This window comes from Seriola dumerili, unplaced genomic scaffold, assembly GCF_002260705.1.
Source record: "Seriola dumerili isolate Sdu_G_001 unplaced genomic scaffold, Sdu_1.0 BDQW01000018.1, whole genome shotgun sequence".
Lineage (NCBI taxonomy): Eukaryota > Metazoa > Chordata > Actinopteri > Carangiformes > Carangidae > Seriola > Seriola dumerili.
In genome coordinates this window covers 4,315,179-4,387,267 of record NW_019174273.1, presented here as the reverse complement: position 1 = coordinate 4,387,267, position 72,089 = coordinate 4,315,179, and the positions used below count along the sequence as shown (strand labels likewise).

Sequence of the window (72,089 nt, the reverse complement as noted above, 5' to 3'; positions counted from 1 at the left end):
ACTTCAAGAGAAATATGGTCAGCCAAGACTGCTAGTTCAGAGCGAAATTGGAGCAATATTGAATTCCCCCATTATTCGCATAGGTGATGTAGAGGCCCTTGATGATTTTTCCCTTTCTGTCCATGCTGTGTAGGGAATGTTACTGTCCCTAGAGGGCCCTAGTGGGTCTGAAGTAAGATGTGCCTCTCATGTTGATAGACTCCTAAGTAAAACTCCCTGTGCAGTACAGAGATGGATTTGTGGAGCACTGTATTAATTGTGGCATTCTGACTGGACAGGCAAACCAAACTTATTCCCTCCTTGACCTTTCAACATGGCTACAGTCAAAGTCAAGAGTCAAACGCATATCAGAGAGAGCTGTTGAGCTACACAAACCGGAAAGACCACGGATGGGAAAGGAACACCAGCCTTCCAGATCAGGCTCCTCTATTTGTCAGCATCCGAGATAGATAGCACATCAAGAACCTACAGCAAAGATAAGGTAAATGTAAATAAGCCTAAGCCCTACTGTCCCCACTGTAATGTCAGAGATCATTTCCTTGGTTCATGTACAGAGTTCAGAAAACTCTCCAAAACTGACGTTATGAAATGGATCAAAGATGCTCTAAATGTGGGAGAATGCACAAAATGGACAACTGCACCTTAAAGCGGCCATGTAACATCTGTAAGGAGATCCACCTGACCATTCTCCATGATGTAAGCACAAAGACACCATCCATAGTGATGTTGACATCCTCTCCCTCAGACCTCTGTTGGGACTCAATCATTCAAGAGACCAAATGTTTCTTTGCTCCACTGGACAAAGGAACTCACACTCCACAGTTCCTCACCGTTCACACCTGGGGATGACCCTTCCCCCAACGGACCTTACTGGCCAGCCAGCGTGGGTCAGTGTGTGACATGTGACCCCCAAGGGTGTCCACCAAACAAAACCAGATCTCGCTTGGCTCTGGAGAGGAGCTCCAGCTCTCTCCTCCTGGTTCTTTAAAAGGGCGACAAAGGCCCCAGCCCAGGTCAGCTCTGCTACCTGAGAAACCAGCTCTCGCGCCGGCCTGCTGCCAGCAGCCTGCCAAACGCTCTTCTCCTCAACAACAGCGACCTGCTTCGGATTAACTGTGAGTGAACCAAATCCTCTTCAGGATCAGCAGCTACGACACAAGGCTTAGCTGATTTTCCAGGCAACAGGAGTCGTAGCAGAGTTAGCATGGAAAAGCTAACTCTGTGAGGAGAACAAAGGAGATAACAGCAAGCAACACAGCCAGACAGGACTTTACTCCACCAGGAAAAGCCTCCCAACTCACTGGATTTCACAAAACACTTGAAAGGACCTCTTTGCTTGTTTCCAGGACTGGGTAACGTTAACTGACTGCGGCCTAACCTTCCACAGCATAGCACAGCACAATAACTACAGCAGCAGAAGTCTTAACCTTGTTAAGCTACCTGTTGATTGATGTCTTGTTGTTGTATGTTTGCTTAGGTGTGGTCAGTCATACAGTATTAATCAGGTTACTCGTATGTACACACATGGTAGTACATTTCAGTTCTAGAACACTGCCATGAAGCTAACCTCCCCCTAACCCTATGGACTACCGTTAGATTACATGAGCTAGGCTACAAAGAAACTCACACTTCCTCTCCACACACCCAGGGTGGTCCAGCGGCCATTTTTGAGTAGTTTCTTTGTTTACCGCCATCTTGTGTGGTCTTCTTTGTTCAGGACATGTGGTCACAGTGATCACTTTGAATCGGCCATCTTGCCTTTGTTTGTGTCCCCACAAAAAACACACACACAAAAAACCACACCACACACACACACATACACACACCTGTATATACTAGATCAGACATTGTGTTTTACTCTGCTTCATTGTAAATAAATGTCCTTAAGTACAACTATTGGTGTGTTTAATGTTGCACAAGCGTGAATATTGCCAACCTCTACTTGGTAGAATTCCAATCCTTCAACTTTAACTTACTGTTGATTTGGTAATTTGGTTATAGTTAGTAAGCTAATGGTTAATCAGAGTTCCAGATTAATGGTAACAATTTGAGACTAAAGCTATATTGGCTATTTTGCCTATTTGTTTAGGCTGGTGCCCCGTGAACTTTAATTAATTAAAGTTATTATTTAATATTAATATTTTCAATATTAATATTTTCTTAATTTATGATAGCCAATAAATTGATAAACAACCGAAATCCAACATAGTTGGTGTCCAGCTCATGAGGTAGAGCTCAGACCCAACACCTCCTTTACATGGATAAACCTAACCGCTCCCATAAAGTCATGCTGAAAGTTGTCAGTGTGTATCTCCACAATGGAGAAAGGACCCTCGCAACTCATGCAGTCCTTGATGATGGTGCTGATAGATCTATTCTGCTCCCCCAAGCTGTCCAGAGTTTAGGCCTCACAACTCAGCCAGAAACTATTGCACTGCACACAGTGAGACAGGATGTGGTACAATTGAATGGAGCATCTATATCCTTTGAAATCTCCCCTATCAACCAGCCAACTGAGAGGTATGTTATTTCGTGGAGCATTCACTGCAGAAAATCTTGGACTGTCAGAGCACACATACCCTGTGAAGCAACTACAAGAGCAGTATCATCATCTCAGAGGTATTCCATTACAGTCTATTGACCATCCATGCCCTCTTGTCCTCATCGGCTCAGACTATGCCCATCTTATCACAGCCACAGAGCCCATAATCATGGGTCCCCCTGGTGGCCCATTGGCAGTACATACCAGGCTGGGATGGGCTCTCCAAGGGCCAGCCAGCTTAGTTCAAACCCAACACACTGTCTCCTTCACTCTTACTTGTTTCAAAAGTGAATTGCTAAGGAATGTGGAAAGACTCTGGCAGATTGGCGCTTTGCCATATGTGAATGAAAAGACAGCCACAAGGTCAAAACAGGACAATCTAGCTATCACTCTACTGCAGTCTAAGACAGTTAGAGTAGAGATAGATGGTGTAATGCGCTATGCCACTACACTGTTAAGAGCTTCCAACATCCCTGTCCTTAAAGCTCCAAAGGAAGCTGTCCTGCCCCGTCTCTGTGCTACAGAAAGACACCTGTCCAAAGATCCCAAACTTTCTGATAAATACGAAAAGGAGCTGCATAATCTTGTCCAGTCTGGATATGTTCAAAGGATTCCCAGTGAACACGTAGATCAACCACAGGAGACTTGGTATTTCCCACGTTACATTGTTGAACATAATAACAAACACAGAATTGTATTTGACTGCTCCTTTGAATACATGGGACAAAGCCTGAACAACTGTCTACTACCTGGCCCAATACTGGGTCCCTCTCTCCTTGGAGTCCTACTTAGATCCCGCCAACATGCCATTGCCATCTGTGGAGACATCAAAGGCATGTTCCATCAGGTACGCCTGTTAAATGAGGACAAACCCCTACTGCGTTTCATATGGAGAAGTATGCAGCAAGACCAGGAGCCCAGCGTTTATGAATGGCAAGTTTTGCCATTTGGAACGACCTGTAGCCCATGCTGTGCCACCTATGCACTCCACAGACATACCCAAGATCACTGTGATGGAAATGAGGAGGTCCTTCAATCTGTCCAACATTGTTTTTATGTCGATAACTGCCTCAAAAGTTTCCCTTCCTCTCATGAAGCCAAATCCCTCACTGACAAAATGAGACCTTTGTTTGCTAATGGTGGGTTTGACATCAGGCAATGGGCTAGTAATGATCCAGCTGTAATACACTATCTTCCCCTTGATGCAAAGTTGAAAACTAGTGAATTGTGGCTCTCAGACAATGGTTATCTGCCCCCTTGTACCAACGCAGCTACTTCAGAATCCCATATGCAGGTATTTTGTGATGCCTCTGAACGTGTGTATGGTGCTGTTGCCTACCTTCAGACTAAAGATGAACATGAACACACCCATGTCAGCTTCATCATGGCCAGGTCTCGTATAGCCCCTAAACGCTAGCTATCTATCCCTCGCCTGGAATTATGTGCAGCCCTCTCTGATTCCCAGCTGGCTAACCTTCTCAGATCTGAACTCACTATTCCTCTCCAATCAGTGACCCTCTGGACAGATTCCACAACAGTCCTGTCATGGCTAACATCTGATTCCTGTCGCTACAAGGTGTTTGTTGGGACAAGAATAGCGGAGATTCAGACTCTGACTGACACAAAGAGCTGGAGATATGTTGACTCGAAGAATAATCCAGCTGATGACCTAACACGGGGCAAAACCCTCCTAGAGCTTTCTCAGAAACACAGATGGAGCCATGGCCCTGTTGGCCAGCCAATCCATGTGTGGCAGCTGAATCAGAGCCTGCTGAAGAACTCAGGAAAGCCATGTTCTGTGGCACAGTCACATCAAATGACCTTCCTGATGACCTGAGTAAGTACAACAGTTGGGATGAACTAGTAAAGGAAAAGAGTATGCTTTATGGGGTGGCAGACGCAGATCATAACTCAAACATAGCTCAAAGCTATATAAACTCAGAGAGGCATCTTCTGCAAAGGGCCCAAATAGACTGCTTCCCTGAGGAGTTCAATGCTCTTAAAACTGGCAAATCCATACCAAAGAGTAGCAAACTACTCCCCCTGTCTCCAGAATACGACCCTGATCTCAGCCTTATCAGAGTGGGAGGTCGACTTCGAAGAGTTGAAACCCTTGACCATGACAACATCCATCCTATTATATTGGATCCAAAAGATCCAATAACCACACTCATTATAAAGCATTATGATGTGAAACTGCTTCACCCAGGCCCTGAGCGTGTCTTGGCAGAAATGAGATGCAGGTACTGGATCCTGCGTGGTCGCCAAGCTATTCGTCAGCATCAACGCCAGTGTCAAGACTGTCAGAAATGGAGAGCCAATCCAGTCATTCCCAAAATGGCAGACCTTCCTCCGGCCCGTCTCAGACTATTTAAGCCCCCCTTTTGGTCCACAGGCATAGACTGTTTTGGGCCTTTCAAAGTAAAAGTCGGCCGCTGTACAGAGAAGAGATGGGGCATACTCTTCAAATGCTTAACAACACGATGCATACATCTTGAGTTGCTCGACAGTATGGATGCAGATACATTCTTAATGGCAGTCAGAAGATTTGTCTCTCGTAGAGGGAAACCTTTTGAACTCCTCTTGGACTGTGGGACTAACTTCAGAGCAGGACGGGCAGAGTTGGAAAATGCATTCCTGGCCATGGCACCAGACTTGCAGCAACAACTGGCTCATACACAGGTGAACTTCCAATTCAATCCTCCATCTGCCCCACATTTCGGTGGAAGCTGGGAACGAGAGATAAAGTCAATAAAAATGGCCCTCCATGTTGCACTAGGAAATCAACCAACAACAGAAACAGTCCTACACACAGTCCTGATTGAGGTTGAGGGCATTCTGAATTCTAAACCTCTCGGATACATCTCCTCTGACCTTGCTGATCCAGACCCAGTAACACCAAATATGTTGCTGATGGGGCGGCCCGACGCCTCTCTTCCTCAGGCAATCTACTGTGAAAGTGAACTCCTTGGCAGGCGAAGATGGCGTCACAGTCAGATCTTGGCTGATCATTTCTGGACAGCTTTCATTCACTATTATCTTCCAAATCTTCAAACCAGGCAGAAATGGGAGACTGACAAGGACAACTTGGATTCAGGTCAGGTTGTATTGATAGTTGACCCCCAGTATCCTCGAGCATCATGGCCTATTGGGAGGATAACTGAAACCTGCCCTGGAAAGGATGGGTGAGTTTGCAGCGCGAAGGTCATTACCCAAGGCCGAGAATACTTATGCCCTGTTTCCAGATTAATCCCACTGCCTGAAATTGATGATGACGAAGCTAAATGAAACGTATTTGCTGCTCAAATCCGGGGGCGGCTGTTAGAAAGTGCCAGTTTGTTTCCTCCTCTCCACTAGGAGGAGGCACCCAGTGGTGGCTCAGGAGGGTGGTAGCTCCCACCTTTATAAATAGAGGCCTGAGGATCACCTCCTCCTCTTTGTCCCCAAACACCATTGTTTGTCAGGTGTTTGCAGGTGTTTGCCATGTGTCTTTTGACTTGACCTTCAATGTAAGTAGTTATTTTATATTCCTTTGAATTATGGTGTGTCTGACATTAAGGTTAATAGATAATTTGTTATGTTTGATCTTATTTGTTAAATAATAGTAAGGGTTATGAGTTTGGTTAATCATTATTGTGATATTCTTGTTTTGTTAATTCAGACACATTTAATATAATCTAAAAGTGGATTTATGATTTGATCAGCAAAAATATTGTAATTTGCTCTTCTTTTTGTTTTAGAACCATGGCAATCACCTTACAAGCATCCCCTTATCACCATTTAACAATGAGAGATAAATAAAGCAAATTGTATCCTGAATAATCCTGATTCCTGTTGGTTTGTGGCTCCAGTCAGAACATTTTGATTTACTACAGTCAGCTTTCACATTGAGTGTGATTTCTACACAGAACACTTCAGGAAAAGTTTTCCTGTCTATTTGAGTAGCATTCGTGAAGAATATTATGGATTTCATGCTTACATGTCATAAAGTTATCAGTTACACCTGAGAATGCAATACTGTTCAATAGCGCTGTTTAACTGCTCTCAGCGCTTGAATCTGCTCTTTTCCCTGTTAGAAGCTGTCTTTGTGTCTACAAACTTAGTTTTTCTCACTCGATGTTATTTCTGTACAGAACCACACAGGATAAGTTTTCCTGTCTATTTGGGTAGCATTCATGAAGAATATGATGGATTTCATGCTTACATGTCATAAAGTTATCAGTTACACCTGAGAATGCAATACTATAGCGCTGTTTAATCGCTCTCAGCGCTTGAATCTGCTCTTTTCCTCGTTAGAAGCTGTCTCTGTGTCTGCAAACAGTTTTTCTCACTCGACCTTCTTTCTTTACAGAACAACACAAATTTTCCTTTCAGCTAAGCATCTGTGTAAGACTAGTCCAGTGGATATCTTCCAAAGTTGTAGTTTTTTTGAAAGATTTCTCTTCACGGCAACCATGGAGAGGAGAAATCATTACAGCAACCAATAACTCAATAATAACAGCAATGTCAACGTCCACATGGGTATGTGAGAATTATTTTAAGACGCACTTGAAAAAATGTTCTTGGGTCTTGCAATGCCTGACCAGACTATATAAAAGCATGTGATGTTATATTAAAACAACAGCTCAACTTTATGTACATTTGTATGCTCGTATATCCTGAATTCAACATTTAATAGTTGCACCTACCCTTTTCCAACTTTAACCAATTTAAAGCTTGCCCCGGATGTGAGTCTGATTTCCTGCCTCAGCTTAACAATATCAAATAAAGAAAAATAAAGATTTGCTGTAAGAATGAAATTAAACTGCAAATGAAGAACAAACTAAACTAGGTGGTAGTACTGCCCTAACTGTGAATAATTAAACTTACTTGCAACTGCATTTTTTATTTATTTTAGACCTTCTTGCGGTTGTTGCCTCACTCAGAGATGTCTTAGAGGCCATGAAAAGCTCATCTTGCACCTCATAGTCAAGCCCAAGTTCCAGTGAGCTGGGTAGTCCCTCATGCTCAGATATGGTGAGAAAAGACCTTATGCTTATCAAAATTTTATAGGTTGTAATAAGAATTTATTTTCGTTGAGCCTCTGTTTGTCTGTGTGTATGTATGACCACTTCAGAAAATCCAATATTGTCTGGTGTTTACTTTTGAACCACTGTTAAAATATCACTGTGTTTCTTGTTCTACCCAGACTGCTCTTGCTGATTCCGATGTTAAAGTCCCGAAGAGGATGTTTGAAAGACTCAACAAGTCATGAGTTTCTCTTTTCACCCAAGACCTGGCCACACTAATATTTGGAAAAGAGACTGTGGCCCGATCCACGCTCACAGGGAAATATGGCATTCAAACCTCAAAGGAGCAGTTGGACCCTCACATAGGTACGTCTGGCTCCTGTACATGATCACTGTTTTTGCTCCCACTACATGTCAGAGGGATCTGACTAAAATAAACAAATATTTTTGTTTATAAACAAAAAAAAAAAAAAAAAAAATATATATATATATATATATATATTGTCATACATGTAATTAATTGGCTACTTTTGTACTTAATCTTCAAAGATCGACTGCTGTGGTAATGTGAAATGTCATGTAGACAGCAGAGTGGTTAAAGTAGTCTTAATGTTATTGTTATTTGTTGTACCTATTTAATAACATTTCATCATATATGAGCTCCTTGGCTGAAATTACGTTAGTTTTTATGTAATATCTCTGATCATGTTGTGGTCAAAGAACTGAGCATTAAATGGGTGGGGTTCAATGTGGAAAAACATTTACCATCTGAGAAAACTAAGAACAGTCATGATGTCATATTGTGTTGCAGCAACTTTGAAGAAAAAGAAAAAAATATTCAGACAAGGGTTGGAAAAAATTAGTTAATCGGAGGTTAATTTTGCTGTTATATTAACAAAATATTTATTTTTCCCTTCCACAGGCGCTGTGATAAAGCAGTTCCCAAACATCACAGTGTCTGAAGTGCGAGCCCCAGAAAATGCAACAATGCAAGCCCTAGCCCTAACCTAACCCATTTGCAGGCTTAACTTGAGTTTGTTAAAATGCACTATATTCATTTCTGCACGTGTACTGTTTTTTATGCAGAAATGTTAAAAATTGAAATTGAAAAAAAAAAATTCTTATTTCATTAATGATGAGATATTCATAGTGTACTTTGAATATCCCATAGTCATAGTGTACTTTTCAGTACACAGACATTTATTTTTGTAATGTACACAAGATACATTAAAGTTTCTAGTTTTCTGTTTGTGCGTCTTTTAAAATACATTTTTTAATGATTTTTTATTGTGCAAAAAGGGCATTTTGCAAGGTATCTTTAATGCATTAATAGTGACTTATTCTCATACTGAATGGTTTCATAAAGCAGCCTCTTCTTCTTAATAGTGGCTCTTGGAGTATACTTGTAACAAATTATTTGTAAGCACATATGCTAATGAAAATGTTCAGAGAACACATTTATGTGAAGCTTAAAATATATTCAAACTGTTCTTCAGGTATAGTACAAAAGGGTATTTTAAGTGAAATTTAAAGAAATACCTTTACTGTGACTTAAATGTACTTCTTTAAATTGTTCCATTTTAACACAACTAAGTATATTAAAATATATTGCAATTATCTTAAAGTTGAGTTTAAAAGAACACTTAATATACTTTAAGTTGTTCCAAAATAACACATTTAATATGCACTTAGTATAGAACAATTAAAATGTGATAAGTGCATTGAAAAAAGCACAACTTAGGTATATTTCTTTTTCACCTGGGCTTTCACAAAACACCTGCAGGCAGTAGACTTGTTTTTGAGCTCTGAGACTCATTTTGGACACATCACAGGGTTTTGACTGAAAGAATTAGAAAACTGTCTGAAAGTTCTTAGTTCCCCTTCCTCATTTCTTCAAGGCTCTAAGACTTTGTTTTTGTGATAATTTTAGAATGCAGTACGTACATCTGACACTGTGTAGTGTCCATGTGTCCTGTCAAAATACTGCACAACTCAATTTCAACATCACCTCTAAAGAAGAAAAAAAAAAACACCCAGTGGCGGTGAGAAGTTGGAGAGTGTTGAGGAGAGCAGAAGTCTCTTTGCTCCCTGGGGACTCGGAGGGAGGAACCACCTGAACCGAAAATAGACATCAATCCTACTTCCTGTTTTCTCTCAGGCTTTACTTGAGGCTTTTATTTGTAGCTTTGTTGGTCATTCGTCCTCCTGTGCTACTTCTATTCTTTACTAGTTGTTCTGAGTAACTGCAGTAGATGACAGCATGTCAGGAGTCATCCTCATCCGCCTCAGAGTTCCTCTGTGAGAGAAAACTTTGTCCAAGTATGGCCACTTTGAAATTTTTAATCTTTGTTTAACCAGAAAGGAATTTTCACACTTTTCACACAGATTGTAAAGTAATAAAGCAACTGACCTGTACTCGCCACCTTGACTTTAAAAACAAGATCTCAACAGAGCTGGGTTGCCTTGATTGGCACCTCGTTCACAGAAGAACACGAGGAATGAGCCAAGTTTAAGATCAGTCATCCAAATTAAAGGCAGATGTAGGAAGGTGAAATGTTATCCCATTCCTCAATTTAGGTTTAAGAGTAGGATCGGTCATAATTATTATTTCTTTTTCAAACATTGCCCGCTGAAGTGCTACCTCAACAGTTTGCGGAATCGGACACACTCATATCCAGATATATTTGGAATGGCAGAAAATTGAGATAATATACAGTATATAAAACTTTACAACTCCAAAAAGAAGACGAGGGAATGGGGCTTCCATGTCTGCTGGAGTATTATTATGCTAGCCAGCTGAGGCCTCTCATATGCTGGTGCATCTCTGGATATTTGGCTAGGTGGAAGGAATTAGAGCAGGCAATGTCTGATAGGTTCCCTCTTCAAGTGATTATTTCTAATATAACACTAGTCAAACATCTATCAGACATTTATTTGTCTCTAAAGATTTGGAAGGAAGTTCAAAAATTGTGCAATATACAGAAAACGGCAAAACTGTTGAGGTGGTGAGCCTTTGACAGCTATTTTCCCCCAATTTGAATGACGATGTGGGAAAAGGAAGGGAGTGGCAACTTATTGCACTTGGATAATCAAGGGGGCACTAAAGAGCATTCAGAGTATGAGGGAAGAATATAATTTGGAACAGCAGGACTTATATAGATTTCCCAATGCAACACTACTTGAGAACAATCCTAAAAGATGCTGATTTGGAGAATCTAGAGGATGGAATGATGAAACTTTTTAAATCGTCCTATAATTCCAAATCTAAAACATATATGCATATGGTCTGCCAAATACAGTTGAAAGCCACAAGCTTGCTTAGTTGTTAATTCTAAGTTAATTCTAAGTGTCCAGTTCCATTCTTTATCACTCCTCTGCAAAAGCAACATAGAACTAATAACTCAGATTTCTGGAGACAATGCCAGGTCAATAATGCGGATCATTATCATATATTCTGATCCTGTCCTGTTTTAACCAATTATTGGAAGAATATCCATCAGCCTTTAGAGGATATATTCAGAACCACTATCCCTTTTAGATTTGATGTTCTTTACCTGTGCAATATTCCACAAGAGATATACTCCAAAAATAGAACCCTTAGGACAATCCAGTTGGCTGCATGTAATAAAGCTATAACTCGTAAGTGGCTAAAGCCCCAACCCCCCCGATTGAGGACTAGATAGATATAGTCCATCAAAATTAGAGAAATTAAAATGTTCCTATCTATAGACATCTGTTTATATGTGAGGTGTGTAGAGTAGAGAGAGAGAGAGAGAGAAAGAGAGAGAGAGAGAGAGAGAGAGAGTGAGAGAGTGTAAAATGTGTTTTACATTTGCTCCATTGTGGTTGAAGAATTCAGTGGGGTAACACCAAATACAGACATGGTGAGTATGTCTTCTTATTTTGACATATTAAAGACAAGGGGATTAATACTAATATACTAATATAATATTCTTTCAGAGATGTAACATTGCCAACAATTGTCCATTGTAATGTTTTGGGTTTTGGTATGAGTCAAAGAATTCATTGATGCAACCAAATGTTTTGTTCGTCTCACCACTAAAAACAATATAAAAAATTTCATATTGCAAGTTCTATATTTGACTTTTTTTTTTCAAAGGTCTATGGAAAGGATATGAAGTTACAGATTTTTTCTATATTTGGCTGTTGGCACAGTAAAAATTCTGAAATATCATAGATAGATAGATAGATAGATACTTTATTTATTCCCTAGGCAAAATTCATGTGTCCAATTGGCAAGTTTATTTGTATAGCACTTTCAACAACAAGGCATCAAAGTGCTTTACATAGAGCATAAAAGTCATCAAGACAGAATATGAAAGCAACACAAGTAAAAAGACATTTAAATACAATTAATGTTGAATTTGGAAATAAAAAGAAGCTAAAAAGAAATAAGATAAAACAGGAGAATAAAAGTTACAGTGCAGTGTAAAATATTAACTCTCAAATTTGGTTTAAAAGGCAGTGGCAAACAGAAAAGTCTTCAGCTGTGATTTAAAAGACCTGAGAATTGCAGTGTACCTGCAGTTTTCTGGGAGTTTGTTCCAGATATGTGGAGCATAAAAACTGAATGCTGCTTCTCCATGTTTAGTTTTTACTGTGCACAGAAAGCAGACCTGTCCCAGACTGCCTGAGAAGTCTAGATGGTTTATAACGTAGCAGCAGATCACAAATGTATTTTGGCCCTAAACCATTCAGTGCATAAACCAACAGCTGTATCTTAAAATCAATTCTTTGACAGAAAGGAAGCCAGTGTAAAGATCTGAGAACTGGAGTTATATGATCCACTTTCTTGGTCTTAGTGAGGACTCGAGCAGCAGGGTTCTGAATTAGCTGCAGCTGTCTGATCAATTTTTTAGGGAGACCTGTGAAGACACCGTTATGGTAGTCAAGTCTGCTGAAGATAAATGCACGTGTGGCAAGAGTGGCGGTCATAGGATGAGTTTTGTTGCCGAACAACGCCACCTGGGGAATTGCACCCCAGGAAATAATAACAAATATTTATAAACAATAACTAAAAGCTACGCAAGTTTGTAATCACCACGGGGCAAAAGACAATGTTCATGATACAAATTTTATTAACAATGATTACTAAAAGAATGTTCCATGGATGCTGTCTAAGCACTTAATGTTAGACACTGGGCCATAGGAGAAGGGGGGATGGACAGTGCTGGGTTACCTCGGCGGCCCGAAACCAATGAGGGAGGGGGGAAACTAAAACACCCGTGACACTGCACACACAAACTGAAAACGTGAAGAACCACCACCAGGGATTGGGTCGCCGCCCAGAGCCCACAGCACCTGTCCACAGGGAGAGAAAGAACAATAAAATGGCCACACTTTACCACTACACACACACACCAAACAATAATAAGTGATAAAGTAAATAACAAAATAATCTCACTTCTCAAATATAATATGACAGGCAATTAACAATCTACAAAAGAAATCAAACTCAATGAAACGATACTCAAATGAATAATCATTTTAACAAAACAAAAAGAATTAAATCTCAAATAGAATGCAAACAACAACACAAAAGAAATCAAATGAAATTAAATCAATATTCGGCCGACAAGGTTTTATTTTCTTTGCAAAGAAAAAGTCAATCAACATGCGAGCGGTTCAAAATGAAGAAAGACCCCCGAGCATGGGGAACCTTAGACATTTATACCTGAGGGAAAGGCCCACCCCTGTGGTGTGTTTCACGTCCTTTGTCTGCTGTGGGGTCGGTCTCTTACCTATGGTGTGCTTCCACACTCTTTTGTCTTTCGCAGGTATTGGCACCGACCCCCTGAAGTGTGAAGTAAAAAGGTCTAGTCTACACAATTTAAAATACAAAAGGGTTTGAATATTGATGAGAAAGTGAGAGGTTGGGTGTCTCAGGTAGTTGAAATGCAAAGGAATTGAATTTACAATTACAATTAAAAGCCTGATATCTTGGTGAGAAGGTGGGAGGTTGGGTATCTTACAAAGAAGTTGAAATTACAATTACAAGACCAATAGAGCCAAAACAGCAACGCCATCCAGCGAGCCGTGGCGGTGAATCAGTTTCCGAATGACCTCACCGGCGCAGTGTCACAGCAGGCCGAGCAGCGGAGTTACTCCCCGACTTCTGCCTGGTCCAAACTGTGGCACAAATTAATAATTAGCCAGGGGCGAACAAGAAGGAAGGAGGAGGAGGGAGAACGGACAACGGCAACTCACCACGAGGATGCACAAACCCACACAAGGGGCTTCCGGCAGGGCAGCCCGGTCCCCACGGCGACAGTGATCCAACACCTGCAGCAGAGAATGGACTGTCACTGCTGCGCAATATGGCACGCTAAGCAGGAGGGACAATGGCGGTGTGCATACCTGTACACTGCAGAACGAGCGTGCGCCACGATGGCCAACACGCCAAACAGCACTCCGGTGTGCGCACAGCCACACCACAATGGCTCCTCACACCTGCACCAGCCACACCACACCGCCACACCACACCACCACAGTGGACGAATGGCCCCGGAAGACAAGAGAGAGAGGCGGATGGAACCAGACCCCTATATAAAAGGTGTGGCCCCGCCCATCAATCAGTGGGACAAAAACCACAGCGCTGCACTAGGAGGGGCGAGGAACAGTGCACATGCTACACACGGACCAGTTTTTCCAAATCCTGCTGAGACATAAGCCCTTTAATTTTTGATATATTCTTAAGGTGATAGAAGGCTGACTTTGTATTTGTCTGGCTGTTGAAATTCAGGTCTGAGTCCATGACTACATCAAGATTTCTGGCTTAGTTTGTAGTTTTTAACATTATCGATTGAAACTGAGTGCTGATTTTTAATCGTTCTTCCTTGGCTGGAAAATCAATTACTTCAGTTTTGTCTTTGTTTAATTGACGAAAATTCTGGCACATCAAATCTTTCCTTATGGAACTCTGCATATCATTTTTGTCTGCTCAGATGTGTAATTACCTAATTTTCTGAATTTTTTCAGTGAAGAAGGAGGCAAATTCATTGCAGGCCCTGGTGGATAAAAGTTCAGGGGCTACTGATACAGGAGGGTTTGTTAGCCTGTCGGCAGCAGGCATGTGCATTATTTTTGTTTTTGGCCATGATGTCAGAGAAGAAGGACAGCCTTGCATTTCTCAGTTCTAAATTATAAATGTGAAGTCCCTCTTCCTAGATGTCATAATGAATATGGAGATTTGTTTTTTGCCACCTGCATTCAGCTTTTCGACACTCTCTTTTTTCCATTCTGACCAGTGTTCTCCACAGAGATCTTTTCTTACCAGAGACAACCTTCACCTTAGTGGGTACAATAGCATCAATAACATTTATAATTTTAGGGTTAGGGTTAGGGCACTAGGGCAGGTGCGGAAGAGAAAGCCTGAATAAATATTTCATTGGTGTTTTTAGTGATATACCGTTTTGTGTATTCTGTTTGAACATTTGTGTGCACGGAGATAGCACTCTCAAGGAAAATACAGGAATGATCAGAGAGAGCAACATCAGTCACCACAACCTTAGAAATGTTCAGACCCTTGGAGATGATTAAGTCCAGAGTGTGCCCCTTATTGTGTGTGGGCTTTGTCGCATGCTGCATCAGTCCATAGTTATCAAGAATATAACATAGTTCTGTAGTCCCTCTGTCCTGGGGGTTGTCAACACGGATGTTAAAATCACCAACAATAACTACAGTCAGTGTCAATACAGATTATAGATAGCAGTTCAGCAAAGTCTTCAAGAAAGGTAGCACAGTATTTAGGTGGCCTGTAGATATTTAGAAATATAGCTTGAGAGGAGGAATTCAACTGACGAGCCACATATTCAAAAGAATCAAAGTGTCCATAAGACATCTGTTTGCATTGGAGGGAATCATTAAACAAAGGACTTAAAGCTATTGGTGGAGGTGGATGCCGAGGGGGGTTTCGGGGAGAGAAAAAGGGAGTAGGGCGGGGTGTAAGTTTGGTCCCTGCAGTGACCAGCTCTTTCATCTGGTCAGTGAACTCCAAGAGGGGGGAGGAGGGGGAAAGGGTGATTGGAGAGTAGAGTAATCTGGATGGGGTTTGGGGGGGGTGAAGGGGTGAGTCCTCAAAGGTGGAAGTTGCTGAGGAGGGTGGAGACTCCTCCTCTCCTCCTCTTGTCACTTGTCCTTGGCAGATGGTACAGATGTGTGTCGCAGGAAGTAAAATAAGTTAGAGATGAACAATTTTACTCCTGACTTGTAAGGAAAAGTCCATCTGCCTTAAAAAGATATCGGCGGTCCCAGAAAAAGTTGAAATTGTGAATAAAGTGCAGTAAATGGATAGTACATGCAACTAAGAGCCACGTGTTCAGTGCCAACAATCTGCTGAATCTTTCAACTCTTTTCCTGCTTGTGGTAGAGGGCCACTGATAAACACCTCAGCATTCAGAGAGCTGACTGTGTATAACAGATCAATAAAGACTTGTTTCAGCACTTCAGACTGTTGTTTCACAACATCATTGGTCCCTATGTGCAGTATGAGGTTTTTCACATTTGGATGTGCAGCCATGATATGCAGGATTCTCTCATATCAGAGACCATATCCTTGGGAGAGCAGAGTATTTTTCTGTTTTTACTGCACATGCTTCTTAAATCTTTTACAGCACAGTCACCCAAAATCACAGTTTGAGGCCCAGGCGTTAGCTTTCCCTGTAGCCTTTCTGATTTACTCTCAGTCCTTACCCTGCTATGTGAAGATGAGAGGTTATCCAGGTCATCAGACAGAGATCCAGGGTCCTGCAGCAGTCGAGCAAATCTGTTCTCCAGATGCACACTCGGTTGTTGGGGAAGTTTCTTGTTAGTTCTCCCTTTCGCAGCTGTCCACGGTTGTGTCCTACTAAGAACAGGGGTTGAAGAAGCGCTCTGCCTGGATGGTAATGCAGGCCAGCCAGTTGCATCACAAATCTCAGGGCTCTGGGCTCTGCCTGTTACTCATCCTCCCATTTTCCCGGGAAATGATTTACTCTTAGGCTTTGCTCCAAGAGAGTTCCAGTTGGACTACAAGTTGTAGATTTATTATCCGGTTGACAGTCCTGCAATCTTCTGTAGAAGTTTGTGGTAGTTGTCCGTGGAGAAGGGAGGCATCTTGCTGCTAATTAGCTTTAGCTAAGTGCCACATTTCCCGTCACTGCAGTACAGGCTTGTGTTGCTGGTAGGCCTCACTCACATAGTACTGAGGTGGTCATAAAAATGTTGAAATATAGCTAATAGCCTACAATATCTACAAAAAATTAGTCCCAGTGATTTATAAGTATCCAAGAGCCTAATAAGTATCCAAGAGTATCCTAACCCTAACCCTAACCCTGCTCATAGGTTATTGCAGAAGAAAAACAAGAATATCAGCAGAAAAAATGCAAAGCACGAGTTAAATACTCGTGGTTTACAAAACACAACAAGGTAATATATATTAACAAACACAGTGATCACTGACAAACAGTTAAATAGGTGCAGCAGGCAACAGACAGGATTCCATGTTATTGTTCAGATGCCTCTGCCATAATGTAAGAGATAAATCAAGCAACTATCACAGTTAAGACTCTCCAATTTCAAGTTACATGCATTATGGCAGATTTGTGAGTTCACAGTTGATCAAACATGTCTTCTAAAAATACAACTTTTTTCACAAAAGTAAGAGCAAAGGCAAGAGCAAGCAGAAAAGCATCTGCACTGAGAGCAGTCTGTGTCCTGAGCCAATTAGCTGATTGGTTATAATAACAATAACACTTAATATTAAATAAACAACAATAATTAAATTCAAATTCAGTCAACATCCTTTGGCTAGGTTTATTGTATAGCCTAACTGCAGTGGGAACAAAGGATCTCCTGAACCTCTCTGTTCTGCAGCACAGTGAGTGATAATACTATATATATATATATATATATATATGTATATATATATGTATATATAATTACTATATTTTAATAATAATAATAGTAATTGTATTAAATGTGTTATAAATAAATAAATAATAATAAATAATAAATAGATAAATCATTTAAAATGCATTACATTTGAGATACAATTTCAAATAAAGATAATCCTTACAAAGTTATCAAGAAATCACAGCATTCAGTACATGTAGGATGTCAATGGTGATGTTGCACAACTGTTAAAAATGTATTGATAAAGAGATCACAATTCAAATTCACAAAAAGGACTTTGATTTCTGGAATTCTTCACCCAGTTCTCTTGTGAAGATTACTTTTCATTCAACAATCACACTGAAAGCTTTGCAAAAGATTTAACACAACTACAAATATATTGTAATTGTTATATTGCCACTGACTATGACTAATTTCAGCCATTGGGAATGTGTGACAGAAAGGGAGAATGGTTGTGGCAGACAAATTTAAGATTATTGAGACAGGCACCAGATGGTCTGTGATTGCTGCAATGTGTTTGACCATGCTGTTTTCAAAATCACTGGTATATTGAAGGAAGAGGCATGGGGTCTGTCTCATCTCTGGTAGACACCTTTGGGTCTTGTTGTTTGACTGAGCTTCAGCATGGCAGCTTTGACTAACTCATTAATTGGTGCAGATGGTGGAGGGAAGGAGGGAGTGGGGTCGCTGTGTCCCTGATTGTGACAGAGACATCCTCAGAATGCCTTGCATAACGTCAAGCAGAGGGTCAGGTGAGGGGGGAGACACAGGAGTTCTGCTGTTACAGCCTACCCCACTACTGGGGTGAGTTGTAACTGGAGATAGTGTTACAATGACAGGTAAAATCAATTACAGTACTGTGTGTATCTGTGTTTGTGTTTGTGTGAGCCTGTGTGTGTGTGGACTGTATTCCTGAATGTGCATGGGTCACATAAGGCTTCAATCACTATCTCAGTTGTGGCAAATGTAGATGGCTGCAAGGTATACACCTGAGGCTTAAGTTGAGTCATCATTTGATGGTTGTAACTATCCCCACCCCAAGCAGCCAATACATGGCTAACAATTCTAGCATGTGGGTTTGACGTGAGCATGAATGCAAAGCATAATCATGGTCGAAGTAACAGTTTTACAACTAACCCAGTGTTACAACACTTCCTGGTCTCTAACCCGGCGTTACAACACTCCCTGGTCTCCCCCTATCCCATGGGTGAGCCATGCTGATGTCAGCCATGTGTTCAGGCCAAGGAGTCTACTGAAGGAAAGTTGGAATGTGAATATGTTGCAATTGAGAGTCACTAAGTTTTTCCAGTAGCAGGGAAAAGATTTTTTTATGGCTCTCTGAGCAAGTTTTCCTATGCAGAATGTCAAATGATCCAGTGTGGATAAAAACTTTCATATTGCTTGCGTTTGTAGAGAGGATAGCTACTAATATCTGTTAGCTTCCTGACAGATGTGTCAGTCATGGTTACATTTTCAGTCTTTGCCATTTCTACACGCTTAGTTATTGAGTCCTCAATCAAAATACTGTCTGGCTCAGGTGTGAAGTTAAAACATTTCTTCTGGCCCTCGGCCTAGCAGTGGTTTTGGGGCTTTTTCTTGAGTTTTGTTTAAACTTATAAGCTTCCCTGTGTTCAACGTAATTAGCCAAGTAACTTCTGACATTCGGCTTAGCTCTGATTTTGGGGCTATTTCTTGGATTTTGGTTATCCTTAATGCTAGTGGTGTTATTTGCGTATCTAGGTTCAGCATCATTAGTACTGGTCAGAAGATCGTACCTGTGGTGCAATGAGAGTTCAGGTGGTGGAGTGAGCATTAGTGCTCTCTTATTTGATATCTTTCTGGATTTGCCTCTGCCACGGAAGACATAAGACCCCAGGTCCTGACTGGAGTGTATGATTTAAAGAACAAGCCAAAATTTTGCCCATTAGTTTTTGGGTACAATGATATAATTTACACAAAGTATGAAGCAAATCCAAGATAGTCAGGCAGGAAAATTTTCTAAAATTAAATTACCCAGTACATAACACACACAGCAACAAGTGTATGTTAGACAAACTAAAAACATGAATATCATTAAAAGCAAAAATTTTCTTTATACATCATTTAACTGTAACACAAATAACTGAGGAGAGGGGTGTGTAATTTGTGTTTTATTAGAAATTTCTTGTTTCAGTATCATATTAAATATATTCTGCTGTTAATTTTATAGTATTAAAGTTTGGCAATTGGCAAACAATTGTAAATATTGTGCGGAAAATTGATGTACTCTGTACTCTCTGATACCATCTAAATTCCTGCAGGACTCTCATTATTTGGTCTATTAAGGCCATGTATGTATTTTGTGATGACATGCTCTTTGAATTTGTGACACTGACTTGAATTTTAACACTGGTGACTAGATTAAATCTTTCTGTTCTTTGTAGTATGGATTTATCAACAGCTGCCTCCAGTCTCTGGTGATGGAGAGGTTTGGTCAAGATACCTGGGACAAACTGAGGTTTGGGCATAGATACACATATACATTATAAAAATATATATTAATGGGCAGAAAGCTTGTTGGCGTCAAGATGACAATTGTGATGTTCACAACTTTATGTAGAAATTTCATAAAGGTCATGTTTTTTGGATAGCTCTTTACCAGGGGTCCAGGATACCTTCATGACATATACAGTTTATGACGATATCCTGACACTAAGACTGGTGGAGGAGGTCTGCTCACTGCTGGGTAAGAGTTCAAATTCCTCTATATCCTGGCAGCAGCTCAATTATTTTTATCAATTTTGATGCCTTTCATTTCATTCATATCAGACTTCAAATTTTCTCACCAATATTTCAGAACAGTCTGACTAACTGAGATATTTTGTACATTTTGACACAAAAGAATTGGTCAAAGGGAAATTTTGACCTCATTGTGACCGCACTGTGGTACTTGGATAGATGATCCTATCCATAAAAATGTGATTACAGTCTGGCTAGTTAGGGAGTGTCTTACTGAAGAACATTGAATGTAAGGTCAGTGCAGTACAATAAGTTGAAATTGAATTACACTGTTTTGTTAAGTTGGAATAAAGTATAATTATTTCTCCAGACATGACACTCAAAACTGAGGCCAAACAGTTGGCTTCATGAGAATCTTGTTTCTCACAGTCTGAGACTTTTTTGCCAACTTTCACTGAGGAGAAGTGTCTGTCTGGTCTCATCTCAACACAGGATCTCTGGAGCACAGCCAGAGTTACTATTGGGTTCTTACTCACCTCTCTTACCAAGGGCCTTTTCCCTCGATTTCTCAGTTTGGCCGAGCTGCCAGGTTTAGGAAGAATCCTGCTTGAATCTAAATGTCGTTCATTTAAGAATGATAGAGAACACTGTGCTCTGAAGAACTTCCGATGCAGCAGAAACGTAATGGTTTCTGCTCTGATCCGCATTGTCAGTTGTGAGACCTTTTATAGACAGGAGTGTGTTTTTCCACATCATGTCCAATCAGCTGGCTTTACCACAGGTGGACTCCTATCAAGGTGTAGAAATATCTGAGAGTATCCAGAGATATGGAGGAAACTGATCTAAATTTGAACTGTCATAGAAAACTGTCTGAATACTCATGTCAATGTGATGTTTCAGTTTTTCCTTTTTTGGTACATTTGAAAAATGTCTAAGAATCTGTTTTCACTTTTTCATTATGGGGTTTAGAGTGATGAGGGAAAAATTAACTGGTATCGCTTTACAATAAGACTACCCTTATAAAGTATTTATGAATAGTTTATTACTAGTTTATCAATTAGCTCGTTAACACTTTATAAATCTTTTACATGCTGTTACAACACATTAGATAAGGAGAATTACCACCTTGCAGTTGTCTACCTCCACCACTCACACTAGTTATAGGTTACATCACTGTTTATCCAGAACATATAAAATATTAACCATTTGTGTGAAATGTCAATGTTGGCATTTAATTTTTACAACCATTTATTTATCAGATACAAACATTTCTAAGTAGTGAAAGTGTAAAACCCATCATCATTTATTAACAAGTTACTATTATTTATAACTGGTAAAAGGGAGCTTTATTACCAGCTGTTACCAGTTACCAGGTACTAGTAACTCATAAATAAATGATGTGTTTCACACTTTACAATAAGGCTTCTTTTACCAGTTATAAATGGTAGTAAGTCATTGGTAAGATTAATGAATAGTAAGCATCAACTCAATCTTGCCAATGCATCAATGGAGGAAAACTATGTTTTTACTTGTTTATAACTGTTTATTCATAAAGTGTTAACATCCAAATTGATAACTTAATTATAAACCATTTATAAATCCTTTATAAGGATAATCTTACTGTAAAGTGGTACCAATGAATTTAAGTGATATTGACATAACAAATTTTGAAAACAGTGAAGAGGTCTGAATACTTTAGCAATGCACTGTACTTTCCTAAGTTGTGCACACATCATGCTCATGTAAAACAACTTTTTATCTTATGAGCACTTTGAGAAAAAAACACGTACCTGTGTTTGTTTCAGAAATGTAGTGACATAAATGTGGAAACTTGTCATTGTAATAAATGAGTAAAAGGAAGAATCTCATAGTTATTGTAGATAATATTTTTGAACTTTCTTGAAAAATGAAAGCATGTAGGTGTCTGAGGTGTGAACCTACATCTATGTGTTGACGTGATAACTCAGGTGTTAACAATGTCCCTGATGAAATCCAACAGGTTACACCCAGTGGATGTTTATATAATTATTTAAACTCATGGCAGGTGCATAAAAAAACACGGATCAAACAATGCAGATGCATGCTGCAAGCTTCACCAGTTTGAACCAGTTTGTTTCTTTGAACAGAAGAGCTGCTACTCATCAAAAAGTGTTACTATAATTTGCTTGAAGAAAGTATTTGCTACAAATTAGAATTTCTTTGATTGTGCAAGCTTATTCTTATTCTTCTAGCCAAGCCTCAATGCCTAGAATGCCTAAAACTTTACAAGCCTCATTGTTGTAGCTGGTAAAAAATGGTATTCAGTGCTTCTTTTGGGGGTAATGATTCCGGTTCTGCTTTAATTTAATCCCCTGTGAATGATTATTAAATGCACACATTTTGTATTTGTTAGGCTCCACAATAGCGGCAGCTTTGTACATGATGGGTAAATTATTTATTTATACATGTATAGATCATATTTTGTAGGTACATGGATAGAGTGAGAAACAATGAGTACAGATGTGTAAGACATAACAAGAACTGTTTATTCAGGACATGTCAACAGGTTATTAAGCTCTTCCTAAGGGTCTAATTATCTAAATCTTTTGGGAATAGGCTGTAATTGAATATCTGTGTGCTACCAGTGTTGAAATAAGACAAACATGAGTGCTGGGAGGTCAGACTATGAAATGATAATTATAAATAGATATTATATAATTATATTTCATTAATATATCTATAATGTTTTTGACACTGTTCCTCTGTTTTGATGTTTCAGATGTTTCTGCTGATGTATTTCTGAAGCTCTTTGGAGAACATTTCTTTAATTTTTGTAAGCAAGCGGGCTATGACACCATGCTGCGGACACTGGGAGGGAATCTAATTGAATTCATTGGAAATCTGGATGCTCTCCATAGTTATCTGGCTCTGTCCTATCAGGTATGCTTGTGTGTTATTATTCCTATTTATATACTGATGAGATGGATGAGACTTTGGTCATAGCTTGATGCATTTGTTAAGTGTGTTAAATGGCTAAAAGTCTGTTTATAGTACTGTGTTTCTGGGAGCTAAATTTGCTGCTTAGCTATTAGTTGGCATACTTGCTAATGGCATGATAGCAGTTATGTACAGACTAGAGCACCAGAGCACCAGATAGTACACGGTGTGACAGTACAAGCAGCTTTTTCGATCTAGTTAAATTTATTCAAGATTAAGAAGCTTCACAAAACAAAGACAGAACTGATTAGGTTGACCTATGCTCTTGTACTCCAATCAGAATCAACCTGTTAATTAATAAGCCTGTGGACCAAGGGTTAAAGACTAAGAAAAAGCAGAACCTGTTTATGAAGGGGCTGATTTCAACAGTTCATGTTGTGAAGTCAAAGAGCTTAGTCAAAGAAGAGATGTTAGATGTTCACAATTGTTTTTATCCCAATCTTTTGATTTGACTATATTTGCTCTCACGTTTGTTTATTGTTTGCTCCCTAATACAAATGTACTAATTTGCCAGATGAGTGTGAGTGTGGTTATGCTCTGAAAGGAAGAAGTTAGACATCTTGTCTTTATCTCGAGCATAAATAAAATATTGAAGTTGTTGTCTGTTTTGTAGCATTTTACAGTTTTGGTTCACCTGAAGAATTGGCAGAGAAACACACAAAAGATAGATCCATCACCTCCCAGGCACCAATCCATCTCTACAGTCCACTTTTAGACATCTTGTACTGTGTGGGGTTGTCACTGCTTTCATGAACTGCCTTTGTAGTTCAAACTAGTATTCTTCCATTTTTTTCATAACTTGTTCCTGTTTCTTCAGGAAATGAATGCACCGTCTTTCCGAGTAGAGATGACAGATGATGGGAAGATGCTACTTCACTACTACTCTGACAGGAAGGGCCTGCACCCTATTGTACCTGGTATACCCACACATCAGTATTTAACATTTGCAGAATAAAATAACAAGACTTTGCCCTTTAACTGACAAACAGCCCACAATTTGGAGGGATTTACAGACCATCAGCAGCCATGTTGGTTCTATCAACTGTACACATCACATGCACACACACAAACACGCAAGTCCCACAGTTAAAACTGTCACCCTCCAACTCTGAACAAAAGCCTGTCACATCCATGGTCATTTTCTGTTGTGTTTCACTCCACCTGTGATAATGATAGGCATGACATTGGAGTGTGTGTGTGTGTGTGTGTGGCAGCCTGTATGTAAATAAAGCAGTTTGATATTGTGTTAATTTTAGCTATTTCCTGTTTGGAAGGGATGTCATTTTATCTTGTATGTATCCATGACACCAATCTCGTGTTCATTCAACTTGGAAATTGTTGGTACAGTGGGAGCAGTTAACTTAATATTGTTCATGACAGTCAAAGCACCATAGAGAGGTGTTTCAGAAAGAGTAACTCCACTCTTTGTTTAGCTGAATTCTCTGGATAATCAGCACTTGTGACAGATTAGAAAAGACTCATGTATGCAAATCAGAACACAGCTTCCTGCATTAGCATTAGAAAGCATGATGAGCATCAGTGGAAAAATGTAATTAATAAGCTTTATTTCTCTTCATTAGAAGTAAACACAACACATGGGCCTGCTGTTAACTGTGCCGACAAATAGTAATGTTTATCACTATAAATAGCATGGTTACTGACACTCCCCCACAGACACACACTACACTCGTAGTAGAAATATTATCCCAGCTACAACACAGATACCTGCAAAGTTACTCCCTCAAGGGACAAAAATGTTTTTCTAGTAGCTCCACCACACCATGGTAAAGGATTAGGGCCACATGTGAAATTTATTTTATTTTTTTTAGAATTTTAATTTTAATCTCAGGATTCTGAGAAAAAAAGTCAGAATTCTAAAAAAATAAAATAAAATTAGAAAAATTCATATGTGGTCAGTTTTAGAAAGTCAGAATTCTGAGATTAATTTCAAAATTCTGCCTTTAATATCAAAATTCTGACTTTAATCTCAAAATACTTAGAAAAAAGTCAGAATACTGAGAAAAAAGTCTGAATTCTAAAAAAATAAATAAATTTAAAAGAATTCCCGTGGCCTTATTCCTCTTCCATACCAGACTACCTGTCTGTCCAGCAGAGACAGAGGGCCCTATCTTACACCAGGTGCAAAGCACAAAGCATATTTCTTTGCTAGTTTCAGTAGTAATTTTTATGACATTTAAAGGGGACATATTATGCAAAATGCACTTTTCCATGGTTTTCTATCAGTAATATGTGTCCCCGGCCTGTCTAAAAACCCCCCAAACATGAGAAAAGTCCATCCTCTCCGTCTTTTGCTTGCTCCACCTTTCAGAAAATGTGTGCTCACACAGGCCAATAGGAGATTTTCCCTTGATGTCGTCATGAAGGGAAATAATACCTCCCCCCAGGTGGGTGACACTCCCCGAGCTAGGTGTGTGTTCCGCCCTCTGAGTCCGTCTTGCAGCCGCTATCGTTTACTCCATCGCATCACCAGCTCCAGTTAAACTATGTCGAAGGTACGAGTGAAGCACGCTAGTTGCTCAGTTGTTGACTGTACAAACCAACACAGAAGTCTTTTTACCCCCTACGTCGGAGGATCTGAAGACCCGGTGGATTTGTTTTATTTTATTTTTGATGGACACTTTAGGAGTTGTAGCGGGCTAACCATTTCACGTCGGACTGCTTTCTCAACAAGGGCCCGTACAATGCAGGATTCGCTACATTCTGAAGATAAAGCATGGATCAGCACTGACTGTCCGAGACCCAACTTCAAACTTGGGAGCTGTAAATTTCACCATTTTATGTTGCTTTACTGTATGTACACGAGAGCCTGTTGCATGTGTTGTTAGCATGGCAGCTAATGTGGCTAACGTTTTGCCTCATCCACACAGCCGGGCATTGCCGGGTACAGATTGTATGCAATTTCTCTGCTTGGTATCGCTGTGTGACGTTGATTAGAGCCACCCTGCTAACTTTATCACACTTGAAAGGCGTTTTAACTGTCTGTAAAGTCAAGCCAGTAAAATTCAGACTAAACATAGGCTTTGCAGCAATTGGCATAGGTGTCTGGGCCTGTTTGTTAGTGCTGTGAAAGTTAGTATTGATAGTCATGCCTTAGATGTCCGTTTTAATGTTATATCATGTTTACAGATACAGTGCCTGTAGGCAATATCTAGATGAGCGCAGAGTTACAGGGAAAATGTGTAAGGAGATAGTCTGTAATACACATTTTTTGCATTTTGCACATATAGTGAGCTATTTGCAGCATTTACAAGCTATTGACAACCCAATTTACACATAATTGCGTGCATTTGTTGTTAAAATTTTTGCACCACTTGCAGCTGTTGCCATAACTACACATTTGAGGAGATGTTGGTGTAACCTCTGTTTTCTCTGTTCAGGCCAGCACATCAAGTGCATCTATACAGCTTCCTGCAACAAGGTATTTTGCATGCCAGACTGACCCACTGTAGGCACACAGTTATCCTTGAAGATTCTTCAGCCTCACATCAGAAGTACAGGTCTGTAGCCATCTGAAGTGCATCTACTTTTGATAAACCTAACAGTCATTTATCAGTCTTGGAACGCTGTGCAGGTAAATGAAGCTGTGGTTACTTAGAACTTGTGAGAGTGTGTAGGCTAAGGTTTCTGTCAATATTAACATCTTTGATTTTCTCTTTACTCTACCTCCGGACTCTACCTGGCTGCCATGTACTACAATGAAAATGCTGACCGACCACAAGCCCAAACAAAAGAAGGTGAACCACTGTTCAAGGTCCACTTTCCAAAGGCCATGATGGGAGAATGCAGAGCTAAACCAGTTAAGACTGAGCCGACATTCTATAAGTGTTATATTATTTTATTTTTCAACCAAAAAATGTTTTGTACACATTGTATTAAGTATTGCACGTATAATGTTATGACAGTTCCACCAACAACAAAATACAGAAAAGAAAATGTCAGGAGGTAGTTAGAAACAGACTTTCAATCATTGTTTTGTAAAAAAACAACAAAAAAGTGAAAAATGTAAACAAAATCTTTTGTGTTTTATCAAACAGGGTATGTGGTGGACCTCATATTTGAAAAAGTCTTTGTTGACCTGGGACCATACACGGAAGCTGCTTTGGCCATCCCCATCTCAGAGGACCTCACGGCACAGTTCTAGCGGCCTGAGAAGGAGTACGTCAACTCCTATGTGTCCCAGTTCTATCATTGGGCAGTCTAAAACTCATGTACCGGCCTGTGGTGTCAAGAAACTTCGCATGGGTGCGTGGACCACGCAGGCTGGAATGACGATCAAGATTCTGCGACCAAGGAAGCCCTAGCACCAGCCCACAAAGCTCCAGATACCTGTACCGACTAAAACAACTGGACAGGGCATTTAGTCTTGCAAACATATATCTATGTTGTGTCTCACATTTTTTTTTATGGATCCAGTGAATCCTACAGTTTTTTTATTATCACTGATTATAAGTGCCTCATTTGATGTAAATAAATGCTTGATTATTACTAAAGAAATGACTCCTCTGAATTCATATATTATATGCACACTATCTGCTGATAGAAAAACTTTACAAATCAAAGAGCAGCCAAACTAATTTATTTGAGGGTGTGTTATTCCGTTTGTGGTGTGTTATTACCATTGTAAAATTATGTGCACTGAAGTAAAACGACTGCCTAGCATCTTTTATTTAGATTGAAACTATGTTTTTACAAAGAAGCAAAACGTACTGGTGTATTCCTCTCAACCATAAAGTACTGTAGTCAGCGCAGTACATGTTGCAGGCATTCTGGAGGGAGTACACATTGAGGCAGAGCGGCTCCAACCCAGGACACTCCCATAGCCATCTGGTAACCTACAGTGAATTACAAATGGTAAATGCTATGGTTTATTATTAATGTAATGTAATCAAAACAAATTACTGATTAGTTTGTCTAGTGAGAATGCTACCTGTGGTATCTCCTAGCAGCACATATTCTCAGCTTCTGTGGGCATGGTTGCACAGTTTCCACAGGAGCACCTATCCAAAATATAGAGAAAAATGGTAACATTCACCAGAATATAAAGCTTATGAAATTCAAAAACTGACAAACAGTGGAGCTAAGGTGGGTAGGAAGTAAGTTTGGCTACATATCAAGTGCATATACTGTAACATAGGTAATTTATAACATGTCACTTATTGCATATAATGTGGAGCTTGACAACAGTGTAATGTAGAAAACACTGCACAGTCTCGTCTTTGACTAAAGATTAATGTTGCTGACAGACATCTGATTTACAGCTTTCATTGTAATGCACAAAATAAATTTACTACATAAAGGAAGATGTCATGATGAGCATCTGCTCAAAACATGGAGAAAAATTAATAAAAATCAAAATTATTTACTTTGTCAGCATCTATTAAAATATCTGACTAGCCTTGACATTGAACACCTGTAGCAGTCCTCAGTCAACAAACATTTTCATAGACTGTAAAAGTATATCTAAGGAGGCATGACAGATAACTACATTACACAATTCACAACATTGCTTATTTACCAAAAGAGCTCGCAGTAATGAAGAGACAGTAACAGTTAGCATTAGCTACCTAGCTACATGTTAGTAACTGTGTGCCAGCACACATTAACAAACTGAAAATGTAATGTCAAAATACACAAAATTGGTAGAAGCTTCAAAGACATGTTTTGGGGACCTCTGAGACTTATTTAAACTTGTTGAAAAGGAGCATAATATGTCCCATTTAAGAACATGCTCTAAATGTACTTGCATACTTGCACCACACTAAAGTCCATGTGCTTTGGAACGTTAAAATAGAGCCTAGAGGGTTTGCAAGGAGTTTCTCAGGGCTGTTAGAGCTGACTATTAGCTCTACCCATCTGTCCATACTATACTGAGTGGTGGTCAGTCTCCCCCTTGTCCCTGACCCTCCATGACACACTATGTAGCTACAAGGCCTCACTTCTTACAGTTGCCATTGATGGCAGTTACCTTTTAACACGACCATTTAAATATCTATGAACAAAACCTGTGCATATTCACGTACCTGCAGAAACTTTATTCTTCAGTGCACAACTAATGAATCACTGACCAAACACTGATCTTTCATTGCTGTCCTTAACTCCTTTTTCTTACCCTACCCTGCAGGTATCATGGAGGCGGTTGCCAGGGAGTTCTTTGACAGCAAAGTGACCATGGTGGTTCTAAACCAATCAGAGGAAGATGAGCGAACAGGGAAGAAGGAGCATGTTGTGTTTCTGGTCAAACAGATCAACCAAGTACAAAAGACTATAGACCAGGACTACCCCAGTCATAAAGGGGTGGGTATCTGTGCATGTTTCTACATGTACTGTATATATACTATATGTACTATGTGTGTCTCATTGTTTGTTCCCCAGGAGGAATTTTTGAAAAGTATGAAGGACAGATATGTGTCACTGGCTGAGAAGAAGAGTGGCTGGGACCTGATCAGAGCTGTGGTCCTCACAGAAAAAGGTTTGAATTTATGATTTTATAAACCTGTTCTCTTGACCTATCTACAACCTGGGCTGTAGATGCTGCACAGAAGTACCTTACAGACAGCTAAACATTTGAGGAAACAGTCCCAGCTTGTAAGTTCACCTAAAACCTAACTAAACCTAAAAGTGTTGTAGGAAAATGTGTATTTATGTTTGTACAACAAGAAAAATGTTGCAATGCAAATTAACTCTAAACCTCATTAGAGTCTGTTGATGCCGAATCGTAACCCAACCAAATGCGACTTTCTGAGTAAGTTAACTATACAGACTGTGACAAATTAAAAGAGACACCATCATAAAGTCTCTGAACTCTACTGGAGGATCAATACCATTCTTCATAAGCATAAAGTAGCAATGGAATGACTTGGGTGTCTGCACTGACTTGGGTGTCTGCACTGATTTGTCATAAAATGTGATCTGATCTTCATCTTAGTCACAAATGTAGACCAACACAGTGTCCCTAAACTAATATAATACAAACAATTATAATATTTTGTGGTTTTACTGAATATAGCCATTAAACATTTACAGTGTTGGTGGAAAAAGTAAGTGAACCCTTTTAATAACTGGTTGAACCTCATTTGGCACTAATAACCTCAAACAAGAGCTTCCAGTAGCTGCTCATCAGACCTGCTCAATGTTCAGGAGGAGTTTTGGACCATTCCTTTTTAAGGAACTGCTTCAGCTTGGACATATTCTCAGGATGTTTGGTTTGCATATTTTTCTTCAGGTCATTCTACTGTATCTCTACTTGATTAAGGTCTGGGCTCTGACTGGGCCACTCCAGAAGGTGGACTTTCTTTGCCTGAGGTCATTCTTTAGTAGATTTACTTTGATGTTTAGGGTCATTGTTCTGCTGAATCACCCAGCTTCTCCTGAGCTTCAGCAGATGGATAGCCACCCTGACATGATGATGTTGGGGTGTAGTGTGCAATGCCCTTTACACCCCATATAGAGCTGCAGGTTTTTCCCAAAATGCAACCATAGTTTCTTCAGTCCATAAAACATTTTCCCAGTAGCACTGTGGAGTGTAAACATGCTCTTCAGGGGTGCAACAATGTGTTTTTGAAGCAACGGCTTCCTTTGTGGTGTTTGTGGGATGACACCATGCACCATGTAACCATGCACCACGATGTATATGTGGTGTTCTCATGAACAGAGATGTGAACCAGCTCTAATGATTCCTTTAACCCTGTAAGGCCCACTGTTGCAATATTACAACGTCACATTTAACCATCCTAAAAAAATATCTCTGAATGTTTTTTTTCTTCTAAAAACCACATTTTCATAGTGAATGGGTCCTATTATTTATCCTCACAATGCTATTGGATAGAATACGTGTTTATAGGTCTGGTCATCTGACCATGCAAATTTTTCTCTGAGCTCATCTCCTTGTTTCACTGGACTGGATTTGGCAAGATTTAAGAAAGTTAATTACCTGAAATATTTTTTTTGTGTTTATTAGAATATTTAGAACATGTAGATGTTAAGTTATTGTGGAAATCATTCATCAAATTTGATTTTGAGCTTGTTGTGTTTATGTTGCAATTTTACAACACTGGGTCTTTGTGCTAGCTACAATGGCCTTTGCACCTGACACATTACATGGACACAATGAACTTCTCACTTGTTCACATATGGAAAAAAAATAACATTAGAAATATAATATATGCATTGATGGACTGTAACTAAGTTCAATATGTGTTTTATCTGTTATGTTATTGTAGTTTAGACCAGAATTGAATAAATGACTTAACTGATTTTTGGTATTTGAAACTCTAGATGCAGATCAAGTTTTAAATGCTGCAACAGTGTTGGTGAGGGTAGGACTGTATGTGGTTGGAGGTGGTGTTGCTCAGGCAGGTCGGTTAGAACCTGATAAAGTGCAAGCAGTCTTCCTTTAAACCTTTAATGTGCTTCAACTTTCGTACAGGATCTCTCAGAAGGTACAGGCTCGTGTGTGTGTATGTATGTATGTATGGTCTGCAAAGAAATAAAGAAATAAATAAATGACTACATTGTATTACAGAATGATTCATATTAGACATACCAAACTAATACAAAGCATTACACACATCTCTGTATTATTAACTATCTACAGAGGTTACTCTTTCCCACTTAAAACTGCATCCACCTCATGCTAACTAATGCAAGTACTTTAGCTTTAGCATCACGCCATAGAGAACACAGGGATACTAAATCTCCGCTTAGCGGTTAGCTAAACCAAACGTCCGCCTAATGCGACTCATTCTCAACATGACAAACTACGACATTAACTCAATATAAACACTTACTTGTCATCAGGTACGCACAAGTGATAACACACACACACAGACAAGGCACTGACGACGTCTACTAACTGAGCACTCGAATCTACTGACTTTGCTGCAAAGGCAACAAACTTAAAACGCGCCACTAATGGCGGAAACTGGCACTGTATATGTACGTAATCACCGTTGCCAGGCAACATCAGAATCAACAATACAGTCTGATCGGCGGAGTCTTTTGTACAGCCGCCCCCGAATTGCTGAGGCAATTCGCTCATCAGAAAGACTCAGGCCTCTAGAGAGACTGCAAGATCCTCCGACGGTGACAGATCTCCGGTGTCATCTGAATCCGGGATTGCTGGGAGCTGGATGAGCCGGGCCACTGGCCGGGTGTAGACTCTGTCCTTCACTCAGACATCAGCCGAGCGTACATGACCGTCTGCGCTCTGATGAACCTCGACGATCTTCCCAATAGGCCAACTCGCTCTGGGGAGCTGAGGATCAACGAGCAGTACCACATTACCCACAGCGAGGTCTCCGGTGGTGGCATGCCACTTCTGACGGAGCTGTAGGGTGGGCAAGTAGTTCCGGATGAAGCTTGCCCAGAACTGGTCGGCCAGAATTTGGCAATGCCTCCATCTTTTCCTGGTTAGGCCTTTGTCCATGGGGTACACTACTTGAGGCAGTGCACCCTCAGTTCGCCCCATTAAGAGGACATTGGGTGTGACTGGGTCCTCATCAGCTATACTGGAGGATGTATAGCCTAAGGGCTTGGAGTTCAGGATGGCTTCAACCTCCAGTAGGACAGTACGAAGCACTTCCTCCGTTACTGACTGAGCTCCTATAACTGTGTACAGAGCAGTCTTTGCTGATCTTATTTCACGTTCCCAGGCCCCACCGAAATGTGGGGCTGCCGGAGGGTTAAAGTGAAAGGCAATCTTCTGCTTTGCGAGAAGCCTCTGGATCTCTGGATTCATACTAGCAAAGGCCTCACATAGCTCCTTCTCGCCAGCTTTGAAATTGGTCCCCTGGTCGGAATAGACCTCCACTGGGGTCCCTCTGCGAGCAATGAACCTCCTCAATGCCATCAAGTAGGAGTCTACATCTATGCTGGGTAGGAGGTCAAAGTGCACAGCGCGGGTGGTGAGGCATTTGAAGATAATCCCCCACCTTTTCTCTGCGCAGCGACCTAACTTGATCTGAAACGGCCCAAAACAATCAACTCCAGTTGAATAGAATGGCGGCTTGAAGAGCCGTAGCCGGGCTGGTGGTAGGTCTGACATCTTAGGCACTGTGGGACGGTCCTTCCAACGGCGGCACTCTGGGCACTGGTGCTGGACGCGGTGGACGGCCTCCCTCCCTCGCAGAACCCAGAAGGTTCGTCTCATTTCTGCATGCACACGCTCTGGCCCCGGATGACAGAGGCGAGCATCATAATCCCGGATCAGGAGCTTGGTGACTGGATGGGTAGGCTCTAAAACTATGGGGTGTATGGCACTGGAGTCAAGCACCTCCACTCTTCGCAGCCTTCCTCCCACCCGTATAATTCCTGCAACAGAGTCCAGCTCTGGAGACAAGGTGAGTAAACGACTGCTGCTCCGCACAGACTTACCCTGTTCTAGGTGATTCAGTTCTTCTGGGAAGCTGTCTCATTGTGCCTGCTTGATCACCAGCATCTCTGCTTGCTGATAGTCTGAGGCTGTAGGGGGAGCAGACGGTGTGGCCGCCCCATGACGCTCCTGCACAGTAGCCTCGACTAGATCCCCCCAGCAGGTATACTGTCCCGCCGTGGCGACTCTGGGTTGACTCACGGTTGATGTCAAACAACAGAAGACAGACTTACGGTATTCTGCAGGATCTGGGTCGGCCTCTCTAGATGGTCTTTCAGGCCATACCTCTGGTCCCTTGAGGAGGAAGGGTGGCCCCTGACTCCATCGATTTGGCAGTGCCAGCTCTTCCAGCATCTTGCCCCGTGTAATGTTGTCGGCAGGGTTCTGAGCTGAATCTACGTAGCGCCAGCCGCTAGAGTCAGTGAGTTCTTGGATTTCAGAGACGTGGGTGCCCACGAAAACCTTGAAACGGCACGATTCAGATTGGAGCCACGTCAGCACTGTGGTGGAGTCTGTCCACAGTATGGTCTGGTCTATGGGCAGCGTGAGCTCCTTTACCAGCAGATTGGATAACTGAGCTCCAGTGAGGGCTCCACAGAGCTCCAATCGGGGCATGGATGTCTGTCTGCGCGGAGCAACTCTTGATTTCGCCACAAGGAATGACAAGTGGACTTTGCCCTGTATGTCTTCTGTTCTGAGGTATGCGACAGAGCCATAAGCTTTCTCGGACGCATCGCAGAATATGTGGATCTATCTGTTGCGAACCTCTATCTTTGATGGCAGATATGGTAGAGGCAGTGATACACGTGGCAGCACTTGGAGCTCTGTCTCCCAGTCCTTCCATTCTTGCAGCACATCTTGGGGAAGAAGTGGGTCATCCCAGCTGCGTTGTTTAGCCCAGAGACGCTGGACAAGAGTCTTAGCACGTGTTGTATATGGGAGAATGTACCCCAGAGGGTCGTACTGCCGAGCAAGGACTTTGTACACATTCCGCATAGTCACTTGTCCATACTTAAAGGGTCTGTGTTTGTATCCGAGCGTGTCAGACTCCCAGTGCCAGGTGAGTCCGAGGGCTGATTCTGGGTGGTTAGCATCACCCTGGGAAAGCCAGTGCTCCAGGCTGGTGGACCTGGCTTCTTTGGGTAAGTGGCTCATGGCCCTTGGGCTATTGCTAGCCCACTGGCGGAGCTCGAAGCCACCAGCAGCTAACAAGGCACGGAGTTTATCGACAAGCTGTTTGGCCTCTTCAACGGTTGACACGCTCTGTAGGCAATTATCAACATAGAAACACTGCTCTACTGACTTCCTCACATCTTCCTTGTGTGAACTGTGCTCCTTGACATGTTGCTATAGCGCGAATGTCGCACAGCATGGGGAGCAGGTTGTGCCAAATGGCAAGACTTGCCACTCGTACACATCTGGGGGGTCTTCTCGTCGCATGTCTCTCCACACGAATCTGAGGAGCGCTCTGTCTTCTGGCAAGAGCCTGACTTGATGGAACATACTGCGTATGTCGCCACTAATGGCTACCGCACCCTGTCTGAAGCGCAGCAGAACCCCGAGAAGAGAGGCCCCCAGGGTCGGTCTGGGTAGTAGCGCCTCATTCAGGTTGAGGCCTTGAAACTGGTATGAGCAGTTGAACACTATGCGGTTCTTCTCATTGTGCCACACTAAGTGATGGGGGATGAACCATGATTCACCCTCTGTTGGTAAATCAGGGCTGAGCTTCTTGACTGACCCGCCGTGGACCAGCTTGCGAATTTCCTCACAGTATGCCTCTGCAAGCTGTGAGTCTCTTGCCAGTCTCCTCTCTGCACTCCTTAAACTTGGCATGACAGCTTCTTTAGTTGCTTGAAAGAGGGGCATTGGGCTTTTGCGCAGCAGGGGGGTAGCATACCGGAAGACTCCATCCACTTCCACACGCGTCGTCTTCGCCTCCAGCATCTCCACAGCATCTCGATCCTCCTTTGAACGCATGACTGTCTTGTCACAGCGAAATGGCAGCACATCGATCTGCCACAGTTTCTGAATGTTCGCCATCAGCTCAGCGGTCTGCGGAGACACAGTCGTGAACAGGCACTGTTGCTCTGGCAGAGCCTGCTGAATTAGCCTGGCAGGGCCTTGTAGGGCCCATCCCAGCCGAGTATGGATAGCAGCAGGTCCGCCTGATGGGCCCAGTCTCACTGGCTCGACTGGGGTGAGTAAGTGGGGGTGATCAGCACCAATGAGTAGGAGGGGCTGGACATGATCAAACTGCGTGAGGGGCAGGCCTACCAGATGTCTGTACTTCTTCTGAAGGGACATGATTGGGTAGGACTGCTTGGCAAGACTGAGACGCTGTGAGGTGAAGGCTTGAGTGATTCTAAAGCTTTTCTTTGTCTGAGCAGCAGGGAATAAGTGGAAAGACACGCTACTTCCCCTGAGCACCTGGACGTCCTGCCGTATGGTGCGCAGGTTCAGCTCTTCAGGGGTGCCTTCCAGCCCTAGCTGTTTGGTGGCCTGTGGAAGGAGCATTGTGCGCTCCGAGCCGTCGTCGAGCACGGCGTATGTTTCCAGCTTCTGGTTGCGATGGCTAAGCACCACTTTAATCACTTTCAGCAGGACTCTAGACGAATCTGATGGCCGGTCAAGATAGAGAACCTCTGTGGCAGTGCTGACTAAGCAGGTCTCCTCTTTGGGTGGCTCAGGACTGTCTCTCTTATTGACCTCATGGAGGACCTTTAAGTGTTTGCCTTGGCACACGTCGCATAGCTTCTTAAAGTCACACTGAGCAGCTTGGTGTGACCTTGCACAGCACCAGCATCGTCTATTAACTTTGATCCATTCTACTATTTGTTCCTTCGTGAGTCTCTGAATGGCTTGACACTTATTCAGGAAGTGCTCTGTGTTCTCACAGTATGGGCAGTAGGGCTTTGCTTTCCCTTTCTTGTCTGATGATGCTGGGCTCTGACGTGATGACTCTGAGGCGGTAGGGCCCCTTATGCCGTGCAGCACACATGTCTGCTCTGTTTCTTCTCAATCTTTGAGCTGTGTTGCCACTGTCCTGTGCGCTCCAACTGGACCTCATAGCCTTGGCACCAGGACTCGTATTTTAGCCACTCTGCCAGGTCAACTAGGGTGTATGTAGCTCCAGGTCGTTGGAGCATCTGGCGGCGAAAGTCAGCTCGCATTTCAGATGGCAGCTTTGTGATGAGGCGGGCGACGTGAGAGCTACATTGCAGTTCGACATCTCCGTCAGGCCCAAGGGTCTGAAGCATGCCAACTAGGGACTGTACTTGTAGTGCAAACTTCTCAAAGGCTGCAACATCCCCACGCTTCACTTCTGGGGCTTCCATGACCGCGGCTATCCTCTTCAGTGCTACATGATGGGGCTGGCCGAATTTCTCATCTAATGCCGCCATGGTGTCTGAGTAGGGCGTAAGCGAGTGAAGGTAAGAATCGGCTACAAGACAAGCCTCCTCGGGCTTCAAGTGATCAGTGAGTACTTGATATTTGAAGAGTTCAGTACTATCTGCAGGCAAGAGGTTTATGAGGGCTATTTTCAGGCGGGCGTAATCCATTGGATCCCTATGGGTGAAGAAGGGGATCTTTGGCTTAGGGCCCCTGTACACGCTCTCTTCAGACTGAGATGAGTTGAATGACCGCTGGTGGCTTACGCGTGCAGAACTGAAGCCCGCTCCGGGGCTAGGTGAGTATCTGGTGCGTGCGCCTAGACCATACTGGGCTCCGCGGGGTGGGAGACTGAACTGTGGATAGTAGGCCATGCCCACGGTTGGAGAAAACTGAGAGAGTGTAGGTGGTTTGGGCCTAGGAGGGCAGCCTGCACTGGGGGTGGAGGAGCAGTGGCCCGCTGCTGAGGACCCAGAGGCAGCACTCTGCTTCAACAGCTGCAATTCGCCCATCATTTTGTCTATGGCTGAGATGATGTGCCCATTACCGTCATTTCCTGATGGAGCTGTTGGAGGCCAGGGCGGGGGAGGAGGCCATTTGTTGTCGTTGTCGTCGTACTCCGCTCCGTCTATAGTGTACGGCGTAGGCATTGGCAGCAGAGGTAAGTCTAGCCACTCTGTTTCTTGACTCTCTGTTTGGGCTTTACCTAAAGCCCTCACTTTATCTTCTAGTGATCTCACGTTTCTGTGGACGTCTCTGAGTCCTTCAATGTTTTGTAGCATATACTCATATGACTGGCACAGTTCACTGTTCTGCTTACGAATCTCCTCTAATTCAGCTCCATAAGCAGCAGCAAGGCCCCTTCCACTGTCATGCTTTGGAGAGGAGGGCGTATGCTCAATTAACTTCTTATGCCATCCATCATACTCTGCACTCATACAGAGAGAATGCTCATCCTCTTGTTCGCTGAGGGCTAGGTCCCACTGCACTTGACGTGTAGAGTGTGAGGCGTGAGCTTGGGTGGTGGGTGCCATCTTGACTGCTCCCTCCATACCTGTGCTCCCTTTGCTCCCTATAGCTGATGGAGGCTGATATTGTTTGGGCCTGGCTGCTCCAAGCACATAGTCTTCCAGGTAAAGTGGCGGGCGTGTCTGCCGCTTTGGACGAACTGGTTCACTGCCTTCTTGCATCTTGATCCGAATCAACACCATCCGGCTCGAAGGACCAAATGTTGGTGAGGGTAGGACTGTATGTGGTTGGAGGTGGTGTTGCTCAGGCAGGTCGGTTAGAACCTGATAAAGTGCAAGCAGTCTTCCTTTAAACCTTTAATGTGCTTCAACTTTCGTACAGGATCTCTCAGAAGGTACAGGCTCGTGTGTGTGTATGTATGTATGTATGGTCTGCAAAGAAATAAAGAAATAAATAAATGACTACATTGTATTACAGAATGATTCATATTAGACATACCAAACTAATACAAAGCATTACACACATCTCTGTATTATTAACTATCTACAGAGGTTACTCTTTCCCACTTAAAACTGCATCCACCTCATGCTAACTAATGCAAGTACTTTAGCTTTAGCATCACGCCATAGAGAACACAGGGATGCTAAATCTCCGCTTAGCGGTTAGCTAAACCAAACGTCCGCCTAATGCGACTCATTCTCAACATGACAAACTACGACATTAACTCAATATAAACACTTACTTGTCATCAGGTACGCACAAGTGATAACACACACACACAGACAAGGCACTGACGACGTCTACTAACTGAGCACTCGAATCTACTGACTTTGCTGCAAAGGCAACAAACTTAAAACGCGCCACTAATGGCGGAAACTGGCACTGTAAGTACTACGTAATCACCGTTGCCAGGCAACAGCGGAATCAACAATACAGTCTGATCGGCGGAGTCTTTTGTACATACAGATAATCAGTTTTTTTTAAAAAAAAAACTTTTTTACTGATCCTGGGCTTTTTTTGTTTTTAGCTTTGTGTGTTTATGCATTTAGAGACTGGAAACAGGTTCTGAATGTTCTCGGATGGGTTAGGGGATGCTTGTTGCTTTGTTCAAACCCAGATTGCAGACCATTCTCACCTGTCCCTGATCAATGCAACAGGCATATGTTCTGTAGTGATGGGTCGGTCGCGAACGAGAGCCAGATTAGAGCCGGCTCTTTGAAGTGAACGACGGGAGCCGGCTCGCGATCGAGAGAGCCGGCTCCCGATCAGAGCGATTTTTTTTTTAAATTGTCTTTTAAAGCCGCATTGGTCAACATGTGTGCTGTGTCAGCGTCTGTGTGACTACACTGAGCAGGAGGGGGGAGGGGAGGGGTTACAGACACTCGCATTTTGTGTTTTGTTTTTCACTGTACATGGTTGCACATTTTAATTTATATTTTGTTGAGTGATGTTTAGTTGATTTTGTGTTTTTTCACAAATTAAAATTGGTCTTTTTTATTTAAAATTTATTTATGTATATGTTAAGTTATGTTAAGTGTATTAATAAAGCCATATACATACTATACATATGTTATATTTTATGTTTTTTACATTAGTTATTCATTTTACACATAATTTGGTAATAAATTAATTTAGGTAACAAAAAATCTGAGGAGCCACTTGGGAGCCGAAAGAGCCGGCTCTTTTTAGTGAGCAGAGCCTAAAGAGCCGGCTCTCCACAAAGAGCCGGAATTCCATCACTAAGGGATGGATGCATGCATCCCTTTTGGTATGATAATAGAGGACAGAATAGGCCAGACAGGTACCACCCAGACACACTATATACTGTGTGAGTCAGTGCAGCGTCGAGTCTGCCCTCAGTCACACGGAGAAGAACAGCTTTCTCCTGAGCTTGAAGTTAAGCTACAGCAAAAAAAAAGCTGCCGACGAGCATCACAGAAACACACAGATGTCTGAAGCGCCTAGAGAACGATCTTTATCTCCACCCCGAAGGACAGCCCCGACAAGAAACCACGTTCAACGGCAAAGAAGCAAAACACGGATGAATGCTGGTGTGTTTTTCCACCGCGGGAGACAGCGAGTAAAGAGATGAGACTTTTCTTTGAGGTGAGTAACATCTAATGTTGGTCTGTAGCGAAAACTATCATTCGTGCAAATGACAAACCGTACTGACAAACACTTCAAGTGGCATAAATGTATGATGTTGACGTTTTAGTGATTTAGTAGAATTTAGCCTGTTCCTTCGGCTGTAGTCCAGCTAGATGCATCAGTTTTTTTTACAAGTAAGACAAAGCGACTGTTTGATCCAGATCCAGCAGGTTCAGGATCCACTGCCTAGTACTGTATTTATTTTAACATATTCATATCTATCCATAATATTTATTATATACATACACAACAGACCCAACATGTTTGAATATAAAGAACTTGTGTGATCTAAACAAATTGTCCTTTCACATATTTGTCCAGTCATCCCCAGTGATGGACCAGCACCTGCCTTTTCTTCTGTGTCTGGCCTCATCAATCATCAACCACATTACAGTAACACCTTTGAGTATTCATATAGTCAACACTTTTGTACATATTTTTTTTACATAGTTTCATTTTTTAAATATGTGTATCTATTTTATATTTATCTTTTTGACTGTTGCAGTATTTTAACTTTTTATTGTTATTTCCTGTTAATATGTTTATTGGATACTGCACCAAACACCAAGCCAAATATCTTGTAAATAAAAACCCACCTGGCAATAAACCTTATTTTCTGATTCTGCCTTTGTGATGATGTAATCATCCCTTCCTCATGCTGCTATAGCCTGACGCCCATGTGTCATGCAGTATCCCCTTGCCTCCATATTTTTATAGGTAAAAACATACTGTTTGTACGACAAATATTCATAATTTGTTTAAATGCTATTAACAATTTAACTATCAATCATTAATGCACATATAAATTATAAAGAACATGGGGAAAAAAACAACATGATTAACTGGACAGGGGCGAAGAGATGAAATGCTGCCCCCTATGAAGATGGAGCAAGCAGCACGATCGTACATATTATACCTTTAAGCTGTTACTCTGAGCTTCTTGTTAACATTACTGATCATCTGTGTTGAGCTTTTGGAGCCATCTTAGCTGAATGTCCACTTCTAGGGAGAGAAGCCACAGAACTGAATCATCTTCATTTATAAACAGTTTGTCTGCTTATGGACGGATTAAGATCTAAACTCTTTGAGTCAACTCTATGGCCTTTCCAGCTTCATGGTAATCAACAATTCTTGATCGTAAATCTGAGAGCTCTTATAGATTTTGTTTGTTCATAATACTAACTTGGATGAAGATCTGACCATAGTTAAGGACTAATTTATACATAAATTTCGGTAATTCGAAAGGGTTCACTTCCTTTTCTTGCCACTGTATCCCCTCATGTGGTGTTTTTATGATGGTGGTGGAGACATATTGACACTGACACATTGCTCCAAAATCTCTTATGGTTCGACTGGCTTGAGATCGGGTGACTATGAAGATCACTGCATATGATTCACATTATCATCATCCTCAAAGCATCAGCGTTCCTTCCAGCACTATGGATGGGGACATCGTCTTACTGTTTCTCCATTCATTTTTGAGGTTCTTTTAATTTGCCACCCATAAAACCAGGATAAATAAGAGTAACTTATCCAACATTGATGAAATGAGTGTGTTTGATTTACTTCCTAGGCAGCCACCAGTGCACCTTCAGACCATGTTACCCAGACAAGCTGTGGATGGAAGAGAAGGCTTTCTGCAATGCTTTTCCCTTCCATATTGTCTTTGACGAAGATGTAAGGGTCCATGTATCCGTGTGTTTCAGTAGCTTCATGACAGTGTGGGACTAAATTTAATTGAATTCAGTGGTACACTGAAAATATTTTGGGTTTGGGTTTAACTGTCTGTCTGTCATTGTTTCTAATCCGTCAGCTGAAGATAAGGCAGACAGGGGTGAATATACAGAAGTTTGTTCCAGGTCTTCAGGCCAGAGATGCTGCACTGGATCAGTACTTCACTGTTATACACCCACAGGTAAAACACAAGCACAGAGCTAAGAGTTCATAGATTTAGTAACAGAGGTGTGAGGGTGTGAAACCCCCAGAGTACATTAAAATACAATATATCAAAACTAAATAAAAATACACTAACAACTGGAATGAACTGAAAATAGTGCAGTATGGAATCACAGCATTTAATGGAGTTCAACTAAGAGGTTCAATATGCTTAGTTGATCTTTAAATATAGAATATATGCACATGATCAAGCAAGTATGTAGTTAAGATATCTATGCTGACCTACCAAACATACAAATATACAAACCAAAACAGAAAATATATCATGGGCACATATTCAAAATATTTTAAGGGTAAAAGTAGCTCCTAACTTGCCGATTTAGGAGAAACTCCTAAAAACAATGGGCATGTCAGTCCTAACTTTAGGACTCCTAAGAGTAATTCACAAAGCCACTTAGCTCTAAAAGTAGCTGCTAAGTCTGGGAGATGTTAGAAGTTGTCCAAAGGACTCCTAACTCCAAGACCAAATCACAAAATCAAGAATCATAAAAGGGCTGCTGTCATTCCACGTTGCAGTGTTTTGGAAACCTTACACGCAGCTAATTTACTTAAAAGATGCTTACGAACCACGAGGGAATAATGATCGTTGTGGAATTTGTGGGGGATTAAATATCATCTCATATCAACCGTAACAACCCAGTCAGTGTGGAAATTACTTAATTTCCACACTTAATGTCTGTGTGGCTGGGTTTGGAAACATCACAGATATCAGAGAGTCTCTTAATACCCCATCAAAAACGTGGACACCGGAGCGAATAACAAAAAATTGTCACTTATGGATTTCTTGGGAAATCAGCTCCTGAATTTGTATTGCAGTTGATGGGAGAGGTGGAGGGTACTCTCATCGCTTTGAGGCTCATGTTCAAATTCTGTAAGTCTCTGTGCTTAGTCTCTGTGCACACATTCTATGAAACCTGATAAATTTTTCTACTATCCAGGAAGCCGTGATGTGTGAAAACTGAATTATGTAGCCATAAGGACGAGTTAAACTGAATTTTTTCAGAGGAGTTCTAGAGCTTCTCCCACTCTAGCGATGATGTCATCCACTCTAGCTCTGAACATTCCCTTGCAATACACACCCATTGTAAAGTCTGAAACGGTCTAAAAATGACACCAAATGTAAACTGCAATTTTGTGTAAACGAAATAGTTTTCAAAATACCAATTTATCTGAAAAGCGTCTCAAGTCTACGTTGAAGTATGATGCTGCAGTAGAATTCCAAAGTTAGTTGTTTTGAAGACGTCTACCCATTCAATCTCTATGGGAATTTTTTCTCCCTTCATCGCCTTTTATGTCACCATGGTTAATCAAATCGCACAAGTCATAGCACACCATTCCCAATCAAGCCGCATGCACGTGCCAAAATTTTGATACGGAAGATGAATACGATGAATAAGTATGTAGAATAATAATATATGCCTTCCATGCTATTGTATTAGATGCACATAATAAGTTAAATGATAAAGACTGACACCTACATATTTATTTTTTATTTCATAGTGTTGTAAATTCTGGTTAAATGCTAATTTCATTGTACTTCACTTATTCTACTTCACTTGTTAATATGTTAGTGCAATACTTAAATAGGTCAATAGGTGGCGCATATCACCTGTGAGGAACCTAGAAACCCCATGGAGGCAGTGCTGCAGAATAAATCCTGAAGTCAAGCTATAAGGAAGCTAAAGTTTTACTTCTTTGTTTTATACATACAGACAGCAGCAGGATTTACAAATACACCTTCCTGGACACACCGGGTCAGGGAGGGCAATACTTAATCTCCTTGTGCCAGATCCAGCTGAGTTTAAGTGGATGTTGTTGTCACTAATCAGCATTGTTGTCATTGTAGTGATCAGGGCCTCTATTCACAAAGCATTTTATCTTACCACTAAGAGTTCTCCTGAGTTGCACTAAAAGTTTCTAACTAAAGAAGTCCTAAGTCCTCTTCACAAAGCTCCTGCGTCCAACTTTCACTAAGGAAAAGTGAAAACACACACACACACACACACACACACACACACACACACACCATTTTTATCACTGAAGTATAGGCTAAATAACAGAAACACCTCAAACACTACACCCTCCACAGTGATCAATTGAATCAATAACTGTCTAAAACTATTTTAATAACAAATTGCCAACTGAGTATATTAGTAATTAGTAGGTGTATGCTCAGGCTCCAAAGTGCCTGACTACAATTAATTGGTTGATTTCGTTGCTGTTCTCACCAGGGAACTGCTATATCTGGTAACCTAAAGATGTTCTTTCATTTTATAGTTTTATCATATATTATTATTATCACCCTAAAAACATGTTTTACCCCTCCATCCCCATTTTGAAACGTAACACAGTAACACCTTTACTCAGAAACATTTTAACTGACTTTACATTTTTACATAGTGATTTACTTCTACTGACGTCTTTCCACTTATAGTAGTGACGACGTTCACTTGGTGACGTGCTGACGTCAGTGTGGTGTCCCATCTCCAATCAACTGTTATTGGTAGAGTTTATTGCTACTCTTTCTGAGCACAGTTTTTCTGAACAAAGTTTTCTTCATCACAGTGCACCTGCTCTTTTAAACTTACACTAGTTCTGCTACAGCACTCAGAGCTCTGTGCTCCTTTTAGTGACTTTCACTAACTCAGCAGTTGTTTACATACTTTTCAGATCTGCTAGTTACTTTAGCTTAGCAGTTAGCACTAGCTTCTCTCTCTCTCCCTCTCTCTCCCTTGCTTGGTGTGGTGTTGTTGTAACTTCAGTGAAGAGGATTGTGATATTTATTATATCTTCAGCGATGTCTGCTGTCTTTAGGCACAGCTACACTCACTAACCGTAGCTAACTGTGCACTCTAACTGCCATCCTTTAAAATTTTTCTCAAAAAAGTCAGACAAGCTCTTTTAAATCCAACAATTTCCAACCAATTTTTATATCAAAGATTTTGAGATTTGTTTTGTCCAGTATCACCCAGTTTTGGTCATATTCTGATATCTTTTACAGTTTTTGAGGAAGTGATGGGAGTACCCTCCACCTCTTCCACTGACTGAAATACTCAGGAGCAGGTGTTACTGGGCAGAAATGGGCAAAGCTGATTCTGATTGGCTAATTAAAGTCATTAATTCTTAGCCTTTTAGCTCAGGTATGTGAGCAACTGTAAAATAAATTAACACAGTGTATTTGCATGTATTTGCGTGTCTGCTTATTGATGTGTGGTTCTTTGCGTGTGTCTACATGTCTTTCTAAAATTGTGAAGACAATTTTGGTTTAAAACCATTATTGTGATGTCATTTTGGCTGGTCCTGACAACTTCAAAGGGCTGTGTGAAGGTTAAGCTTACGCAGTTTCAACACCATGCACAAACATATATTGAAAGACACACAAACTCCGTCACCACCATATGGATATTAACTGTATAAGTGTCTCAACCAGTAACACAAGCTTTTTGGAGGCTCTATGGTAGACAGCTCTACTGGCACACACAACAATACACATGCACATATTGACAGACACACACAAACACCATCTTACTTTTTTTATATACACCTTCAAAACAAGAGTCTCAACCAGGTAAAAGAACCTACTGGAGGTTCTGTTGTGCAGCCCAGATTGAAGGAGTGAAGTACGCGCACCAAGCAGCAAGCACATTCAAAATCTCTCCAAGAATTTTCTAGTTTAACTTATTATTTTATCAATCTTATCAATCAACTGTGCCATAGTCCCCTAGTAAACCTTTTAAACACATTTTAACCCTTTACATAAGCTACCACTGATTTAGGTTGTTAACTCTTGTCGTCAGTATATTTCACAGGTTTTCTTTTTACCTCATAATCTAATACTGAAGCTTGACAACTTGATAGGATACTGAGGAACTGAGGTTAAGGACCACTTCAACAGTACATGATTATGGTTATAATCTCCTGTTTTACAAATATGCAGTAGGACTTCATGAGCTATTATGATCCTTTTTACCTTAATAATTTTGTCATATTTTTATTATACACATTCAGACCTACTTTCCATAAATCTGGGCATTTCACCATCCCTTAAAAAAAATCACACACTATGACCCAACACGTTCTACTGTATTTTCACTTTTGATGTGGTTCCAGAACCCCACTCCCTGCACTAAAAAATAATTTTGTCTACTTAACAAATGTATAAAAAATTCAAAACTCCTAGACTACTTATGTCTGTATATAATATATTCTGTCCCCTACTTAGCTGCTTATTAACAACAAAAAATTTAAATTATAAATTATTATATTGTATTATCATTTCTGTCATGCCATCTTATTTCAACATTTCAATTCTGTTTGTTTTGTTTCTGTGGTTAGGAAAGGAGAATTTATCCCCAATTTGTTATAAATAAAGTTAGTTTAAGGAAAACAAATCTTGTAAATGCAGTCAGATTTTCGCCACACCTCTGTGTCTTTTCCTAAGTCCTTAAGTCCATAAGTCCCTTACACCTTTCTTTGATCTCACGTTTTCCATTGAGGTCGCAGTGAAGTGGTTAGAGAGGAGATTATTTTGATATTTTGTCCGAGGCAGCGGCTATAGCGAATCACCCATCAAACATTCCAGGATTATCCTTAATGTGCAAACCTCCAAGAAAGGCTACAGTCCTCTCTATTCTCCAGCCTTTGTCAATGGGACATGGTCACACTCATGAAAATGACAGAAACTTTAGATACAACAGCTGGATGCCACTTCATTTCATCAAAATTGGATCCAAACTAGAAAGAGCAAACAGACTCTGACTCTGTTTCAGTTTACAAATAGACAAACACAAGTAAACCCAGCTCAACATACTGTTCATCATATTTCCAACATTTCAGTACTCCTGTAGTTTCAGGCCACAATGTTCTTGGCATATAACATCACTTTTATTGCCTCCATGTGCTGAGCCATGACTGCTGCAGCAACTCCTGATTATGTTGGTAAGCAGGCCAAATCAGGGGGCACGACTACAGTAAGGGACCCCTGTTGTTGACATGCACCTGTTGCTTTTACCTCAAACAGTATGTTTGCTTCATGTCTCTCCCTTCTTGCTCCCCTTCAACTCCTGTAAACCCTATGGGTTTACAGGAATTTGAAAACTTCTGTTTTTAGTCAACACTTTGCAGTTCCTGATGGCATGGTGATCTTATTAATGGTACACATGGTGTGAGAAGGTGCTCAACACAAGCAGGACACAGTAAAAGTAGTTACTTACCTTACTGAGGCGTTGGAGCAATGCATCCTGTTGCAGTTCATCTAAAAGCTCAGCTGTGGCAGGTCTTTCTTGTACCAATGCTTTCTGTAACATTTCAAACCGATTCAGTAGCAAAAAATGATAAAGTCTTGTAGATGCATTTTTAATGAATGATCATTGTCACCACTAACCTCTGTGACAAATATATTGTGTTAACTGAGTGCTTCACAATAGCTGTTTTAAGGATTACCCAAATACAGACAAAAATGAAGGTGCAAGGAGGTAATTTAATAACAGAACTGAAGTAGTTGCAAGACAAAAAAAACTCAGAACAGGGATGTAGGATGTAATATCAAAATAAAGCAGGAAATTAGTCCAAAGAGTCCAAATCATAAGTTTGATTATGAAGTGTAGTAGAATAGTGCTGAAGTGATGAGCAGTAGTAAATATTAAAGCCTCTTTCTCCAGGTGACTTTAACCATTGAGAGCATCAGGAAATTCATCAACAGTCAATTTGTCTTGAAGAACTACAATGACCAACATTCCATGCTCAAACTAAGAGGTAAAACACAACTACAGTCATTTTATAAACCACGCCCACAACCAATCAAATCAACTTCATCTATAACTATAGAAATACAAGATCAGAAACCTTCTGCAGTGCAATTCTATCACATGTTTATCTGTGTTTTATCTGCAGGTCAGATGTTGTGGATGGATTCTCTTGGCTGTATGTTGTACCTATGTTCTCCAAAGCTACGAAGCCTCAAGGAACTTCAAGATGTTGGCCTTCACCTGGCTGACCTGGCCCCGCATGACGTCACTCGAGACCTGGTTCTCCTCAACCAGCAGCGTCTAGCAGAAATGGAGCTGACCAACCAGCTGGAGAGAAAAAAAGTAAAGCAGCTTCTGGGTAATGTAGTCTTTGGTGAGAGTCCTGACAAACTGGCAGCTCAGTTTATAACAGGAGAAGAAACAGCTCGGTGGAAATGATAATGTTGTCATATAAAAGGACATGTGAGCAGATGTCTCAACAACTACTGGATGAATTCACATGTTCATGTTTCCCACAAGATGAATTATAACATTGTGGGTCATATTCAGTATTTTAATTTGTCACATGGTTTATTGGTTCATGCTTTTTCTCATCTATATATAAACAAGTTGTTACTGATGCTTTCTCTTCAATACACCTCATCTATAATTATGTTTAATATATTATTCACTCCCCTTCTCATTTAGTGTCGGTTCATCTGTCCCACACTAACCTCCTGTATAGGTTAACATTGGCCTCATGTCTTTAATGTCTCTAACAATGCGTAAACGTCATCTGCGCTATGAAAACATCATCAGAAACAACAACAGAAAGTCAAAGTGTATCATGGTAGTAGTTCAGTTATAAAACCCTTGTGCTCTATCACAAACACTGTCACACTGGACGAAGACTTTAAATGTACAAATGAAATGACACAAATACAAAATACAGTCAAATACAACACAGTTATTTGTAATTGCTTTTTATGTCATGATTAAATGAAAAACATAAATGTTAAATGGTTATTATTTAGTTTTTAATCTTTAATAAATGAATGAACTGTTAGCCATGTCACATTAAAATCGAATCACAAGACTGAAAACAAACTGAAGAGGTGTATTGTATTTCAGTGTTGTCCAGAAGAGGGCAGCAGCGACCTGCCAAAGCTAAATACACTGTAACTAGTTTTCATGAGTTTTCTCATGAGGTGAGAGGAGGAAGAGTAACACACATCATTTAAATGGAGAACAGTCAACTCTCCAGTCACAGGTTTGTTGTCTGGGCCATAGAACTAATCCACAAGAGACAGGCTTTCGCATTAAAACAATTTCCTGTCGGTGAGTGGCCTGAAGGGGGCGCTGCTATTCACTCTGCATTTGTAGTTGTAAGTGATGGATTGTGCTTCTGGCGGCTGTACAGACACTTAGTGGGATCTTGTTGGCTGAACTCTTGGTAAGTGTTGACAGCTACATTAATCAGTTAGCTGTGTAACAGTACCCTACAGTAAACATCTTGTTTAGGGAGAAGGATAAGCTAATGCTAACCGATTTCTACAAGCTAGAATGTCAGACGACTATGTATCGTTACTGCTACTGATGAGAGCAGTCAAGAGAAATGTCAAAATGTCCATATTGTCTTATCAAAGCAAGCTGTTTATTCAGTGAAATGTGTACACACTGATTGAAATTGACTTGTCATGATGACCACTCATGTACAGTTAGTCTAATATGCTCTTCTTGGTTGTGGTTGCAGTTCAAGCATTGACTGTCTCTGACTGAACTGAGTGCTTCCAACTTCTTTGATCTCTCATTGCTTATAATTCAACTACCACTTCATTTCCTTTCAGTGCTACAAGGACGAGCTTCAAACTCTGAACAACACTTTTCAGTTTAGAAATGTTTTATCAACCTTCAGTTTATACAGATTTGAATCTTGAGAATATGTGTAGGGTGTTTTAAAGGTGACACAGCAGTGTGTATGTGTGTGTGTGTTTGCATGTGTGTGTGTGTCCAGGAGGAACTGAGAATCCTGTCGCATCACCTGGAGGCTGAAAAACAGAAGACTGAAACTCTGCTGTATGCCATGCTTCCACGTCACATCGCCAACCAGCTTAAAGACGGGAAGAGCGTAAAGGCAGGTGAGTCAGTCAGTCAGTCAGTTAACCCAGGTGTGTGTGTCTACTTTTCTATTAATTTAAGTATTTATTTATTTATTTTGTTAAATCCCCATTAGCCAGACTTTTGTGACCAGGCTACTCCTCCAGGGGCCCCCCTAAATTTTTAGACAATACCTCACTGACAACAGATACATCAATGCACATCCATATCTTTCATACTCACAATGAGACACACAATACACAACCCAACCGCTATGATGCACAACAACCGACTCCAAATCTAAATCTCTAATACACATGGCAGCTCTATTTCATCACTTCACTTCTGAAATAACTAAGAGAAAAAAACTTCACAATCTAATCTAAGTAAGAAAAAAATAAATTGATAATAATAAACGATAAGTGGGATGAAATAGCTCCTGTTTCCATTTCCCATCTTCAGAAAAATAATAAAACATAAAATTCTTATACACAGGAAAGTCATAGTGTTTTATACATATCTATCTCTTATCTGTCTTTTTCAGGGGAGTTTGAGGTGTGCACTATTTTGTTCAGTGATGTGGTCACCTTCACTAACATCTGTGCTGCCTGTGAGCCCATCCATATTGTTCACATGCTTAACTCCATGTACTCGAAGTTCGACCGACTCACGAACATACATGACATCTACAAGGTATTATCTTTGCTGTATGTCCTGGTTTCATCTCCACAGGAGGGTTAGGTTCAGTTGTGTTTGAAATAAATATTTATAGATACAGTTATAAAAGACCAGTCACGTTCAAACAATGAAGATATTGTGTTGAAGCCAAAATGCACCGTTGTATTAGATGAGACTATAATTACAGTAAACAACTATTTGTCACATCCAGCTCCCACTCTTAGGTCTTGTCTGTCTGTTTCTGTGATTACCTGTGTGATTACCTGTCCTGCCTATGTATAAATACTGTCCTCTCCCTGACTCCTTTGCCAGTTCGTCTTTACCACCGTGTGAGCATTCCAGCCATTCCCCTGTGTCTAAATGTTCTTAGACTAAGCTTCACTTTTGTGACATGGATTCTTGGACAACGGATTGGATACCTCTGGCTGCTCTTAAAACCTTTTTACAATAAACTGTTGAACTTTTCTTGTTATGTGATACTTTGATACTGGTCACTAATTTTTTCATTGGTTTCCTAAAGGTTGAGACTATTGGAGATGCGTACATGGTGGTGGGGGGAGTCCCAGTCCCTACAGAAACACATGCTCACAGAGTGGCAAACTTTGCTCTGGGTATGAGGATAGCTGCCAGAGAGGTGACAAACCCTGTAACAGGAAAACCCATACAGGTGAGCAGTGGTTCTGAGTTTCTCATCTGACCAACAAAGCCTGAACAGTCATTCTTAATCAGGGCACACATTATGAAGTTCTAAGGACTTGACTGAGTAGTTGTTTCAACAAGTTCCTGTGTTGAAATTCCTAAAGGGAAGGGGAGGAGGAATTATAGTCTGTGGTTCTCCATTTGGTTCTTTGATGGCACATACAGATCAGATCAGTTTTTACTGCTTTGAGGGCTCCTTATGTAGTTGTCTTGTATTCCAGCCTGTGTGTATGTGATGACATGGTGTGTATGTTTCAGATCCGTGTGGGTCTCCATACCGGCCCAGTGTTAGCTGGGGTGGTGGGGGAGAAGATGCCCCGATACTGCCTGTTTGGAGACACTGTTAACACTGCGTCCAGGATGGAGAGTCATGGACTACCTGACCACATTCACCTCAGGACCTCCACATACAGGTGTGTGTGTGTGTGTGTGTTGTCTCACCCCGGCCAGCTGCCTCATAACAGCCAGGGACTCCAAACTAATGATGCACTAATGTGACTGATACTGAGTCTTGGATCCACACTCAGGAATTTACTGATACTGATTAATATCAAATCAAGGCCAAGTTTGATGGATGGATGGATGGATGGATGGATGGATGGATGGATAGATGGATAGATAGATAGATAGGAGGTCTGATGTGACACAATGCAGAATTTATTTAGCAGAAAAGTACTGCCTGGTGAATTTTATCCTGTACATCCAAAGCTTCCTTATTTTGTAAAAACTGAATCTCAGTGTCCTCTTATGTGCACAGAGCATCAGCTAACAAACCTCAACCTGTACAACTCGTCTCGTCTCGTCGTCTCCCGCTTATCCGGATCCGGGTCGCGGGGGCAGCAGCCTCAACAGAGAGGTCCAGACGGCCCTCTCCCCAGCCACTTCCACCAGTTCCTCCGGGAGAATCCCGAGGCGTTCCAAGGCCAGCCGAGAGATATAATCCCTCCAGCGTGTCCTTGGTCGACCTCGAGGTCTCCTCCCGGTGGGACATGCCCAAAACACCTCCCCAGGGAGGCGTCCAGGAGGCATCCTCACTAGATGCCCGAACCACCTCAACTGGCTCCTCTCAACATGGAGGAGCAGCGGCTCTACTCCGAGTCCCTCCCGGATGACCGAGCTCCTCACCCTATCTCTAAGGCTGAGCCCGGCCACCCTGCAGAGGAAACTCATTTCGGCCGCTTGTACTCGCGATCTCGTTCTTTCGGTCATTACCCAAAGCTCATGACTGTTGTTGGAACACACCCTCTGGTCTCCCTTCTTAAAGATGGGGACCACCACCCCGCTTTGCCACTCCAAAGGCACTGCCCCCGATGTCCACACAATGTTGCAGAGGCGTGTCAACCAAGACAGCCCTACAACATCCAGAGCCTTGAGATACCCAGGGCGGATCTCATCAACCCCCGGGGCTCTGCCACCGCGCAGTTGTTTCACTACGTCGGCGACTTCTGCCCTGGAGATTAGATCATCCATCCCCAGGTCTCTTGGCTCTGTTTCCTCTACGGAATACGTGTTGGTGGGATTGAGGAGCTCCTCAAAGTATTCCTTCCACCGTCCCACTATATCCTCAGTTGACGTCAGCAGCTTCCCGCCCCCACTGTAAACAGTGTGAGCGAGTTGCCGCCTTCCTCCCCTGAGGCGTCGGACAGTTTGCCAGAACCTTTTTGGAGCCGATCGATAGTCTTCCTCCATTGTCTCACCGAACTCCTCCCACGTCCGAGTTTTTGCCTCAGCAACTGCCGCAGCTGCACTCCGCTTGGCCCGCCGGTACCAGTCAGCTGATTCCTGAGACCCACAGGCCAACCACGCCCTGTAGGCCTCCTTCTTCAGCCTGACGGCTTCCCCCACCGCCGGTGTCCACCAGCGGGTACGGGGGTTACCGCCACGACTGGCCCCAGCTACCTTGCGGCCGCAGCTTGCAACAGCCGCCTCAACAATAGCAGAGCGGAACAAGGCCCATTCGGACTCAATGTCCCCCACTGCCCTCGGGACGCGGTCGAAACTCTGCCGGAGGTGTGCGTTGAAAATCATCTTGACGGGTTCTTCCGCCAGGTTTTCCCAGCAGACCCTCACAACCCGTTTGGGCCTGCCAGGTCTGCGCGGCGTCTTCCCCCGCCATCTGATCCAACTCATCACCAGGTGGTGGTCGGTTGACAACTCTGCTCCTCTCTTTACCCGAGTGTCCAAAACATGCGGCCGCAGGTCTGATGATACGACTACAAAGTCGATCATAGACCTGCGACCTAGGGTGTCCTGGTGCCAAGTGCACCTGTGGACATCCTTATGTTTGAACATGGTGTTAGTTATGGCCAAGCTGTGACTAGCACAGAAGTCCAATAACTGAACGCCGCTCGGGTTCAGATCGGGCAGGCCGTTCCTCCCCACCACACCCTTCCAGGTCACGCTGTCATTGCCCACGTGAGCGTTGAAGTCTCCCAGTAGGACAATGGAGTCCCCTTTCGGGGCACTTTCCAGCACCCGTCCCAAGGACTCCAAAAAGGGCGGGTAGTCTGAACTGCTGTTCGGCGCATAAGCGACGACAACAGTCAGAACCCGATCCCCGACCCGAAGGCGCAGGGACGCAACCCTTTCGTCCACCGGGGTAAACTCCAACGTACAGGTAGAGAGCCTGGGGGACACCAAGAAGCCCACCCCGGCCCTCCGCCTCTCACCCGGAGCAACTCCAGCAAAGAGGAGAGACCAGCCCCTCTCAAGGACTTGGGTTCCGGAGCCGACGCTATGTGTCGAGGTGAGGCCGACTATATCTAGCCGGTATCGCTCGTCCTCTTCCACAAGCTCCCGCTCCTTCCCCGCCAGAGAGGTGACGTTCCATGTTCCAAAAACCAGTTTCCGTAACCGAGGATCGGACCGCCAAGGCCCCCGCCTTGGTCTGCTGCCCAATCCACAATGCACCGGATCCCTCTGATTCTTCCTGCAGGTGGTGAGCCCACTGGGAGACGAACCCATGTAGCCGGTTCGGGCTGGGCCCGGCCGGGCCCCATGGGCTAAGGCCTGGCCACCAGGCGCTCGTCCACGGGCCCCAACCCCAGGCCTGGCTCCAGGGCGGGGCCCCGGTGTCCCTCCGGGCCGGGTACTCGGGTTCTGGATAGTATTCATCATTGGGATCTTCTGAACCGTTCTTCGTCTGGCCCTTCACCTAGGACCAATCTGCCTTGGGAGACCCTACCAGGGGCAAAATGCCCCCGACAACATAGCTCCTAGGGTCATTAGGGCTCTCAAACTCCTCCACCACGGTAAGGTGACGGTTCAAGGAGGAGAACCTGTACAACTATCACTCTGTATAGAGACAGTACTGACAGCTACTGATTCTGAGGACATACAGGATCCACAATCTGAACCGTGATGCATCATTAACAACATGTTTAATAAAACACCACACCGTAACAGGAAATCAGCTTAAATGTTTTAAGCCTCTGTGTTCAACATTTTATGCTTTTACATTTGTGATGAAAAGTCAACAGCAGCTTAGTTTAAATATCCTTTAATATCATGTGGATCATACTGTTTATTTTGCTTTAATAATTTACACACAACTCTTGTAAACATTAAAACGTATGTATCTAAGTCCTGCACATACATGGCTGAAGTACAGTAGGATCTTGTAGAACTTTACTTATTATTCTTCTGGCTCTCTGTATACTCTTTGCAATCCCCACATCCCACTCACACCCCCTCCTCAGTGAGCTGAAGGACGCAGGGTTCAACATACAACAGCGTGGGCAGATTGAGGTGAAGGGTAAAGGCCACATGACCACTTACTTCCTGTTGGGGAACCTGTTGGCGTCAGAAGAGAGCATCATGGGAAGAGAGGTTGGGAAGAGTCTTTACATGGAGGTCCTTGATGACCAGAGAAAACCAGGTGAAGAAGAAAAGATACATGTAACTGTAAAGACCTGCAGTAACTAATTTTCTGTGTTGTGAACATGTGGACTTCAGTAAACTGTATCAGTGAACTGTGGTTAATTAAATAATTCAACTTAAATCTTTCATTAGATTCTGATGTGAAAACTGATCCTGATGAGCCTGAACACAGAGACACATTCTCAGATGGAGTCACTGCCCCAGACCCCTCTCACTTTGACACTATCACCCCTTTCTCCTGGGACATCACCCCCCCATATGAGACCAACAGCTGCAACACACCTGCAAACAATGTCAACAGCAGACTGTGTGTTTTACTCTGACTGAGGAGACCTTCAGCCTCTGATAGCTCACTGAGATTTGACCATTTGAGAGTTGTGTTAGGTAAATACACAAAAATACACTGACTTCATCACAGATCACAGAGGTTTAACCAGATTAGAGGTGTGTGCGGTAAATACACAAAAAATATGCTCATTTCACTACAGCTCAACAAGGAGAGGACATGACAACAGTGATCCCAGATTAGTTAGGCTGCATGGTAAAAGGAGCAAACACTATGACACTACGTTACAGTCACAGTTTAGTGAGCATGCTACTTCACAGGAAGCCTGTTTAATATTATTATTATTATTATTATTATTATTATTATTATTAATAATGATAATAGTAGTAGTAGTAGTAGTCAACCCCACCTTTAGATAAATGTTATGGCTGAATTCCACATAGTGATATGTGCAGACTGAGAAGGTAAATGTTCCCTCCATGTTCCATGTTGTCAATATGTGTTCACTTGTGTTACCCCCTCAGAACAAAAGGTGCATAGCTCTCCTAATTATAATATAATAGAATTAATTAAGTTAGATATTAATTTTGTAATTGTTTAAGGCCTGTGATGTAGCGGTTGTAGTAGGTTACATTAATATGTGATTCTAACCAAATGTACAACAAATAGTTAGTTATATAATTATTAATTTTAAAATCATCTTGGATTTTAATGAAGGAGATACATATTACAGTGTCCCTCTGTGACAAGGAAGAAGAAAATGAACATGGTTTCTGGTTCTGTGACAGGTGGCTGTGACTGTAGTCCAAACAACAAACCTCTGAACTATAACATCACGCTGTTGCCGTAGCCCAAACAACAAACCTCTGAACTATAATCTCTCACTGTGACTGTAGCCCCAACAATCAGTGTCTGAACCATAACTTCTCACTGTGAGTGTAGCCCAAACAATAAACCCCTTTGAACATCATCATCATCCACTCCAATATGTTCTTTGTAGGCGAACTGTAGGGGGTCTAGTGCATGTTCAACCTGAGGCCTCAGAAGGTGGAGAAGCAACCGCTCCAGGGTCTTCACGATGTGAGGGCCACCGGTCTGTAGTCATTTATCCCAGCTTTAATTTAGGTACCGCAACAAGACATGATGTTTTCCACAGGACCAGGACCCTCCCTGTTTGCAAATTTAAGTTGAAGATCCTCTGGAGAGGCTCAGCCAGCTGGGCTGCACTGTCCTTTAACAACCTCGGACACACACCATCCGGACCTGTTTTCTTTCCAGGACGTAGCCTCTTGAGCCCCACCCTCACCTCCTCCGCTGAAAAGGACAGGAGACCAGTATGGAGGGAGTTGCAGCTGCAGTGTCAGGTTGTGGAGGAGATGCCATAATAGAAGCTGCAGCTGAAGCAGTGGGAGAAAGAACAGGTGAGGCTGTGTCAGACCTCTTGTAGAACAGGTCAAACTCATTGGCCTTGTCCACATCACCTGATGTTGCCTGGTTGTTCTCTTTATAGCCAGTCATGGTTCTCATCCCCTTCCACACCTCCCTGGTGTTGTTGTGCTGCAGCTTCCTCTGTACTTTCCTATTGTAGTCCTCTTCACCTGCTTTAATCTCCTCTTCAGCTCATGTTGCACACACCTGTCTCCATCCCTGAAGGCCTCCTTTTTCTGGTTGAGGAGGATCTAGATGTTACCGGTGATCCAGGGTTTGTTGTTTGGAAAGCAGTGTACAGTCTTTGCTGGTAGCAGTGTAGGCCTCCTTGACGTTTGCATACAACAGATCAAGTGTCTTATTTTCTCTTGTGGGACAGTCAACATACTGAGTGAAGCCAGTCAGGTGAGAGGTGAGCGTGACATGGTTAAAATCCCCCGATATTGCAAGGAATGCATCAGGGTGCTGGGTCTGTACTCTTGCAACAGACCCGTGAATGACGTCACATGTGACTGCAGGCTCTGCTCGTGGTTGAATGTAAACAACAATCGCGACAATGTGAGAGAACTCCCTCAGTACATAGTACGATCTAAGACCAACTGTTCAATATCCTGACAGCAGATCTCCTTCACTGTGATATGACACTGGGTTGCACCATCTATTGTTCACAAACAGAACCAGTCCTCCACCTTTATTCTTTCCACTTGCTCTGGCGTCTCTCTGTCCACTTGTACTGCAGTGAAGGTAAATCCACACAACAGTCAGGAGTATTGTCGTTTAACTAGTGTCTCTGTGAATCACACGAGACTAAACTCACAATATGCTCGCTGGTTCTTCACAAGTGCCTCCAGTTCATCATACTTGTTAGCCACAGAGTTGACATTGATCCCATGAGGATCGATGGTTGAAAAGGCTTATATTCTATCTCCTAGCCTTTAGCTTAGTCCCGGCTCTGCATCCACGGTATGGCTTCCTCAGCTCAGCCAGACAAAGCCGATTGTCAGACAAAATGACCTAGAATAAAAAAATATTAATCCCCAAAAATATTCTAATATATACAAATATATTGCAAAAAAAAAAAAAACTATGAGCTATGCGACCCTGAACTAGCTAACATGCTGAATAACTTTTACAGTTGTTTTAACATTCATGATTTTAGTAAGGAACTGTCTATTTACAACAAAGTTTGATCAGAGCAGAATGAGACATTTGTTGATGGGGACATGGTTTTTAAACTTTTCAGGGGAGTGAAAGAGAGGAAAAGTCCTGGCCCATACAATATTAGTAGTCAACTTCTTAAGAACTGTGCAGAGCCTGACATATTTTCCTTCATCTTCATGAAGTCACTTTAACTTCATAGGGTTCCTTGCCTCTGGAAGGACTCTGTGATTTGTATGTGTGACTAAAGTACCAAGATCCCTCAATGACTTTTGGCCTGTGGCATTTACTTCTCTGGTTATAAAAACTTTTGAGAGAATTGTAATAACCCACTACAATTTGCTTACAGGGCAGGTAGGGGTGTTGAGGAGGCCACTTGCACCCTACTTAACATGGTTCTGGGTCATTTGGATGGTGCAAAGAATTTTGTATGCCTGCTTTTTATCGATTTCTCTTCAGCTTTTAACTGTATCCAACCTCACAATTTAGTAGATCGTCTCACTAAGCTGCTGCTTAGTTTGCAACCTGTTGTTTCTACAGTTTCTGTTCTGTATAAAAGATGTGTATGAGCTGTCTTTTGTCAGCATATACATTATAATTTGAGAATATAGATTGTCCTTTGTTGCAAAGCATTACATTCTCCTGCGTTTTTTTAAAATTAATTATGTAGACTTGACTTTAATTACTTTAAAAAATCTGAAGTTGTGCAACCCCTAATCACTACGGCACTTAACACTACAGTCTGATCACTACTGTACTTACACTACAGTTAGTAGAACACACACTATAACTATATGACAACATCTGTAATGTGTGATGTTCAATATGAGATCACAGAGAAGGACGGTGTCTCTAACTATTGGAGATATGATAGATTATTAATGTAATCTACTACATGTGAAAATGACCCAGGTGATCTCTTATTTCTATCTGATGTAACAATTTAAACTAAATCTATGAAAGAGGACAAATAGACATTAAAGTACAAATATTCTAGTTTCAATGTTGATGAATTTAGAGACAATAGTTCATTGTTGTGTGATTTGTTGTTCTGTCTCAATAAATGATAAATTCAGTCTCTGTTTCCCTATAAGTGTGAATCAGATCTTTCCAGGGTCACTACTAAAAGCTTGGCCCCATCTCGATTTGCCAGATAAAATCCAGATGTGGTTTCATATACTTTGGTTTACACCCAACATGTGTCTCTGATTACAATGTGTTTTGGTTGTTCCAACTACATGTAAACTGGAGTAAACCTTCCAGTCCAGATAGTGGTGTTAAAGCTCCTCAAGCGGTTTGCTCACTGTTGTTAGCTACTGAGCTACTGTCCTTGTGTACAGGTAAAATCCAGATGTGGTTTAACATTAATTTCCTGAGGTTATTACACCACCATGGTTGTGTAACAGGTGGAAACGGCCTGTGTCGGTTCTGTCCCGAGCGCTACCCAGAGGAGTAAACCACACCCGCCCAAATATGCCAGCACACAGGACTTAAAAAGTTAAAACAGTCTCTTTTTATTTATATCAAAAAGAGGGTGTAAAAACTCTAGTTTGGAGAAGGGGGGGGGGGGATGGACACAGGTGCGTTCAAATCATCCAGGCAGGAAGGGGGAATCGGGAGTTAAAAGGGCTCCAGCATAGGTGGTTGGGTCTCTCCCTCTCTCTCTCTCTCTCTCTCTCTCTCCCCAAATCTCCGCTGAAGCTAGAAGTCCAGTCCGCTGACTCTCAGTGATTGTTCCAGGCTCTGGCCCACCTATCCAACAATGGGCATACTATCGAGTCATCAGCACACAAAAAGGTTAAAGTAGGTCACACTCCACACAGTGATAAAGAAAAATATTAATATAGCATGCTAGCCAAGGTTGGGTCTCATAGCACTCCACTGGTCAGGCGGTTTAGCTGCGTCAACATAGCAGTTTGCTCAAACGAGTAGAGAGAAATGTGGCTGAGAGAGAGAGTCACTTAGCTTCGGTTTCCTCCAGATTCCTGCCAGCCTGGGTCCCTTCCACTGCCGTCTCGTTTTCCCCTCTGTTCAGCGGTCTCCTTCTCCCTTCTGCAATCTCCCCATGCCTCTTGTGGTCTGATACCTGCAGTTATATACACACCCACACAGCTTGTGGCCCATTCACCACATAGTCTCTGCCTCAACACACCTGCAGCACATCTGCTTTGATGGGTGAGTCAATGAGCGGCTGATTGGTTGCAGCTGGAGGCAGCCATCTTAGTGCACCCAATAAGTCCTCCCCTGTCACCTTGTGACAGTTGACTGAGACACATAAGACCAGACTGCTATGTGAGGATCTTCCACCTGATAATTACTGATTTATTATTTGTCAGAACATCAGAACAGTGTTCCGAACAGTGTTCTGACTAATCTGATTAATGTGAATGCTGGTCTTACTGTTTTGTATAAAGACAGAGAGTCAGAGAGATTCTTCCACCAGGTTTGGTAAACTTTCTGTTTTAAGTGATAGTGGTTTTATCAGTTGTATGTCAGACTCACAACTCATGAGCTCAGCAGCCCTGCTGACAAAGAGGGGCAGAGGCTGATAGACACAGCTCTGCCTTATTAGTGTGCAATTTTAGAAATGACTTAAAATGGCACATAAGCACATGACTAATGTGAATGCACACACATACGCACACACTCTTCACTGTAGTGGGTTGTGTAAGAAGATAATGGCTGAGCCAAAACCAGCCCACTTCAGTCCATAATGACACACAGTGTGTGTTTGTGTGGCAGAGGTGAAGTGAGATTTCTTATGTAAGCATGTCGGCTCAAACACAAACACACATTACAACTCCATTCTGCAGGTAAATTCCCTGTGCATGTATATTATACACACACACACATACATATATATATATATATATATATATATACACATACACACAAGAGGAGCTTCACACTCCACACCATGGAGAGACTGAAGGCTCATGAGGATGAAGTGAATGTAACTGAAACTGATCAGTCACACCAAAGGTGATCACAAGAAGATCAGGTCTGGGGGTGTTTTGATTACTGCACCAAACTGACCACACCCTGACCAAGGAGAAGAACCACTCCATCCTTCAGAGAAATGCTCCACTCTCTAGTTAAATCTTAATGGAGGATGACTCAAACAGGATCAAAACCCAAACACACCTTCAGTGAGAACTACCACAAGACCACAGACCAAGCAGTCCTGACAGTCAAGGACTTTTGTAAGGGCAAGAAGTGATATATGGAGGAAAATAAGCCACCCCTATATCTCTAATATCTTATTTCCTTATAATACTTAATTTAATTTTAACATTCAGGTTATTAAAATGTGTTGTTTTCTGTAGTTGTCACAAGATAATTGGTGCTCCAGTCTCCCGTAAGAAGACATAGTACTTTAAGAGAAGTTGTTCCTCTGTTACACCACAAGAGGGACTATCACCTAAAGTGAGTAGGTCAAGCAAGATCAAACAAGGCCAGGCCACTAATTATAATGCAGTGCACCAAGCAAAAGAGGAAAGACTGTATACAAAATGTGTGTCTATATTTTGCAGGTAAACTGTTCAGAAAGATAAACTCAAAAGCCACACTGGTTTTAATTCATTTTAATTCAAGTGTGCAACACTTTCTCCACACTTTTATTGATTTTATTGCCTGCATGTTTGTCAGAGCCTATACACAAGGTCCACATCCCGATAATACATGAACATAATTTTAAAACAACACAATGATCATCTTAGCTTTGTTTATTGTTGATTAGCTGGGCACACTGGGCAACATGGATGCACATCTCTCAGTAAATAATAACCATCATGTGTTCACCACAGTATAAACAGTATTTTATATTTCTAAAGTGAAATCTGGGGGAGTCAGTTTGAATGGACCTGATGAAGCTGATACATTTAATAATAAATCTGCAGACATAGACTCCAGGCTCATGTTTATATTGTACCACCAAAGCTCTGTCAGGTGTGACTGTGGTGGAATTGGTGTGTGGAATCATTAAGGGAATCGATAAAGAATAAGACTGACAAGCTAAATCGATAATGAAATTGTTATTAATAAAATGTTATCAATTCCCATCCATACTAGTGCCTCATCCTGTCCATCCTTGTCATTCCCAATGAAAATCTCAGCATCTTCAGCTCCCCTTCTTGTGGTTTTGTCAGTGTCACTATCTTCTAACCAGACAACACAGCTAGCTGCTGTAACATCTGTTACATCTGTAACATATCACTCCTGACACTCTCCACACACTCCACCCTACCTGTACTTTCCTTCTCTCTAACACACTCTCTATTACTTTGATGGTTGACCCTTTGAACTGATTGACCTTCACCACCTATATGTCCTCCCTCTCATTCACACATGTATTCTGTCTTGCTCCTCCTGACTGTGATTTCTCTTCTATCCAGTCCACACCACCACCTCTCCAGACTCTCTCCAACACCTACCTACAGATGACGTCATGCATGGACATCATCGTCCACGAAGACTCCTGTCTGACCTCAGCTGTCAACCTGTCCATCACCACTGTAAATAAGAAGAGCTCAGAGACGATCCTCGATGTAATCCCACCTCCACCTTGAACTCATCCGTCAGTCCTACAGCACCTCACCGCCATCAAACTGTCCTCACACACATCCTGCACCAGTCTCACATACTTCTCTACCACTCCTGACTAGTGATGTTACCAAATTCAATAACACAGCAAAAAACAAAAAACAACAGAGGGTGTGGCACGCAGTGTGATAATACATACACACACATCCATATAGTCAGTGTAAATCAGTAGTTTAAATTGACTTACAAGAAGACAGTTATTAATTTAAAACTCAGTGTTATATTCTGACAGACTAAATGGTGATGACTGTAGCTGCTAATGTTTTGAGCTCCCTAAATGGGCTAATCAGTTGTTTTTTTTTTTTCCATTCAGATTTTCTTTCTGGACTTCACTGGACTGGACTGTACTCATATACTTGTGATAGAGCAACATGTCTCTTTGTGTTCTCTATGTCGTTTTCATCGGTGCATGTTCAGTTTCTCCATGTAGTGTTTGAGGCTGCAGCAGGTGAGGCAGCAGAGGGTGAAGCTGCAGCGAGTGAGGCTGCAGGTGACTTTATCACTGTTCAGGTCCATACTGTCATTTTGCAGGCCAGTCAGGACAGGGTGCATGAGTATGAACTACCTTCATGCATATTCACCAGTGCTGAGTCATGTAAGCTTGACTTCATGAGAAGCAGACAGGATTTCCTGTCTCAGGTCAATTGCCCTTATCAGTAAATTGTAAGGGCTTTTTACTGCTGTGAATCTCAGAGCAGAGTTGTTTATATAACTGTGTGACACCTCTCTCATGGTAATGAGACCTAAGAATCCTGCCAGCAGAGGTTTTTCCCTTCAAGCCAAGTCAGAAACTGCAGGATTAAGATATCACTGGTCTATGACTCTTGGGAACCTATAATTTTGATATATTGCATCCACAAGAATGTGAGGTCACCATGACCTTTGACCACCAAACTCTAATCAGTTCATCTGAGTCCAAGTGAATGTACCAAATTTGAAGAAGTTCCCGAAAGGTGTTACTGAGATATCACATTCACAAGAATGAGACAGAAGGACGGATCAACCTGAAATCGTCAGGCATGGAGACATAAAAACTCCCTGTGTAGCGTACACTTGTTTTTATTATTGCAGCTTGAAAAAGTGAGTATGGGAGACTGTGTCAGACTCTATGACCACCACTGGAAGTACAACTACTGTTTTCCAAAACCTGTCGGGGTTTGGGGGGGGGTAAGGCTGAACCCAAAATGCAGCCAACACATGGGAGACGGTGCAAAAGGTTTATTTAAACCAAAGAGCTTCCACAACACTGATGAAGCACAGGGAAACACAGGAACTTAAACAAGAAACAGGAACAGGCAACATGAACAGACCGAGGACAAAGCAGACATGAACAGACTGGGGACAACCAGACATGAACAGCTCTGCGACCAACCAGACATGAACAGGCAACGTGAACCGACGACACAGACAAAGGGGAGCACAAAGACTATATAGACACAAGGCAGGCAAGGGTGATTGAACACAGGTGAAACACATTAGGGCAGGGCAGACAATCACCACACAGAAACAGGACCAAGACAGGAAGCAAAAACAGAGACACAGAAGGAAACCAATTACAAAATAAAACAGGAAGTGAGAAAAGTCCAAAACAAAACTAACAAAAGGTGTCTGCCATGGCAAACCATGACAAAACCAAATGTTTTCAATGCTAAATTTTATTTTCAATATCAAAATGTTAGTCACTGTTTGAGCCCCATACCAGGCATGCTTTAGAAGAGCCTATAGAAATGGGAAGGACCATACTGGCTGGCTAGTAGATTGGGTAGAGAGTAGAAGGGTTTACCAAGGACCACCATTCTTCCTGGATTGAACCTAAGATTTCATGAGAATATGCTCCTTCATCCATGGACACTTGATGTTGGGAACAAAGAGTAGCTCCTCCCCCTCATGTCTAGTTTTTGTTGAGTGAAGGATTGAAAAGGTCCCATCTCCTTTACTACACTGTTTTACCTGTTTCACCAGGAGCATGTAAACAACAACCCCCTGCAGAAAGAAAACTCAGCGGGTCCAGGGTCCTAGCTCTTTTGGTAATGGAGGTAGTACAATGTGCAGAACTGGATGAAGCACTGACTTTCACAAACTCCCTATTTTACCAGGAAGCCTGGGTTTAAATACCAATCACCCAATTGACCAGGAGCTGGACTTTATCCATCAGCTGCTTTAGTCTCACAATCCTCAAACTGTAATAGGTAATAGGTAATCAGACATAACCTACTGTTACCTATAAGACATAACCTACTAATACCTGCTTTTCCCTACTTTTACCTATCAGGTGTAACCTAATGTTGTACTTTTACCTACTGTTACCTGCTGTTATCTACTGTTATCTACTCTTATCTACTGTTACCTACTGCTACCAGCAGTGAACAATGATCACTCCTAAATATTTTATTGTTTTTGCATTCCATTTGAATTTATATGCTTGTTGAATATCCTGGGGTGGGGTATAATTTATGGGTAAAACCTGTGTTTTGGTCATATTGAGTTTATAACCTGACAAGTGATAAAAAGATTCCAGTCTGTTCATAAGGTTAGGAAGACACTCATCTGGTTGTTTTAGACTAATCAAAACGTCGTCCGCAAAAAGCCCAATCTTGTGTTCTGTTCCCTTCACCTCTATCCCCGCAATACCTTCATCCTCTCGTATTGCTTGAGCCAAAGGCTCGATGAAAATTGCAAAGATAGTCGGTGATAGACAGCACCCCTGTCTGGTAGATCTTTCCAGATTGAACCAGTTGGTAAGGTTACCATTTATTTTTATTCTAGCCTTTGGGTCCTGATAGAGTGATTTTATGACATTTACCGAATCTGTGTTAAAGCCGAAATTTTCTAAACATAAATATAAAAACTTCCAACTGACGCTATCAAAGGCCTTTTCTGCATCCAAACTAAAGCAACAGTGCACTTTCTCCCTTCTTTTGTACTTTATCAATTATACGCAGAATCCTCCTTATATTGTCTTGCGTTTGGTGTCCTTTGATAAATCCTGATTGGTCCTCACTAATTAGTTCTGGCATGAAGGTCTCAAGTCTCTTAGCTAGAATGGTTGTATATATTTTATAGTCACAATTTAATATTGAAGGGGAAGGTCCACCAAGGTGGAGGTGGGTGGAGGCCCTAAGTGGGGTCCCCCTTGCCTTCTAGTAATGTCGAACGTTTCCCAATAATCTTGCTTTACCAGTCTAGATATTTCTTAGAAGAAGCCTATGTACAGGGGAAAAAGTGTGGCTTTACACCCAGAAGTCAATAAATAAACTAAAATACAACCCCTACCGTTCTTACCAGGAATTAGTGAAGAAGTTAAAAATATGACCTCAGGTATTACAGTGTCTTACATAGTCTGTCTTTTTTCCCCCTATAAACTCAATATTGCCCTGCAGTATGTAGGCCACTCATCCCGTGTCTATATGTAAAACTTGTTCACATCTATACCTACCGTTTCACTCAAACACCGTCTGTGTCTCCGTATCTCAGAAACTCGCATAACTTTCCTCTCACACGCTCGTTTAGTTCTCCTTGCGACCCTGGATCTCCATCGCGCTGCTACCGGGATGCTGCCTGTATCCGCTCCTCCAGCGCGCGCCCCTCGTCAGCCTTCCTCACCTGGATCTCCATCCCCCTTATCCTCATCTCTTTTGCTGCTTCGTGTGCACTGTTATAGAGCCGGGGTCCATCTGCCCAGTGGATCTTGATCTTTGTTAAGGGGGTCTGGAACCTGATGCCTCGGTCCTTCAGGGTCCTTTTTATTTCCCCGTATTTTTTGCATTTCTACACCACTTCAGCCGCGTAGTCATGGTAAAAAAAGAGCGGTATGTTGTTTATTTTAATCCGATTCTGCCATGCCTTCTTTAATATCATTTCTTTTGTATCAAACTGGAGAAAGTTAATGATTATAGACCGTGGCGTTTCTACGGGGTCGGGTCTCCTCGCTCCCACTCAGTGTGCCCTCTGAATCAGCAGGTTGGTGCCCTCGGGCAGAGTTAGCTCTCTCCGTATTAGCTCTTCGATAAAGTGGGGGACCGAGTCCCCTTCTGCGCCTTCCGGTACCCCAAATATCCGCATGTTGTTCCTCCTGGACCTTCTCTCGAGGTCAGTTAACTTTTCTTGCAGCTTTCTCTGTTTGCAATGTGTTGTCAGCAGCGCCTATTTCGCCTCCATGTTAAATGTCTCGAGTTCATCGATACGTGCTTGGGCCTCGCCGAGACCCCTCTTCTGTTCCTGTAGCTCGTCACTGTTCACCTGAAGTTTGTTGTTGACGTCTTCTTTGAAGTTTGCAAACTCCTGTGTGAAGCTTGTGTTGAGAGCCTTTATGTCGTTTTTCATTTCTTCTTTGAGCTCACGTATCTCTTTGGTGATGTCCGCCAGGCATTTGAATTGCGCCGGAGTTTTCTCCCAGGCCACGGCCTCGCCACCACTCTCCTCTTCTTTAGCGCTTGCCTCCATCACGATTTCTAGATTTTTTTCCTGGGTTTTCTGGATTCTCCGTCGATTTCCCCCTCTCATTCCTCACTTAGTTTAACTTTGAATTGTTCTATAGGCAGTTGAGGGGTTTTATTTGTCTTGTGTCAGGCCGAGACTCAAAGCAGGACTCAGATGCAGAGATATTAGAAAACCAAAGGCTTTTATTGAATTCACTGGAGACCTCAGACAGAGTGACAAACCAATGGCTATGAAAAACCTAGGCACTAGTCTCTGAATCTTAAGAACAAAAAACACTCCCGGAGGAGGAAAAAGGTACTAATCAAAAGAAACAAACCGATAAACACAAAACGCTCCGTACGGAGGAAAATCCTGACTATATAAAAATAAACCAAAACAATAATCTACTCACGCTACTAAGTGGAGGATCTAGAATAATAAATAACTGGGCTACATGAAATGAAAATCACTCTTAATGAGGAAAAACAAAGATCTATGAAAATATGCTAAGGTAAGAATTACAAACTAAAAATCACTCTTAATGAGGAAAAACAGGGGGCTATGAACTTTAGCTAGGGCAAAATTTACAAACAAAAAATCACTCTTCTCGAGGTACAGAAAGCTTACTTTGGCGACTTCTATGACTGTGGACATGGACAAAAGGCTCGGGTGCAGGACGAGAACGAAGAAACTCTGGCACAAGACAAGGGGAACACAGACTATTTAAACACATGGAGGGAAATAGGGGACAGGTGGAAACACTTAGGGCAATCAGACTGAGACACATGAGGAAGGGCAAGTGACCTGAAACGAGAGGAGAATTACTTTTCAAAATAAAACAGGAAATGACAGGACAAAACAAACCCAAGACAAGACAACCTCACCACGGTGTGGCAGAACCCCCCCTCCTACAACCGGCTACCAGACGGTCCAGGCTGTCCAGGATGGTCGCGGTCGAAGTCAGCAATGAGAGTACGGTCCACAATGAACCGTGATGGGATCCACTGTCTCTCCTCCGGGCCGTACCCCTCCCAATCCACCAGGAACTGTTTGCCCCGGCCCCTGTTGCAAACAGCCAGCAGCCGTTTAACCTTGTAGACCGGACCCCCGTCTATCACCTCAGGAGGAGGAGGGGGCGGGAGGGGTGGAACCAAGGGACTCTCCTTGGCCGGCTTGACCTGACTGACCTGGAAGGTGGGGTGAACACGGAGGGAGCGAGGCAGGCGGAGACGGACAGCTGCAGGACCGATGACCTTGGTAATGGGGAAGGGCCCCACAAATCGCGGTGCCAGTTTCTTGGAGGGGACCCGGAGGCGAAGATTCCTGGCAGAAAGCGACACCCTTTGACCCAGCTGGTAGGCAGGTGCGGGTCGCCTCTTGCGGTCCGCCGCTTTCTTGGTCCGGTTCCCTTGGCGGATAAGCACCTGCCGCACAGCAGCCCAGATGCGTCCGCAGCGGCGGATCATGGCGTGGGCGGATGGGACCGTGACTTCAAGCTCCTGGGCAGCAAACACAGGAGGTTCATAACCATAAACATACTTGAAGGGCGAAAAACCTGTGGCAGACGTGGGCAGGGAGTTGTGGGCGTACTCAACCCAGACCAGGTGTTTGCTCCATGTCGAGGGGTTCTGGGACACTAGACAACGGAGGCTGGTTTCCAGCTGCTGATTAAGGCGTTCGGTCTGGCCGTTAGCCTCCGGGTGGTAGCCCGAGGTCAGACTGGCCTTAGCTCCGATGAACCGGCAAAACTCCCCCCAGAACCGTGACACGAACTGGGGCCCCCGGTCCGAGACGATGTCCTTAGGAAACCCGTGAATCTTAAAAACATGGTCAATCATAATTTCAGCCGTTTCCTTGGCTGAAGGCAGTTTGGACAGAGCAATAAATCTGACCATTTTAGAGAATCTATCCACCACAGTGAGGACTGTGGTGTTACCTTGAGAGACCGGGAGCCCCGTGACAAAATCCAGCGATATGTCGGCCCATGGTCTGGAGGGGATGGGCAGTGGTTGCAGAAGCCCCATACGTGACCCGAAGGACATCTTGTTCCTCGCACAGACCGAACAAGCCTCGACATACACCTGGACCTCCAATTCCATGGATGGCCACCAGAACCTCCGAGAGATGGCGAACACCGTCCACCGAACTCCCAGATGACAGGAAAGCAGCGAGGAGTGGGCCCAATGAATCACCTGTGAGCGCAAATCGACAGGGACAAACAATCGATTCTTGGGGCACCCACTAGGTGGCGGAGCCTCACCATTAGCTTGCTTAACCTCCTTTTCTATCTGCCAAATCACCGCTCCAACCACACAGGTCAGTGGGAGGATAGGCTCTGGTTCTTTGGCTACAGGCTCAGGGTCGTATAGACGTGACAGGGCGTCGGGCTTGACGATTCGGGACCCTGGCCTGTAAGAAAGAGAAAAAGAAAAGCGGTTAAAAAACAGCGCCCACCTGGCCTGGCAAGAATTGAGTCTCTTGGCTTTGCATATATATTCCAGGTTCTTGTGATCAGTCCAGACGATGAACGGGTGCTCAGCTCCCTCCAACCAGTGTCTCCACTCCTCCAGAGCCACCTTAACCGCCAACAGCTCCCGGTTGCCGGTATCGTAGTTTCGCTCTGCTCTGGACAGTTGCCGCGACAGGAAGGCGCAGGGATGCATCTTCCCATCCTGTTCTGACCGCTGCGAGAGGATGGCCCTGATCCCCTCGTTGGACACATCCACCTCTACCACGAATTGCTGCCGGGGGTCCGGCATGGTGAGGATCGGCACCATGGTGAAGCGGGACTTCAGTTTCTGGAAGGCAGCCTCTGCCTCTGGTGACCAGGAGAAATGCACCTTCGAGGAGGTGAGTGCGTGCAGAGGAGCCTCTATTGCACTGAAGCCTCTGATGAACCGTCTGTAAAAATTAGCAAAACCAAGGAATTGCTGAACTTTCTTGCGGCTATCAGGAGGGGGCCATTTGACCACAGCGCTAACTTTAGCCGGATCCATCTGCACCCTTCCAGGGGCTACGATGAAGCCCAGGAAGGAGATGGTATCGGCGTGAAACTTGCTCTTTTCAGCTTTGACATAAAGTCTGTGGTTTAATAGTCTCTGTAAAACTGCTGTTACATGTTCTCTATGAGTGTCCAGGTCAGGTGAGTAGATGAGAATGTCGTCAAGTTAAACATAAACAAAGTGGTCAAGGAAGTCCCTTAGTACATCATTAATCATAGCCTGGAAGACAGCAGGAGCATTAGTGAGCCCGAATGGCATAACTAGGTATTCATAATGACAGCTAGGGGTGTTGAACCCCGTTTTCCATTCGTCCCCCTCCCTGATTCTGACCAGGTGATATGCGTTTCGGAGGTCTAATTTTGTAAATATCTTGGCCTGTTGTAGTTGATCAAACACAGATGACATGAGGGGCAAAGGGTAGCGGTTCTTGATAGTGATGTCATTGAGGGGGCTGTAGTCGATACATGTTCTTAAGGACCCGTCTTTCTTGTCTACAAAGAAGAAACCGGCTCCAGCAGGTGACAAAGACGGGTGAATGAGTCCCGCCTTCAGTGATGTCTCAATGTAGTCCTTCATGGCTTGCCGTTCGGGCCCTGACATTGAGTACAGCCGCCCCTTGGGAATGGTGGAACCGGGGATGAGGTCGATGGTGCAGTCATATGGTCGATGAGGTGGAAGTGACGTGGCCTTGACTTTATTAAAAACCTCCTTGAGATGGTAGTAACAGGTGGGTACCGAAGTCAAGTAGGGGTACTGGGAGTCTGTAACAGGGTGAGCAGAAACTGAATTTATGACCGTGGTAGCCTTCCCCTGAGTCTTGTCCTGCAGACACTCTCTCTCACAGAGCTCCCCCCACCCCAAGATTTTGCCCGTAGGCCAGTCTATGTGGGGGTTGTGGCGAGTGAGCCATGGATGTCCCAGTACCAGGGTGCGTGCAGGTGAGATAAACAGGTAAAAGTTCATCAGTTCACTGTGATTACCTATGGTAATGGCTATGGGTTCTGTGACATGTGTGATAGTGAACAGTGCATTCCCATTTAAGGTCCTTGCACGGATGGGTAGTGAGATAGTCTCAGTTTTCAACCCCAGCTTCTTAGCTAACCCCCAGTCCATTAAGCTCTCATCAGCCCCCGAGTCAATTAAAACGTTCATTTCCGTGACTGTGGTGTTGTGTGTTACCTTGTTGGCGGTCAAACTGCGTGAAAGAGAACCTGAGGTTGAGAACTGGCTCACCCCCTGAGCTGCCTTGACTGGGCAGGCGACCACAAGATGTCCAGATTCCCCGCAGTAGAAGCACCGCCCCTCCTTGAGGCGAAGTTGTCGTTCCGCCTGAGTGAGCTGGGTCCTGCCCAACTGCCTGGGTTCGGACTCTCCTGCCGTGGGTAGGAGAGGAGGACGTTCAGGAGTAGGGCCTCGGGCTTCCTGCCCGCCCAGAGCCAGCGGTTGCCGGTACCTCTCTGACGATGGTCGGCCTCCCCGATGCTGATGGACTTCCTGAATCCGGTTATCTGTCCGGATGGCTAGGGTGATGAGGGAGTCCAGGTCCGCAGGCAGGTCCAAGGGCACCAGTAGCTCCCGTATGGGAGCAGACAGTCCTTTCAGGAAAACATCATAGAGGGCTGTGGAGTTCCATCCGTTCTCCGCTGCCAGGGTGCGGAAGCGGATGGCGTAGTCACATGCCGAGTTGTTACCCTGCATCAACCCGCTCAATTCTCTAGCCTTTTCTCTGTCCGTTGACACCGGATCAAAAGTCCTCTGAAGAGCGGCTTGAAACTCTGGAAGCGAGTGGCAAAGTGGAGAGTCACGCCCCCACTCTGCTGTGGCCCATGCTCTCGCTCTTCCGGTCAGGTGAGACACCATGAACGCAATCTTGGACCGGTCTGTGGTAAATGCATGGGGGGAATGTTCAAAATGAATGGAACAGTCTATGATAAAAGCCTTACAAAGTCCTGGCTCCCTGGAGAAGCGCTCCGGGGGTGCCAGACTGATCCCTGTTCTGGCAATGGGTACAGTCTGAACAGGAGCAACTGCCGTGACTGGAGGATCCGGCACAATGGTTGGGTTGTGGGTCTGCTGCAGGTGTCCGAGCAGATCCTGCACTTGGG

The 72,089-nt window shown here is 42.7% G+C and overlaps 1 protein-coding gene across 1 annotated transcript; it reads left to right on the top strand.

The window, feature by feature from the left end:
• The first annotated feature begins 13,959 nt into the window (after window positions 1-13,959).
• Window positions 13,960-62,529, top strand: LOC111232397 (guanylate cyclase soluble subunit beta-2-like). Its single transcript, XM_022759903.1, has 16 exons — window positions 13,960-14,181; window positions 19,887-19,960; window positions 20,094-20,188; window positions 22,940-23,100; window positions 23,975-24,074; window positions 29,300-29,647; window positions 41,628-41,731; window positions 41,868-41,969; window positions 47,671-47,764; window positions 47,903-48,099; window positions 49,751-49,874; window positions 50,378-50,526; window positions 51,032-51,178; window positions 51,469-51,623; window positions 54,909-55,107; window positions 62,356-62,529. The coding sequence occupies exons 1-16, from the start codon at window positions 13,960-13,962 to the stop codon at window positions 62,527-62,529; spliced, it is 2,445 nt and encodes an 814-aa protein (XP_022615624.1).
• The last annotated feature ends 9,560 nt before the right edge of the window (window positions 62,530-72,089 follow it).

Excerpts from the sequence above, each read along its gene's own strand:
- LOC111232397 (XM_022759903.1), top strand. The coding sequence starts at position 13,960 with ATGGCCAACACGCCAAACAGCACTCCGGTGTGCGCACAGCCACACCAC. Across the intron at positions 41,732-41,867 it reads ATATTGTCTTTGACGAAGAT|CTGAAGATAAGGCAGACAGG; the intron begins GTAAGGGTCCAT and ends CTAATCCGTCAG. Across the intron at positions 47,765-47,902 it reads TTCCATGCTCAAACTAAGAG|GTCAGATGTTGTGGATGGAT; the intron begins GTAAAACACAAC and ends TTTTATCTGCAG.